Here is a 72,089-nt window from a genome sequence, read left to right on the forward strand (position 1 = left end):
GAAGTTTCTCAGAAAGCTTCATTCTCTTTGTTATCGGAGGATATTACCTTTGGCCCTATAGTCTCCAAAGGGATCCGAAATATCTGTTCTCAGATTCCACAGAAATAAGGCTAGCAAAGGGATCGACGAAATACAGATGTAACTCTGTGAGATGAATTAACAGAACACTAAGCAGTTTCTCAGAAAGCTTCTTTCCAGATTTCATCTGAGGATATTTCCTTTTTCACCATAGCCCTCTATGGGCTTCCAAATATCACTTTGCCAATTCCACAAGAACTGTCTTAGCGAAAGGCTTCTTGAGGGGAAAGCTGTAACTCTGTGAGATGATTTCACAGAACACAAAGAAGTTTCTCAGAAAGCTTCTTTCTCTTTGTTATCGGAGGATATTTCCTTTGGCCCTATAGTCTCCAAAGGGATCCGAAATATTTGTTCTCAGATTCCACAGAAATAAGGCTAGCAAAGGGATCCACGAAATACAGATGTAACTCTGTGAGATGAATTAACAGAACACTAAGCAGTTTCTCAGAAAGCTTCTTTCCAGATTTCATCTGAGGATATTTCCTTTTTCACCATAGCCCTCTATGGGCTTCCAAATATCACTTTGCCAATTCCACAAGAACTGTCTTAGCGAAAGGCTTCTTGAGGGGAAAGCTGTAACTCTCTGAGATGATTTCACAGAACACAAAGAAGTTTCTCAGAAAGCTTCTTTCTCTTTGTTATCGGAGGATATTTCCTTTGGCCCTATAGTCTCCAAAGGGATCCAAAATATTTGTTCTCAGATTCCACAGAAATAAGGCTAGCAAAGAGACCCACGAAATACAGATGTAACTCTGTGAGATGAATTAACAGAACACTAAGCAGTTTCTCAGAAAGCTTCTTTCCAGATTTCATCTGAGGATATTTCCTTTTTCACCATAGCCGTCTATGTGCTTCCAAATATTACGTTGCCAATTCCACAGGAACTGTCTTAGCGAAAGGCTTCTTGAGGGGAAAGCTGTAACTCTGTGAGATGATTTCACAGAACACCAAGAAGTTTCTCAGAAAGCTTCTTTCTCTTTGTTATCGGAGGATATTTCCTTTGGCACTATAGTCTTCAAAGGGATCCGAAATATCTGTTCTCAGATTCCACAGAAATAAGGCTAGCAAAGAGATCCACGAAATACAGATGTAACCCTGTGAGATGAATTAACAGAACACTAAGCAGTTTCTCAGAAAGCTTCTTTCCAGATTTCATCTGAGGATATTTCCTTTTTCACCACAGCCCTCTAAGGGCTTACAAATATCACTTTGTCAATTCCACAAGAACTGTCTTAGCGAAAGGCTTCTTGAGGGGAAAGCTGTAACTCTGTGAGATGATTTCACAGAACACAAAGAAGTTTCTCAGAAAGCTTCTTTCTCTTTGTTATCGGAGGATATTTCCTTTGGCCCTATAGTCTCCAAAGGGATCAGAAATATCTGTTCTCAGATTCCACAGAAATAAGGCTAGCAAAGAGATCCACGAAATACAGATGCAACTCTGTGAGATGAATTAACAGAACACTAAGCAGTTTCTCAGAAAGCTTCTTTCCAGATTTCATCTGAGGATATTTCCTTTTTCACCATAGCCCTCTATGGGCTTCCAAATATCACTTTGCCAATTCCACAAGAACTGTCTTAGCGAAAGGCTTCTTGAGGGGAAAGCTGTAACTCTGTGAGATGATTTCACAGAACACAAAGAAGTTTCTCAGAAAGCTTCTTTCTCTTTGTTATCGGAGGATATTTCCTTTGGCCCTACAGTCACCAAAGGGATCCGAATTATCTGTTCTCAGATTCCACAGAAATAAGGCTAGCAAAGAGATCCACGAAATACAGATGTAACTCTGTGAGAGGAATTAACAGAACACTAAGCAGTTTCTCAGAAAGCTTCTTTCCAGATTTCATCTGTGGATATTTCCTTTTTCACCATAGCCCTCTATGGGCTTCCAAATATTACGTTGCCAATTCCACAGGAACTGTCTTAGCGAAAGGCTTCTTGAGGGGAAAGCTGTAACTCTGTGAGATGATTTCACAGAACACAAAGAAGTTTCTCAGAAAACTTCTTTCTCTTTGTTATCGGAGGATATTTCCTTTGGCCCTATAGTCTCCAAAGGGATCAGAAATATCTGTTCTCAGATTCCACAGTAATAAGGCTAGCAAAGAGATCCACGAAATACAGATGTAACTCTGTGAGATGAATTAACAGAACACTAAGCAGTTTCTCAGAAAGCTTCTTTCCAGATTTCATCTGAGGATATTTCCTTTTTCACCATAGCCCTCTATGGGCTTCTAAATATTACGTTGCCAATTCCACAGGAACTGTCTTAGCGAAAGGCTTCTTGAGGGGAAAGCTGTAACTCTGTGAGATGATTTCACAGAACACAAAGAAGTTTCTCAGAAAGCTTCATTCTCTTTGTTATCGGAGGATATTACCTTTGGCCCTATAGTCTCCAAAGGGATCCGAAATATCTGTTCTCAGATTCCACAGAAATAAGGCTAGCAAAGGGATCGACGAAATACAGATGTAACTCTGTGAGATGAATTAACAGAACACTAAGCAGTTTCTCAGAAAGCTTCTTTCCAGATTTCATCTGAGGATATTTCCTTTTTCACCATAGCCCTCTATGGGCTTCCAAATATCACTTTGCCAATTCCACAGGAACTGTCTTAGCGAAAGGCTCCTTGAGGGGAAAGCTGTAACTCTGTGAGATGATTTCACAGAACACAAAGAAGTTTCTCAGAAAGCTTCTTTCTCTTTGTTATCGGAGGATATTTCCTTTGGCCCTATAGTCTCCAAAGGGATCCGAAATATTTGTTCTCAGATTCCACAGAAATAAGGCTAGCAAAGAGATCCACGAAATACAGATGTAACTCTGTGAGATGAATTAACAGAACACTAAGCAGTTTCTCAGAAAACTTTTTTCCAGATTTCATCTGAGGATATTTCCTTTTTCACCATAGCCCTCTATGTGCTTCCAAATATTACGTTGCCAATTCCACAGGAACTGTCTTAGCGAAAGGCTTCCTGAGGGGAAAGCTGTAACTCTGTGAGATGATTTCACTGAACACAAAGAAGTTTCTCAGAAAGCTTCTTTGTTCTTTGTTATCGGAGGATATTTCCTTTGGCACTATAGTCTTCAAAGGGATCCGAAATATCTGTTCTCAGATTCCACAGAAATAAGGCTAGCAAAGATATCCACGAAATACAGATGTAACCCTGTGAGATGAATTAACAGAACACTAAGCAGTTTCTCAGAAAGCTTCTTTCCAGATTTCATCTGAGGATATTTCCTTTTTCACCACAGCCCTTTAAGGGCTTACAAATATCACTTTGTCAATTCCACAAGAACTGTCTTAGCGAAAGGCTTCTTGAGGGGAAAGCTGTAACTCTGTGAGATGATTTCAAAGAACACAAAGAAGTTTCTCAGAAAGCTTCTTTCTCTTTGTTATCGGAGGATATTTCCTTTGGCCCTATAGTCTCCAAAGGGATCCGAAATATCTGTTCTCAGATTCCACAGAAATAAGGCTAGCAAAGAGATCCACGAAATACAGATGTAACTCTGTGTGATGAATTAACAGAACACTAAGAAGTTTCTCAGAAAGCTTCTTTCCAGATTTCATCTGAGGATATTTCCCTTTTCACCATAGCCCTCTATGGGCTTCCAAATATCACTTTGCCAATTCCACAAGAACTGTCTTAGCGAAAGGCTTCTTGAGGGGAAAGCTGTAACTCTGTGAGATGATTTCACAGAACACAAAGAAGTTTCTCAGAAAGCTTCTTTCTCTTTGTTATCGGAGGATATTTCCTTTGGCCCTATAGTCTCCAAAGGAACCGAAATATCAGTTCTCAGATTCCACAGAAATAAGGCTAGCAAAGAGATCCACGAAATACAGATGTAACTCTGTGAGATGAATTAACAGAACACTAAGCAGTTTCTCAGAAAGCTTCTTTCCAGATTTCATCTGTGGATATTTCCTTTTTCACCATAGCCCTCTATGGGCTTCCAAATATTACGTTGCCAATTCCACAGGAACTGTCTTAGCGAAAGGCTTCTTGAGGGGAAAGCTGTAACTCTGTGAGATGATTTCACAGAACACAAAGAAGTTTCTCAGAAAACTTCTTTCTCTTTGTTATCGGAGGATATTTCCTTTGGCCCTATAGTCTCCAAAGGGATCAGAAATATCTGTTCTCAGATTCCACAGAAATAAGGCTAGCAAAGAGATCCACGAAATACAGATGTAACTCTGTGAGATGAATTAACAGAACACTAAGCAGTTTCTCAGAAAGCTTCTTTCCAGATTTCATCTGAGGATATTTCCTTTTTCACCATAGCCCTATATGGGCTTCTAAATATTACGTTGCCAATTCCACAGGAACTGTCTTAGCGAAAGGCTTCTTGAGGGGAAAGCTGTAACTCTGTGAGATGATTTCACAGAACACAAAGAAGTTTCTCAGAAAGCTTCATTCTCTTTGTTATCGGAGGATATTACCTTTGGCCCTATAGTCTCCAAAGGGATCCGAAATATCTGTTCTCAGATTCCACAGAAATAAGGCTAGCAAAGGGATCGACGAAATACAGATGTAACTCTGTGAGATGAATTAACAGAACACTAAGCAGTTTCTCAGAAAGCTTCTTTCCAGATTTCATCTGAGGATATTTCCTTTTTCACCATAGCCCTCTATGGGCTTCCAAATATCACTTTGCCAATTCCACAAGAACTGTCTTAGCGAAAGGCTTCTTGAGGGGAAAGCTGTAACTCTGTGAGATGATTTCACAGAACACAAAGAAGTTTCTCAGAAAGCTTCTTTCTCTTTGTTATCGGAGGATATTTCCTTTGGCCCTATAGTCTCCAAAGGGATCCGAAATATTTGTTCTCAGATTCCACAGAAATAAGGCTAGCAAAGGGATCCACGAAATACAGATGTAACTCTGTGAGATGAATTAACAGAACACTAAGCAGTTTCTCAGAAAGCTTCTTTCCAGATTTCATCTGAGGATATTTCCTTTTTCACCACAGCCCTCTAAGGGCTTACAAATATCACTTTGTCAATTCCACAAGAACTGTCTTAGCGAAAGGCTTCTTGAGGGGAAAGCTGTAACTCTGTGAGATGATTTCACAGAACACAAAGAAGTTTCTCAGAAAGCTTCTTTCTCTTTGTTATCGGAGGATATTTCCTTTGGCCCTATAGTCTCCAAAGGGATCCGAAATATCTGTTCTCAGATTCCACAGAAATAAGGCTAGCAAAGAGATCCACGAAATACAGATGCAACTCTGTGAGATGAATTAACAGAACACTAAGCAGTTTCTCAGAAAGCTTCTTTCCAGATTTCATCTGAGGATATTTCCTTTTTCACCATAGCCCTCTATGGGCTTCTAAATATTACGTTGCCAATTCCACAGGAACTGTCTTAGCGAAAGGCTTCTTGAGGGGAAAGCTGTAACTCTGTGAGATGATTTCACAGAACACAAAGAAGTTTCTCAGAAAGCTTCATTCTCTTTGTTATCGGAGGATATTACCTTTGGCCCTATAGTCTCCAAAGGGATCCGAAATATCTGTTCTCAGATTCCACAGAAATAAGGCTAGCAAAGGGATCCACGAAATACAGATGTAACTCTGTGAGATGAATTAACAGAACACTAAGCAGTTTCTCAGAAAGCTTCTTTCCAGATTTCATCTGAGGATATTTCCTTTTTCACCATAGCCCTCTATGGGCTTCCAAATATCGCTTTGCCAATTCCACAAGAACTGTCTTAGCGAAAGGCTTCTTGAGGGGAAAGCTGTAACTCTGTGAGATGATTTCACAGAACACAAAGAAGTTTCTCAGAAAGCTTCATTCTCTTTGTTATCGGAGGATATTACCTTTGGCCCTATAGTCTCCAAAGGGATCCGAAATATCTGTTCTCAGATTCCACAGAAATAAGGCTAGCAAAGGGATCCACGAAATACAGATGTAACTCTGTGAGATGAATTAACAGAACACTAAGCAGTTTCTCAGAAAGCTTCTTTCCAGATTTCATCTCAGGATATTTCCTTTTTCACCATAGCCCTCTATGGGCTTCCAAATATCACTTTGCCAATTCCACAAGAACTGTCTTAGCGAAAGGCTTCTTGAGGGGAAAGCTGTAACTCTGTGAGATGATTTCACAGAACACAAAGAAGTTTCTCAGAAAGCTTCTTTCTCTTTGTTATCGGAGGATATTTCCTTTGGCCCTATAGTCTCCAAAGGGATCCGAAATATTTGTTCTCAGATTCCACAGAAATAAGGCTAGCAAAGAGATCCACGAAATACAGATGTAACTCTGTGAGATGAATTAACAGAACACTAAGCAGTTTCTCAGAAAACTTCTTTCCAGATTTCATCTGAGGATATTTCCTTTTTCACCATAGCCCTCTATGTGCTTCCAAATATTACGTTGCCAATTCCACAGGAACTGTCTTAGCGAAAGGCTTCTTGAGGGGAAAGCTGTAACTCTGTGAGATGATTTCACAGAACACCAAGAAGTTTCTCAGAAAGCTTCTTTCTCTTTGTTATCGGAGGATATTTCCTTTGGCACTATAGTCTTCAAAGGGATCCGAAATATCTGTTCTCAGATTCCACAGAAATAAGGCTAGCAAAGATATCCACGAAATACAGATGTAACCCTGTGAGATGAATTAACAGAACTCTAAGCAGTTTCTCAGAAAGCTTCTTTCCAGATTTCATCTGAGGATATTTCCTTTTTCACCACAGCCCTCTAAGGGCTTACAAATATCACTTTGTCAATTCCACAAGAACTGTCTTAGCGAAAGGCTTCTTGAGGGGAAAGTTGTAACTCTGTGAGATGATTTCACAGAACACAAAGAAGTTTCTCAGAAAGCTTCTTTCTCTTTGTTATCGGAGGATATTTCCTTTGGCCCTATAGTCTCCAAAGGGATCCGAAATATCTGTTCTCAGATTCCACAGAAATAAGGCTAGCAAAGAGATCCACGAAATACAGATGTAACTCTGTGTGATGAATTAACAGAACACTAAGCAGTTTCTGAGAAAGCTTCTTTCCAGATTTCATCTGAGGATATTTCCTTTTTCACCATAGCCCTCTATGGGCTTCCAAATATCACTTTGCCAATTCCACAAGAACTGTCTTAGCGAAAGGCTTCTTGAGGGGAAAGCTGTAACTCTGTGAGATGATTTCACAGAACACAAAGAAGTTTCTCAGAAAGCTTCTTTCTCTTTGTTATCGGAGGATATTTCCTTTGGCCCTATAGTCTCCAAAGGAACCGAAATATCAGTTCTCAGATTCCACAGAAATAAGGCTAGCAAAGAGATCCACGAAATACAGATGTAACTCTGTGAGATGAATTAACAGAACACTAAGCAGTTTCTCAGAAAGCTTCTTTCCAGATTTCATCTGTGGATATTTCCTTTTTCACCATAGCCCTCTATGGGCTTCCAAATATTACGTTGCCAATTCCACAGGAACTGTCTTAGCGAAAGGCTTCTTGAGGGGAAAGCTGTAACTCTGTGAGATGATTTCACAGAACACAAAGAAGTTTCTCAGAAAACTTCTTTCTCTTTGTTATCGGAGGATATTTCCTTTGGCCCTATAGTCTCCAAAGGGATCAGAAATATCTGTTCTCAGATTCCACAGAAATAAGGCTAGCAAAGAGATCCACGAAATACAGATGTAACTCTGTGAGATGAATTAACAGAACACTAAGCAGTTTCTCAGAAAGCTTCTTTCCAGATTTCATCTGAGGATATTTCCTTTTTCACCATAGCCCTATATGGGCTTCTAAATATTACGTTGCCAATTCCACAGGAACTGTCTTAGCGAAAGGCTTCTTGAGGGGAAAGCTGTAACTCTGTGAGATGATTTCACAGAACACAAAGAAGTTTCTCAGAAAGCTTCATTCTCTTTGTTATCGGAGGATATTACCTTTGGCCCTATAGTCTCCAAAGGGATCCGAAATATCTGTTCTCAGATTCCACAGAAATAAGGCTAGCAAAGGGATCGACGAAATACAGATGTAACTCTGTGAGATGAATTAACAGAACACTAAGCAGTTTCTCAGAAAGCTTCTTTCCAGATTTCATCTGAGGATATTTCCTTTTTCACCATAGCCCTCTATGGGCTTCCAAATATCACTTTGCCAATTCCACAAGAACTGTCTTAGCGAAAGGCTTCTTGAGGGGAAAGCTGTAACTCTGTGAGATGATTTCACAGAACACAAAGAAGTTTCTCAGAAAGCTTCTTTCTCTTTGTTATCGGAGGATATTTCCTTTGGCCCTGTAGTCTCCAAAGGGATCCGAAATATTTGTTCTCAGATTCCACAGAAATAAGGCTAGCAAAGGGATCCACGAAATACAGATGTAACTCTGTGAGATGAATTAACAGAACACTAAGCAGTTTCTCAGAAAGCTTCTTTCCAGATTTCATCTGAGGATATTTCCTTTTTCACCACAGCCCTCTAAGGGCTTACAAATATCACTTTGTCAATTCCACAAGAACTGTCTTAGCGAAAGGCTTCTTGAGGGGAAAGCTGTAACTCTGTGAGATGATTTCACAGAACACAAAGAAGTTTCTCAGAAAGCTTCTTTCTCTTTGTTATCGGAGGATATTTCCTTTGGCCCTATAGTCTCCAAAGGGATCCGAAATATCTGTTCTCAGATTCCACAGAAATAAGGCTAGCAAAGAGATCCACGAAATACAGATGCAACTCTGTGAGATGAATTAACAGAACACTAAGCAGTTTCTCAGAAAGCTTCTTTCCAGATTTCATCTGAGGATATTTCCTTTTTCACCATAGCCCTCTATGGGCTTCTAAATATTACGTTGCCAATTCCACAGGAACTGTCTTAGCGAAAGGCTTCTTGAGGGGAAAGCTGTAACTCTGTGAGATGATTTCACAGAACACAAAGAAGTTTCTCAGAAAGCTTCATTCTCTTTGTTATCGGAGGATATTACCTTTGGCCCTATAGTCTCCAAAGGGATCCGAAATATCTGTTCTCAGATTCCACAGAAATAAGGCTAGCAAAGGGATCCACGAAATACAGATGTAACTCTGTGAGATGAATTAACAGAACACTAAGCAGTTTCTCAGAAAGCTTCTTTCCAGATTTCATCTGAGGATATTTCCTTTTTCACCATAGCCCTCTATGGGCTTCCAAATATCGCTTTGCCAATTCCACAAGAACTGTCTTAGCGAAAGGCTTCTTGAGGGGAAAGCTGTAACTCTGTGAGATGATTTCACAGAACACAAAGAAGTTTCTCAGAAAGCTTCATTCTCTTTGTTATCGGAGGATATTACCTTTGGCCCTATAGTCTCCAAAGGGATCCGAAATATCTGTTCTCAGATTCCACAGAAATAAGGCTAGCAAAGGGATCCACGAAATACAGATGTAACTCTGTGAGATGAATTAACAGAACACTAAGCAGTTTCTCAGAAAGCTTCTTTCCAGATTTCATCTCAGGATATTTCCTTTTTCACCATAGCCCTCTATGGGCTTCCAAATATCACTTTGCCAATTCCACAAGAACTGTCTTAGCGAAAGGCTTCTTGAGGGGAAAGCTGTAACTCTGTGAGATGATTTCACAGAACACAAAGAAGTTTCTCAGAAAGCTTCTTTCTCTTTGTTATCGGAGGATATTTCCTTTGGCCCTATAGTCTCCAAAGGGATCCGAAATATTTGTTCTCAGATTCCACAGAAATAAGGCTAGCAAAGAGATCCACGAAATACAGATGTAACTCTGTGAGATGAATTAACAGAACACTAAGCAGTTTCTCAGAAAACTTCTTTCCAGATTTCATCTGAGGATATTTCCTTTTTCACCATAGCCCTCTATGTGCTTCCAAATATTACGTTGCCAATTCCACAGGAACTGTCTTAGCGAAAGGCTTCTTGAGGGGAAAGCTGTAACTCTGTGAGATGATTTCACAGAACACCAAGAAGTTTCTCAGAAAGCTTCTTTCTCTTTGTTATCGGAGGATATTTCCTTTGGCACTATAGTCTTCAAAGGGATCCGAAATATCTGTTCTCAGATTCCACAGAAATAAGGCTAGCAAAGATATCCACGAAATACAGATGTAACCCTGTGAGATGAATTAACAGAACTCTAAGCAGTTTCTCAGAAAGCTTCTTTCCAGATTTCATCTGAGGATATTTCCTTTTTCACCACAGCCCTCTAAGGGCTTACAAATATCACTTTGTCAATTCCACAAGAACTGTCTTAGCGAAAGGCTTCTTGAGGGGAAAGTTGTAACTCTGTGAGATGATTTCACAGAACACAAAGAAGTTTCTCAGAAAGCTTCTTTCTCTTTGTTATCGGAGGATATTTCCTTTGGCCCTATAGTCTCCAAAGGGATCCGAAATATCTGTTCTCAGATTCCACAGAAATAAGGCTAGCAAAGAGATCCACGAAATACAGATGTAACTCTGTGTGATGAATTAACAGAACACTAAGCAGTTTCTGAGAAAGCTTCTTTCCAGATTTCATCTGAGGATATTTCCTTTTTCACCATAGCCCTCTATGGGCTTCCAAATATCACTTTGCCAATTCCACAAGAACTGTCTTAGCGAAAGGCTTCTTGAGGGGAAAGCTGTAACTCTGTGAGATGATTTCACAGAACACAAAGAAGTTTCTCAGAAAGCTTCTTTCTCTTTGTTATCGGAGGATATTTCCTTTGGCCCTATAGTCTCCAAAGGGATCCGAATTATCTGTTCTCAGACTCCACAGAAATAAGGCTAGCAAAGAGATCCACGAAATACAGATGTAACTCTGTGAGATGAATTAACAGAACACTAAGCAGTTTCTCAGAAAGCTTCTTTCCAGATTTCATCTGAGGATATTTCCTTTTTCACCATAGCCCTCTATGGGCTTCCAAATATCACTTGGCCAAATCCACAAGAACTGTCTTAGCGAAAGGCTTCTTGAGGGGAAAGCTGTAACTCTGTGAGATGATTTCACAGAACACAAAGAAGTTTCTCAGAAAGCTTCTTTCTCTTTGTTATCGGAGGATATTTCCTTTGGCCCTATAGTCTCCAAAGGAACCGAAATATCAGTTCTCAGATTCCACAGAAATAAGGCTAGCAAAGAGATCCACGAAATACAGATGTAACTCTGTGAGAGGAATTAACAGAACACTAAGCAGTTTCTCAGAAAGCTTCTTTCCAGATTTCATCTGAGGATATTTCCTTTTTCACCATAGCCCTCTATGGGCTTCCAAATATTACGTTGCCAATTCCACAGGAACTGTCTTAGCGAAAGGCTTCTTGAGGGGAAAGCTGTAACTCTGTGAGATGATTTCACAGAACACAAAGAAGTTTCTCAGAAAACTTCTTTCTCTTTGTTATCGGAGGATATTTCCTTTGGCCCTATAGTCTCCAAAGGGATCAGAAATATCTGTTCTCAGATTCCACAGAAATAAGGCTAGCAAAGAGATCCACGAAATACAGATGTAACTCTGTGAGATGAATTAACAGAACACTAAGCAGTTTCTCAGAAAGCTTCTTTCCAGATTTCATCTGAGGATATTTCCTTTTTCACCATAGCCCTCTATGGGCTTCCAAATATCACTTTGCCAATTCCACAAGAACTGTCTTAGCGAAAGGCTTCTTGAGGGGAAAGCTGTAACTCTGTGAGATGATTTCACAGAACACAAAGAAGTTTCTCAGAAAGCTTCTTTCTCTTTGTTATCGGAGGATATTTCCTTTGGCCCTATAGTCTCCAAAGGGATCCGAAATATTTGTTCTCAGATTCCACAGAAATAAGGCTAGCAAAGAGATCCACGAAATACAGATGTAACTCTGTGAGATGAATTAACAGAACACTAAGCAGTTTCTCAGAAAACTTCTTTCCAGATTTCATCTGAGGATATTTCCTTTTTCACCAAAGCCCTCTATGTGCTTCCAAATATTACGTTGCCAATTCCACAGGAACGGTCTTAGCGAAAGGCTTCTTGAGGGGAAAGCTGTAACTCTGTGAGATGATTTCACAGAACACCAAGAAGTTTCTCAGAAAGCTTCTTTCTCTTTGTTATCGGAGGATATTTCCTTTGGCACTATAGTCTTCAAAGGGATCCGAAATATCTGTTCTCAGATTCCACAGAAATAAGGCTAGCAAAGATATCCACGAAATACAGATGTAACCCTGTGAGATGAATTAACAGAACACTAAGCAGTTTCTCAGAAAGCTTCTTTCCAGATTTCATCTGAGGATATTTCCTTTTTCACCACAGCCCTCTAAGGGCTTACAAATATCACTTTGTCAATTCCACAAGAACTGTCTTAGCGAAAGGCTTCTTGAGGGGAAAGCTGTAACTCTGTGAGATGATTTCACAGAACACAAAGAAGTTTCTCAGAAAGCTTCTTTCTCTTTGTTATCGGAGGATATTTCCTTTGGCCCTATAGTCTCCAAAGGGATCCGAAATATCTGTTCTCAGATTCCACAGAAATAAGGCTAGCAAAGAGATCCACGAAATACAGATGTAACTCTGTGTGATGAATTAACAGAACACTAAGCAGTTTCTGAGAAAGCTTCTTTCCAGATTTCATCTGAGGATATTTCCTTTTTCACCATAGCCCTCTATGGGCTTCCAAATATCACTTTGCCAATTCCACAAGAACTGTCTTAGCGAAAGGCTTCTTGAGGGGAAAGCTGTAACTCTGTGAGATGATTTCACAGAACACAAAAAAGTTTCTCAGAAAGCTTCTTTCTCTTTGTTATCGGAGGATATTTCCTTTGGCCCTATAGTCTCCAAAGGGATCCGAATTATCTGTTCTCAGATTCCACAGAAATAAGGCTAGCAAAGAGATCCACGAAATACAGATGTAACTCTGTGAGATGAATTAACAGAACACTAAGCAGTTTCTCAGAAAGCTTCTTTCCAGATTTCATCTGAGGATATTTCCTTTTTCACCACAGCCCTCTATGGGCTTCCAAATATCACTTTGCCAAATCCACAAGTACTGTCTTAGCGAAAGGCTTCTTGAGGGGAAAGCTGTAACTCTGTGAGATGATTTCACAGAACACAAAGAAGTTTCTCAGAAAGCTTCTTTCTCTTTGTTATCGGAGGATATTTCCTTTGGCCCTATAGTCTTCAAAGGAACCGAAATATCAGTTCTCAGATTCCACAGAAATAAGGCTAGCAAAGAGATCCACGAAATACAGATGTAACTCTGTGAGATGAATTAACAGAACACTAAGCAGTTTCTCAGAAAGCTTCTTTCCAGATTTCATCTGAGGATATTTCCTTTTTCACCACAGCCCTCTAAGGGCTTACAAATATCACTTTGTCAATTCCACAAGAACTGTCTTAGCGAAAGGCTTCTTGAGGGGAAAGCTGTAACTCTGTGAGATGATTTCACAGAACACAAAGAAGTTTCTCAGAAAGCTGCTTTCTCTTTGTTATCGGAGGATATTTCCTTTGGCCCTATAGTCTCCAAAGGGATCCGAAATATCTGTTCTCAGATTCCACAGAAATAAGGCTAGCAAAGAGATCCACGAAATACAGATGTAACTCTGTGTGATGAATTAACAGAACACTAAGCAGTTTCTGAGAAAGCTTCTTTCCAGATTTCATCTGAGGATATTTCCTTTTTCACCATAGCCCTCTATGGGCTTCCAAATATCACTTTGCCAATTCCACAAGAACTGTCTTAGCGAAAGGCTTCTTGAGGGGAAAGCTGTAACTCTGTGAGATGATTTCACAGAACACAAAGAAGTTTCTCAGAAAGCTTCTTTCTCTTTGTTATCGGAGGATATTTCCTTTGGCCCTATAGTCTCCAAAGGGATCCGAATTATCTGTTCTCAGATTCCACAGAAATAAGGCTAGCAAAGAGATCCACGAAATACAGATGTAACTCTGTGAGATGAATTAACAGGACACTAAGCAGTTTCTCAGAAAGCTTCTTTCCAGATTTCATCTGAGGATATTTCCTTTTTCACCATAGCCCTCTATGGGCTTCCAAATATCACTTTGCCAAATCCACAAGTACTGTCTTAGCGAAAGGCTTCTTGAGGGGAAAGCTGTAACTCTGTGAGATGATTTCACAGAACACAAAGAAGTTTCTCAGAAAGCTTCTTTCTCTTTGTTATCGGAGGATATTTCCTTTGGCCCTATAGTCTCCAAAGGAACCGAAATATCAGTTCTCAGATTCCACAGAAATAAGGCTAGCAAAGAGATCCACGAAATACAGATGTAACTCTGTGAGATGAATTAACAGAACACTAAGCAGTTTCTCAGAAAGCTTCTTTCCAGATTTCATCTGTGGATATTTCCTTTTTCACCATAGCCCTCTATGGGCTTCCAAATATTACGTTGCCAATTCCACAGGAACTGTCTTAGCGAAAGGCTTCTTGAGGGGAAAGCTGTAACTCTGTGAGATGATTTCACAGAACACAAAGAAGTTTCTCAGAAAACTTCTTTCTCTTTGTTATCGGAGGATATTTCCTTTGGCCCTATAGTCTCCAAAGGGATCAGAAATATCTGTTCTCAGATTCCACAGAAATAAGGCTAGCAAAGAGATCCACGAAATACGGATGTAACTCTGTGAGATGAATTAACAGAACACTAAGCAGTTTCTCAGAAAGCTTCTTCCAGATTTCATCTGAGGATATTTCCTTTTTCACCATAGCCCTCTATGGGCTTCTAAATATTACGTTGCCAATTCCACAGGAACTGTCTTAGCGAAAGGCTTCTTGAGGGGAAAGCTGTAACTCTGTGAGATGATTTCACAGAACACAAAGAAGTTTCTCAGAAAGCTTCATTCTTTTTGTTATCGAAGGATATTACCTTTGGCCCTATAGTCTCCAAAGGGATCCGAAATATCTGTTCTCAGATTCCACAGAAATAAGGCTAGCAAAGGGATCGACGAAATACAGATGTAACTCTGTGAGATGAATTAACAGAACACTAAGCAGTTTCTCAGAAAGCTTCTTTCCAGATTTCATCTGACGATATTTCCTTTTTCACCATAGCCCTCTATGGGCTTCCAAATATCACTTTGCCAATTCTACAAGTACTGTCTTAGTGAAAGGCTTCTTGAGGGGAAATCTGTAACTCTGTGAGATGATTTCACAGAACACAAAGAAGTTTCTCAGAAAGCTTCTTTCTCTTTGTTATCGGAGGATATTTCCTTTGGCCCTATAGTCTCCAAAGGGATCCGAAATATCTGTTCTCAGATTCCACAGAAATAAGGCTAGCAAAGAGATCCACGAAATACAGATGTAACTCTCTGAGATGAATTAACAGAACACTAAGCAGTTTCTCAGAAAGCTTCTTTCCAGATTTCATCTGAGGATATTTCCTTTTTCAACATAGCCCTCTATGGGCTTCCAAATATCACTTTGCCAAATCTACAAGAACTATCTTAGCGAAAGGTTTCTTGAGGGGAAAGCTGTAACTCTGTGAGATGATTTCACAGAACACAAAGAAGTTTCTCAGAAAGCTTCTTTCTCTTTGTTATCGGAGTATATTTCCTTTGGCCATATAGTCTCCACAGTGATCCGAAATATCTGTTCTAAGATTCCACAGAAATAAGGCTAGCAAAGAGATCCACGAAATACAGATGTAACTCTGTGAGATGAATTAACAGAACACTAAGCAGTTTCTCAGAAAGCTTCTTTCCAGATTTCATCTGAGGATATTTCCTTTTTCACCATAGCCCTCTATGGGCTTCCAAATATCACTTGGCCAAATCCACAAGAACTGTCTTAGCGAAAGGCTTCTTGAGGGGAAAGCTGTAACTCTGTGAGATGATTTCACAGAACACAAAGAAGTTTCGCAGAAAGCTTCTTTCTCTTTGTTATCGGAGGATATTTCCTTTGGCCCTATAGTCTCCAAAGGGATCCGAAATATCTGTTCTCAGATTCCACAGAAATAAGGCTAGCAAAGAGATGTACGAAATACAGATGTAACTCTGTGAGATGAATTAACAGAACACTAAGCAGTTTCTCAGAAAGCTTCTTTCCAGATTTCATCTGAGGATATTTCCTTTTTCACCATAGCCCTCTATGGGCTTCCAAATATCACTTTGCCAATTCCACAAGAACTGTCTTAGCGAAAGGCTTCTTGAGGGGAAAGCTGTAACTCTCTGAGATGATTTCACAGAACACAAAGAAGTTTCTCAGAAAGCTTCTTTCTCTTTGTTATCGGAGGATATTTCCTTTGGCCCTATAGTCTCCAAAGGGATCCAAAATATTTGTTCTCAGATTCCACAGAAATAAGGCTAGCAAAGAGATCCACGAAATACAGATGTAACTCTGTGAGATGAATTAACAGAACACTAAGCAGTTTCTCAGAAAGCTTCTTTCCAGATTTCATCTGAGGATATTTCCTTTTTCACCATAGCCCTCTATGGGCTTCCAAATATCACTTTGCCAATTCCACAAGAACTGTCTTAGCGAAAGGCTTCTTGAGGGGAAAGCTGTAACTCTGTGAGATGATTTCACAGAACACAAAGAAGTTTCTCAGAAAGCTTCTTTCTCTTTGTTATCGGAGGATATTTCCTTTGGCCCTATAGTCTCCAAAGGGATCCGAAATATTTGTTCTCAGATTCCACAGAAATAAGGCTAGCAAAGAGATCCACGAAATACAGATGTAACCCTGTGAGATGAATTAACAGAACACTAAGCAGTTTCTCAGAAAACTTCTTTACAGATTTCATCTGAGGATATTTCCTTTTTCACCATAGCTCTCTATGTGCTTCCAAATATTACGTTACCAATTCCACAGGAACTGTCTTAGCGAAAGACTTCTTGAGGGGAAAGCTGTAACTCTGTGAGATGATTTCACAGAACACCAAGAAGTTTCTCAGAAAGCTTCTTTCTCTTTGTTATCGGAGGATATTTCCTTTGGCACGATAGTCTTCAAAGGGATCCGAAATATCTGTTCTCAGATTCCACAGAAATAAGGCTAGCAAAGATATCCACGAAATACAGATGTAACCCTGTGAGATGAATTAACAGAACACTAAGCAGTTTCTCAGAAAGCTTCTTTCCAGATTTCATCTGAGGATATTTCCTTTTTCACCACAGCCCTCTAAGGGCTTACAAATATCACTTTGTCAATTCCACAAGAACTGTCTTAGCGAAAGGCTTCTTGAGGGGAAAGCTGTAACTCTGTGAGATGATTTCACAGAACACAAAGAAGTTTCTCAGAAAGCTTCTTTCTCTTTGTTATCGGAGGATATTTCCTTTGGCCCTATAGTCTCCAAAGGGATCCGAAATATCTGTTCTCAGATTCCACAGAAATAAGGCTAGCAAAGAGATCCACGAAATACAGATGTAACTCTGTGTGATGAATTAACAGAACACTAAGAAGTTTCTCAGAAAGCTTCTTTCCAGATTTCATCTGAGGATATTTCCCTTTTCACCATAGCCCTCTATGGGCTTCCAAATATCACTTTGCCAATTCCACAAGAACTGTCTTAGCGAAAGGCTTCTTGAGGGGAAAGCTGTAACTCTGTGAGATGATTTCACAGAACACAAAGAAGTTTCTCAGAAAGCTTCTTTCTCTTTGTTATCGGAGGATATTTCCTTTGGCCCTATAGTCTCCAAAGGAACCGAAATATCAGTTCTCAGATTCCACAGAAATAAGGCTAGCAAAGAGATCCACGAAATACAGATGTAACTCTGTGAGATGAATTAACAGAACACTAAGCAGTTTCTCAGAAAGCTTCTTTCCAGATTTCATCTGTGGATATTTCCTTTTTCACCATAGCCCTCTATGGGCTTCCAAATATTACGTTGCCAATTCCACAGGAACTGTCTTAGCGAAAGGCTTCTTGAGGGGAAAGCTGTAACTCTGTGAGATGATTTCACAGAACACAAAGAAGTTTCTCAGAAAACTTCTTTCTCTTTGTTATCGGAGGATATTTCCTTTGGCCCTATAGTCTCCAAAGGGATCAGAAATATCTGTTCTCAGATTCCACAGAAATAAGGCTAGCAAAGAGATCCACGAAATACAGATGTAACTCTGTGAGATGAATTAACAGAACACTAAGCAGTTTCTCAGAAAGCTTCTTTCCAGATTTCATCTGAGGATATTTCCTTTTTCACCATAGCCCTATATGGGCTTCTAAATATTACGTTGCCAATTCCACAGGAACTGTCTTAGCGAAAGGCTTCTTGAGGGGAAAGCTGTAACTCTGTGAGATGATTTCACAGAACACAAAGAAGTTTCTCAGAAAGCTTCATTCTCTTTGTTATCGGAGGATATTACCTTTGGCCCTATAGTCTCCAAAGGGATCCGAAATATCTGTTCTCAGATTCCACAGAAATAAGGCTAGCAAAGGGATCGACGAAATACAGATGTAACTCTGTGAGATGAATTAACAGAACACTAAGCAGTTTCTCAGAAAGCTTCTTTCCAGATTTCATCTGAGGATATTTCCTTTTTCACCATAGCCCTCTATGGGCTTCCAAATATCACTTTGCCAATTCCACAAGAACTGTCTTAGCGAAAGGCTTCTTGAGGGGAAAGCTGTAACTCTGTGAGATGATTTCACAGAACACAAAGAAGTTTCTCAGAAAGCTTCTTTCTCTTTGTTATCGGAGGATATTTCCTTTGGCCCTATAGTCTCCAAAGGGATCCGAAATATTTGTTCTCAGATTCCACAGAAATAAGGCTAGCAAAGGGATCCACGAAATACAGATGTAACTCTGTGAGATGAATTAACAGAACACTAAGCAGTTTCTCAGAAAGCTTCTTTCCAGATTTCATCTGAGGATATTTCCTTTTTCACCACAGCCCTCTAAGGGCTTACAAATATCACTTTGTCAATTCCACAAGAACTGTCTTAGCGAAAGGCTTCTTGAGGGGAACGCTGTAACTCTGTGAGATGATTTCACAGAACACAAAGAAGTTTCTCAGAAAGCTTCTTTCTCTTTGTTATCGGAGGATATTTCCTTTGGCCCTATAGTCTCCAAAGGGATCCGAAATATCTGTTCTCAGATTCCACAGAAATAAGGCTAGCAAAGAGATCCACGAAATACAGATGCAACTCTGTGAGATGAATTAACAGAACACTAAGCAGTTTCTCAGAAAGCTTCTTTCCAGATTTCATCTGAGGATATTTCCTTTTTCACCATAGCCCTCTATGGGCTTCTAAATATTACGTTGCCAATTCCACAGGAACTGTCTTAGCGAAAGGCTTCTTGAGGGGAAAGCTGTAACTCTGTGAGATGATTTCACAGAACACAAAGAAGTTTCTCAGAAAGCTTCATTCTCTTTGTTATCGGAGGATATTACCTTTGGCCCTATAGTCTCCAAAGGGATCCGAAATATCTGTTCTCAGATTCCACAGAAATAAGGCTAGCAAAGGGATCCACGAAATACAGATGTAACTCTGTGAGATGAATTAACAGAACACTAAGCAGTTTCTCAGAAAGCTTCTTTCCAGATTTCATCTGAGGATATTTCCTTTTTCACCATAGCCCTCTATGGGCTTCCAAATATCGCTTTGCCAATTCCACAAGAACTGTCTTAGCGAAAGGCTTCTTGAGGGGAAAGCTGTAACTCTGTGAGATGATTTCACAGAACACAAAGAAGTTTCTCAGAAAGCTTCATTCTCTTTGTTATCGGAGGATATTACCTTTGGCCCTATAGTCTCCAAAGGGATCCGAAATATCTGTTCTCAGATTCCACAGAAATAAGGCTAGCAAAGGGATCCACGAAATACAGATGTAACTCTGTGAGATGAATTAACAGAACACTAAGCAGTTTCTCAGAAAGCTTCTTTCCAGATTTCATCTCAGGATATTTCCTTTTTCACCATAGCCCTCTATGGGCTTCCAAATATCACTTTGCCAATTCCACAAGAACTGTCTTAGCGAAAGGCTTCTTGAGGGGAAAGCTGTAACTCTGTGAGATGATTTCACAGAACACAAAGAAGTTTCTCAGAAAGCTTCTTTCTCTTTGTTATCGGAGGATATTTCCTTTGGCCCTATAGTCTCCAAAGGGATCCGAAATATTTGTTCTCAGATTCCACAGAAATAAGGCTAGCAAAGAGATCCACGAAATACAGATGTAACTCTGTGAGATGAATTAACAGAACACTAAGCAGTTTCTCAGAAAACTTCTTTCCAGATTTCATCTGAGGATATTTCCTTTTTCACCATAGCCCTCTATGTGCTTCCAAATATTACGTTGCCAATTCCACAGGAACTGTCTTAGCGAAAGGCTTCTTGAGGGGAAAGCTGTAACTCTGTGAGATGATTTCACAGAACACCAAGAAGTTTCTCAGAAAGCTTCTTTCTCTTTGTTATCGGAGGATATTTCCTTTGGCACTATAGTCTTCAAAGGGATCCGAAATATCTGTTCTCAGATTCCACAGAAATAAGGCTAGCAAAGATATCCACGAAATACAGATGTAACCCTGTGAGATGAATTAACAGAACTCTAAGCAGTTTCTCAGAAAGCTTCTTTCCAGATTTCATCTGAGGATATTTCCTTTTTCACCACAGCCCTCTAAGGGCTTACAAATATCACTTTGTCAATTCCACAAGAACTGTCTTAGCGAAAGGCTTCTTGAGGGGAAAGTTGTAACTCTGTGAGATGATTTCACAGAACACAAAGAAGTTTCTCAGAAAGCTTCTTTCTCTTTGTTATCGGAGGATATTTCCTTTGGCCCTATAGTCTCCAAAGGGATCCGAAATATCTGTTCTCAGATTCCACAGAAATAAGGCTAGCAAAGAGATCCACGAAATACAGATGTAACTCTGTGTGATGAATTAACAGAACACTAAGCAGTTTCTGAGAAAGCTTCTTTCCAGATTTCATCTGAGGATATTTCCTTTTTCACCATAGCCCTCTATGGGCTTCCAAATATCACTTTGCCAATTCCACAAGAACTGTCTTAGCGAAAGGCTTCTTGAGGGGAAAGCTGTAACTCTGTGAGATGATTTCACAGAACACAAAGAAGTTTCTCAGAAAGCTTCTTTCTCTTTGTTATCGGAGGATATTTCCTTTGGCCCTATAGTCTCCAAAGGGATCCGAATTATCTGTTCTCAGATTCCACAGAAATAAGGCTAGCAAAGAGATCCACGAAATACAGATGTAACTCTGTGAGATGAATTAACAGAACACTAAGCAGTTTCTCAGAAAGCTTCTTTCCAGATTTCATCTGAGGATATTTCCTTTTTCACCATAGCCCTCTATGGGCTTCCAAATATCACTTTGCCAAATCCACAAGAACTGTCTTAGCGAAAGGCTTCTTGAGGGGAAAGCTGTAACTCTGTGAGATGATTTCACAGAACACAAAGAAGTTTCTCAGAAAACTTCTTTCTCTTTGTTATCGGAGGATATTTCCTTTGGCCCTATAGTCTCCAAAGGGATCAGAAATATCTGTTCTCAGATTCCACAGAAATAAGGCTAAAAAGAGATCCACGAAATACAGATGTAACTCTGTGAGATGAATTAACAGAACACTAAGCAGTTTCTCAGAAAACTTCTTTCCAGATTTCATCTGAGGATATTTCCTTTTTCACCAAAGCCCTCTATGTGCTTCCAAATATTACGTTGCCAATTCCACAGGAACGGTCTTAGCGAAAGGCTTCTTGAGGGGAAAGCTGTAACTCTGTGAGATGATTTCACAGAACACCAAGAAGTTTCTCAGAAAGCTTCTTTCTCTTTGTTATCGGAGGATATTTCCTTTGGCACTATAGTCTTCAAAGGGATCCGAAATATCTGTTCTCAGATTCCACAGAAATAAGGCTAGCAAAGATATCCACGAAATACAGATGTAACCCTGTGAGATGAATTAACAGAACTCTAAGCAGTTTCTCAGAAAGCTTCTTTCCAGATTTCATCTGAGGATATTTCCTTTTTCACCACAGCCCTCTAAGGGCTTACAAATATCACTTTGTCAATTCCACAAGAACTGTCTTAGCGAAAGGCTTCTTGAGGGGAAAGTTGTAACTCTGTGAGATGATTTCACAGAACACAAAGAAGTTTCTCAGAAAGCTTCTTTCTCTTTGTTATCGGAGGATATTTCCTTTGGCCCTATAGTCTCCAAAGGGATCCGAAATATCTGTTCTCAGATTCCACAGAAATAAGGCTAGCAAAGAGATCCACGAAATACAGATGTAACTCTGTGTGATGAATTAACAGAACACTAAGCAGTTTCTGAGAAAGCTTCTTTCCAGATTTCATCTGAGGATATTTCCTTTTTCACCATAGCCCTCTATGGGCTTCCAAATATCACTTTGCCAATTCCACAAGAACTGTCTTAGCGAAAGGCTTCTTGAGGGGAAAGCTGTAACTCTGTGAGATGATTTCACAGAACACAAAGAAGTTTCTCAGAAAGCTTCTTTCTCTTTGTTATCGGAGGATATTTCCTTTGGCCCTATAGTCTCCAAAGGGATCCGAATTATCTGTTCTCAGATTCCACAGAAATAAGGCTAGCAAAGAGATCCACGAAATACAGATGTAACTCTGTGAGATGAATTAACAGAACACTAAGCAGTTTCTCAGAAAGCTTCTTTCCAGATTTCATCTGAGGATATTTCCTTTTTCACCATAGCCCTCTATGGGCTTCCAAATATCACTTTGCCAAATCCACAAGAACTGTCTTAGCGAAAGGCTTCTTGAGGGGAAAGCTGTAACTCTGTGAGATGATTTCACAGAACACAAAGAAGTTTCTCAGAAAACTTCTTTCTCTTTGTTATCGGAGGATATTTCCTTTGGCCCTATAGTCTCCAAAGGGATCAGAAATATCTGTTCTCAGATTCCACAGAAATAAGGCTAAAAAGAGATCCACGAAATACAGATGTAACTCTGTGAGATGAATTAACAGAACACTAAGCAGTTTCTCAGAAAGCTTCTTTCCAGATTTCATCTGAGGATATTTCCTTTTTCACCATAGCCCTCTATGGGCTTCCAAATATCACTTTGCCAATTCCACAAGAACTGTCTTAGCGAAAGGCTTCTTGAGGGGAAAGCTGTAACTCTGTGAGATGATTTCACAGAACACAAAGAAGTTTCTCAGAAAGCTTCTTTCTCTTTGTTATCGGAGGATATTTCCTTTGGCCCTATAGTCTCCAAAGGGATCCGAAATATTTGTTCTCAGATTCCACAGAAATAAGGCTAGCAAAGAGATCCACGAAATACAGATGTAACTCTGTGAGATGAATTAACAGAACACTAAGCAGTTTCTCAGAAAACTTCTTTCCAGATTTCATCTGAGGATATTTCCTTTTTCACCAAAGCCCTCTATGTGCTTCCAAATATTACGTTGCCAATTCCACAGGAACGGTCTTAGCGAAAGGCTTCTTGAGGGGAAAGCTGTAACTCTGTGAGATGATTTCACAGAACACCAAGAAGTTTCTCAGAAAGCTTCTTTCTCTTTGTTATCGGAGGATATTTCCTTTGGCACTATAGTCTTCAAAGGGATCCGAAATATCTGTTCTCAGATTCCACAGAAATAAGGCTAGCAAAGATATCCACGAAATACAGATGTAACCCTGTGAGATGAATTAACAGAACACTAAGCAGTTTCTCAGAAAGCTTCTTTCCAGATTTCATCTGAGGATATTTCCTTTTTCACCACAGCCCTCTAAGGGCTTACAAATATCACTTTGTCAATTCCACAAGAACTGTCTTAGCGAAAGGCTTCTTGAGGGGAAAGCTGTAACTCTGTGAGATGATTTCACAGAACACAAAGAAGTTTCTCAGAAAGCTTCTTTCTCTTTGTTATCGGAGGATATTTCCTTTGGCCCTATAGTCTCCAAAGGGATCCGAAATATCTGTTCTCAGATTCCACAGAAATAAGGCTAGCAAAGAGATCCACGAAATACAGATGTAACTCTGTGTGATGAATTAACAGAACACTAAGCAGTTTCTGAGAAAGCTTCTTTCCAGATTTCATCTGTGGATATTTCCTTTTTCACCATAGCCCTCTATGGGCTTCCAAATATCACTTTGCCAATTCCACAAGAACTGTCTTAGCGAAAGGCTTCTTGAGGGGAAAGCTGTAACTCTGTGAGATGATTTCACAGAACACAAAAAAGTTTCTCAGAAAGCTTCTTTCTCTTTGTTATCGGAGGATATTTCCTTTGGCCCTATAGTCTCCAAAGGGATCCGAATTATCTGTTCTCAGATTCCACAGAAATAAGGCTAGCAAAGAGATCCACGAAATACAGATGTAACTCTGTGAGATGAATTAACAGAACACTAAGCAGTTTCTCAGAAAGCTTCTTTCCAGATTTCATCTGAGGATATTTCCTTTTTCACCACAGCCCTCTATGGGCTTCCAAATATCACTTTGCCAAATCCACAAGTACTGTCTTAGCGAAAGGCTTCTTGAGGGGAAAGCTGTAACTCTGTGAGATGATTTCACAGAACACAAAGAAGTTTCTCAGAAAGCTTCTTTCTCTTTGTTATCGGAGGATATTTCCTTTGGCCCTATAGTCTTCAAAGGAACCGAAATATCAGTTCTCAGATTCCACAGAAATAAGGCTAGCAAAGAGATCCACGAAATACAGATGTAACTCTGTGAGATGAATTAACAGAACACTAAGCAGTTTCTCAGAAAGCTTCTTTCCAGATTTCATCTGTGGATATTTCCTTTTTCACCATAGCCCTCTATGGGCTTCCAAATATTACGTTGCCAATTCCACAGGAACTGTCTTAGCGAAAGGCTTCTTGAGGGGAAAGCTGTAACTCTGTGAGATGATTTCACAGAACACAAAGAAGTTTCTCAGAAAACTTCTTTCTCTTTGTTATCGGAGGATATTTCCTTTGGCACTATAGTCTTCAAAGGGATCCGAAATATCTGTTCTCAGATTCCACAGAAATAAGGCTAGCAAAGAGATCCACGAAATACAGATGTAACCCTGTGAGATGAATTAACAGAACACTAAGCAGTTTCTCAGAAAGCTTCTTTCCAGATTTCATCTGAGGATATTTCCTTTTTCACCACAGCCCTCTAAGGGCTTACAAATATCACTTTGTCAATTCCACAAGAACTGTCTTAGCGAAAGGCTTCTTGAGGGGAAAGCTGTAACTCTGTGAGATGATTTCACAGAACACAAAGAAGTTTCTCAGAAAGCTGCTTTCTCTTTGTTATCGGAGGATATTTCCTTTGGCCCTATAGTCTCCAAAGGGATCCGAAATATTTGTTCTCAGATTCCACAGAAATAAGGCTAGCAAAGAGATCCACGAAATACAGATGTAACCCTGTGAGATGAATTAACAGAACACTAAGCAGTTTCTCAGAAAACTTCTTTACAGATTTCATCTGAGGATATTTCCTTTTTCACCATAGCTCTCTATGTGCTTCCAAATATTACGTTACCAATTCCACAGGAACTGTCTTAGCGAAAGACTTCTTGAGGGGAAAGCTGTAACTCTGTGAGATGATTTCACAGAACACCAAGAAGTTTCTCAGAAAGCTTCTTTCTCTTTGTTATCGGAGGATATTTCCTTTGGCACGATAGTCTTCAAAGGGATCCGAAATATCTGTTCTCAGATTCCACAGAAATAAGGCTAGCAAAGATATCCACGAAATACAGATGTAACCCTGTGAGATGAATTAACAGAACACTAAGCAGTTTCTCAGAAAGCTTCTTTCCAGATTTCATCTGAGGATATTTCCTTTTTCACCACAGCCCTCTAAGGGCTTACAAATATCACTTTGTCAATTCCACAAGAACTGTCTTAGCGAAAGGCTTCTTGAGGGGAAAGCTGTAACTCTGTGAGATGATTTCACAGAACACAAAGAAGTTTCTCAGAAAGCTTCTTTCTCTTTGTTATCGGAGGATATTTCCTTTGGCCCTATAGTCTCCAAAGGGATCCGAAATATCTGTTCTCAGATTCCACAGAAATAAGGCTAGCAAAGAGATCCACGAAATACAGATGTAACTCTGTGTGATGAATTAACAGAACACTAAGAAGTTTCTCAGAAAGCTTCTTTCCAGATTTCATCTGAGGATATTTCCCTTTTCACCATAGCCCTCTATGGGCTTCCAAATATCACTTTGCCAATTCCACAAGAACTGTCTTAGCGAAAGGCTTCTTGAGGGGAAAGCTGTAACTCTGTGAGATGATTTCACAGAACACAAAGAAGTTTCTCAGAAAGCTTCTTTCTCTTTGTTATCGGAGGATATTTCCTTTGGCCCTATAGTCTCCAAAGGAACCGAAATATCAGTTCTCAGATTCCACAGAAATAAGGCTAGCAAAGAGATCCACGAAATACAGATGTAACTCTGTGAGATGAATTAACAGAACACTAAGCAGTTTCTCAGAAAGCTTCTTTCCAGATTTCATCTGTGGATATTTCCTTTTTCACCATAGCCCTCTATGGGCTTCCAAATATTACGTTGCCAATTCCACAGGAACTGTCTTAGCGAAAGGCTTCTTGAGGGGAAAGCTGTAACTCTGTGAGATGATTTCACAGAACACAAAGAAGTTTCTCAGAAAACTTCTTTCTCTTTGTTATCGGAGGATATTTCCTTTGGCCCTATAGTCTCCAAAGGGATCAGAAATATCTGTTCTCAGATTCCACAGAAATAAGGCTAGCAAAGAGATCCACGAAATACAGATGTAACTCTGTGAGATGAATTAACAGAACACTAAGCAGTTTCTCAGAAAGCTTCTTTCCAGATTTCATCTGAGGATATTTCCTTTTTCACCATAGCCCTATATGGGCTTCTAAATATTACGTTGCCAATTCCACAGGAACTGTCTTAGCGAAAGGCTTCTTGAGGGGAAAGCTGTAACTCTGTGAGATGATTTCACAGAACACAAAGAAGTTTCTCAGAAAGCTTCATTCTCTTTGTTATCGGAGGATATTACCTTTGGCCCTATAGTCTCCAAAGGGATCCGAAATATCTGTTCTCAGATTCCACAGAAATAAGGCTAGCAAAGGGATCGACGAAATACAGATGTAACTCTGTGAGATGAATTAACAGAACACTAAGCAGTTTCTCAGAAAGCTTCTTTCCAGATTTCATCTGAGGATATTTCCTTTTTCACCATAGCCCTCTATGGGCTTCCAAATATCACTTTGCCAATTCCACAAGAACTGTCTTAGCGAAAGGCTTCTTGAGGGGAAAGCTGTAACTCTGTGAGATGATTTCACAGAACACAAAGAAGTTTCTCAGAAAGCTTCTTTCTCTTTGTTATCGGAGGATATTTCCTTTGGCCCTATAGTCTCCAAAGGGATCCGAAATATTTGTTCTCAGATTCCACAGAAATAAGGCTAGCAAAGGGATCCACGAAATACAGATGTAACTCTGTGAGATGAATTAACAGAACACTAAGCAGTTTCTCAGAAAGCTTCTTTCCAGATTTCATCTGAGGATATTTCCTTTTTCACCACAGCCCTCTAAGGGCTTACAAATATCACTTTGTCAATTCCACAAGAACTGTCTTAGCGAAAGGCTTCTTGAGGGGAACGCTGTAACTCTGTGAGATGATTTCACAGAACACAAAGAAGTTTCTCAGAAAGCTTCTTTCTCTTTGTTATCGGAGGATATTTCCTTTGGCCCTATAGTCTCCAAAGGGATCCGAAATATCTGTTCTCAGATTCCACAGAAATAAGGCTAGCAAAGAGATCCACGAAATACAGATGCAACTCTGTGAGATGAATTAACAGAACACTAAGCAGTTTCTCAGAAAGCTTCTTTCCAGATTTCATCTGAGGATATTTCCTTTTTCACCATAGCCCTCTATGGGCTTCTAAATATTACGTTGCCAATTCCACAGGAACTGTCTTAGCGAAAGGCTTCTTGAGGGGAAAGCTGTAACTCTGTGAGATGATTTCACAGAACACAAAGAAGTTTCTCAGAAAGCTTCATTCTCTTTGTTATCGGAGGATATTACCTTTGGCCCTATAGTCTCCAAAGGGATCCGAAATATCTGTTCTCAGATTCCACAGAAATAAGGCTAGCAAAGGGATCCACGAAATACAGATGTAACTCTGTGAGATGAATTAACAGAACACTAAGCAGTTTCTCAGAAAGCTTCTTTCCAGATTTCATCTGAGGATATTTCCTTTTTCACCATAGCCCTCTATGGGCTTCCAAATATCGCTTTGCCAATTCCACAAGAACTGTCTTAGCGAAAGGCTTCTTGAGGAGAAAGCTGTAACTCTGTGAGATGATTTCACAGAACACAAAGAAGTTTCTCAGAAAGCTTCATTCTCTTTGTTATCGGAGGATATTACCTTTGGCCCTATAGTCTCCAAAGGGATCCGAAATATCTGTTCTCAGATTCCACAGAAATAAGGCTAGCAAAGGGATCCACGAAATACAGATGTAACTCTGTGAGATGAATTAACAGAACACTAAGCAGTTTCTCAGAAAGCTTCTTTCCAGATTTCATCTCAGGATATTTCCTTTTTCACCATAGCCCTCTATGGGCTTCCAAATATCACTTTGCCAATTCCACAAGAACTGTCTTAGCGAAAGGCTTCTTGAGGGGAAAGCTGTAACTCTGTGAGATGATTTCACAGAACACAAAGAAGTTTCTCAGAAAGCTTCTTTCTCTTTGTTATCGGAGGATATTTCCTTTGGCCCTATAGTCTCCAAAGGGATCCGAAATATTTGTTCTCAGATTCCACAGAAATAAGGCTAGCAAAGAGATCCACGAAATACAGATGTAACTCTGTGAGATGAATTAACAGAACACTAAGCAGTTTCTCAGAAAACTTCTTTCCAGATTTCATCTGAGGATATTTCCTTTTTCACCATAGCCCTCTATGTGCTTCCAAATATTACGTTGCCAATTCCACAGGAACTGTCTTAGCGAAAGGCTTCTTGAGGGGAAAGCTGTAACTCTGTGAGATGATTTCACAGAACACCAAGAAGTTTCTCAGAAAGCTTCTTTCTCTTTGTTATCGGAGGATATTTCCTTTGGCACTATAGTCTTCAAAGGGATCCGAAATATCTGTTCTCAGATTCCACAGAAATAAGGCTAGCAAAGATATCCACGAAATACAGATGTAACCCTGTGAGATGAATTAGCAGAACTCTAAGCAGTTTCTCAGAAAGCTTCTTTCCAGATTTCATCTGAGGATATTTCCTTTTTCACCACAGCCCTCTAAGGGCTTACAAATATCACTTTGTCAATTCCACAAGAACTGTCTTAGCGAAAGGCTTCTTGAGGGGAAAGTTGTAACTCTGTGAGATGATTTCACAGAACACAAAGAAGTTTCTCAGAAAGCTTCTTTCTCTTTGTTATCGGAGGATATTTCCTTTGGCCCTATAGTCTCCAAAGGGATCCGAAATATCTGTTCTCAGATTCCACAGAAATAAGGCTAGCAAAGAGATCCACGAAATACAGATGTAACTCTGTGTGATGAATTAACAGAACACTAAGCAGTTTCTGAGAAAGCTTCTTTCCAGATTTCATCTGAGGATATTTCCTTTTTCACCATAGCCCTCTATGGGCTTCCAAATATCACTTTGCCAATTCCACAAGAACTGTCTTAGCGAAAGGCTTCTTGAGGGGAAAGCTGTAACTCTGTGAGATGATTTCACAGAACACAAAGAAGTTTCTCAGAAAGCTTCTTTCTCTTTGTTATCGGAGGATATTTCCTTTGGCCCTATAGTCTCCAAAGGGATCCGAAATATCTGTTCTCAGATTCCACAGAAATAAGGCTAGCAAAGAGATCCACGAAATACAGATGTAACTCTGTGTGATGAATTAACAGAACACTAAGCAGTTTCTGAGAAAGCTTCTTTCCAGATTTCATCTGAGGATATTTCCTTTTTCACCATAGCCCTCTATGGGCTTCCAAATATCACTTTGCCAAATCCACAAGAACTGTCTTAGCGAAAGGCTTCTTGAGGGGAAAGCTGTAACTCTGTGAGATGATTTCACAGAACACAAAGAAGTTTCTCAGAAAGCTTCTTTCTCTTTGTTATCGGAGGATATTTCCTTTGGCCCTATAGTCTCCAAAGGAACCGAAATATCAGTTCTCAGATTCCACAGAAATAAGGCTAGCAAAGAGATCCACGAAATACAGATGTAACTCTGTGAGAGGAATTAACAGAACACTAAGCAGTTTCTCAGAAAGCTTCTTTCCAGATTTCATCTGAGGATATTTCCTTTTTCACCATAGCCCTCTATGGGCTTCCAAATATTACGTTGCCAATTCCACAGGAACTGTCTTAGCGAAAGGCTTCTTGAGGGGAAAGCTGTAACTCTGTGAGATGATTTCACAGAACACAAAGAAGTTTCTCAGAAAACTTCTTTCTCTTTGTTATCGGAGGATATTTCCTTTGGCCCTATAGTCTCCAAAGGGATCAGAAATATCTGTTCTCAGATTCCACAGAAATAAGGCTAGCAAAGAGATCCACGAAATACAGATGTAACTCTGTGAGATGAATTAACAGAACACTAAGCAGTTTCTCAGAAAGCTTCTTTCCAGATTTCATCTGAGGATATTTCCTTTTTCACCATAGCCCTCTATGGGCTTCCAAATATCACTTTGCCAATTCCACAAGAACTGTCTTAGCGAAAGGCTTCTTGAGGGGAAAGCTGTAACTCTGTGAGATGATTTCACAGAACACAAAGAAGTTTCTCAGAAAGCTTCTTTCTCTTTGTTATCGGAGGATATTTCCTTTGGCCCTATAGTCTCCAAAGGGATCCGAAATATTTGTTCTCAGATTCCACAGAAATAAGGCTAGCAAAGAGATCCACGAAATACAGATGTAACTCTGTGAGATGAATTAACAGAACACTAAGCAGTTTCTCAGAAAACTTCTTTCCAGATTTCATCTGAGGATATTTCCTTTTTCACCAAAGCCCTCTATGTGCTTCCAAATATTACGTTGCCAATTCCACAGGAACGGTCTTAGCGAAAGGCTTCTTGAGGGGAAAGCTGTAACTCTGTGAGATGATTTCACAGAACACCAAGAAGTTTCTCAGAAAGCTTCTTTCTCTTTGTTATCGGAGGATATTTCCTTTGGCACTATAGTCTTCAAAGGGATCCGAAATATCTGTTCTCAGATTCCACAGAAATAAGGCTAGCAAAGATATCCACGAAATACAGATGTAACCCTGTGAGATGAATTAACAGAACACTAAGCAGTTTCTCAGAAAGCTTCTTTCCAGATTTCATCTGAGGATATTTCCTTTTTCACCACAGCCCTCTAAGGGCTTACAAATATCACTTTGTCAATTCCACAAGAACTGTCTTAGCGAAAGGCTTCTTGAGGGGAAAGCTGTAACTCTGTGAGATGATTTCACAGAACACAAAGAAGTTTCTCAGAAAGCTTCTTTCTCTTTGTTATCGGAGGATATTTCCTTTGGCCCTATAGTCTCCAAAGGGATCCGAAATATCTGTTCTCAGATTCCACAGAAATAAGGCTAGCAAAGAGATCCACGAAATACAGATGTAACTCTGTGTGATGAATTAACAGAACACTAAGCAGTTTCTGAGAAAGCTTCTTTCCAGATTTCATCTGAGGATATTTCCTTTTTCACCATAGCCCTCTATGGGCTTCCAAATATCACTTTGCCAATTCCACAAGAACTGTCTTAGCGAAAGGCTTCTTGAGGGGAAAGCTGTAACTCTGTGAGATGATTTCACAGAACACAAAAAAGTTTCTCAGAAAGCTTCTTTCTCTTTGTTATCGGAGGATATTTCCTTTGGCCCTATAGTCTCCAAAGGGATCCGAATTATCTGTTCTCAGATTCCACAGAAATAAGGCTAGCAAAGAGATCCACGAAATACAGATGTAACTCTGTGAGATGAATTAACAGAACACTAAGCAGTTTCTCAGAAAGCTTCTTTCCAGATTTCATCTGAGGATATTTCCTTTTTCACCACAGCCCTCTATGGGCTTCCAAATATCACTTTGCCAAATCCACAAGTACTGTCTTAGCGAAAGGCTTCTTGAGGGGAAAGCTGTAACTCTGTGAGATGATTTCACAGAACACAAAGAAGTTTCTCAGAAAGCTTCTTTCTCTTTGTTATCGGAGGATATTTCCTTTGGCCCTATAGTCTTCAAAGGAACCGAAATATCAGTTCTCAGATTCCACAGAAATAAGGCTAGCAAAGAGATCCACGAAATACAGATGTAACTCTGTGAGATGAATTAACAGAACACTAAGCAGTTTCTCAGAAAGCTTCTTTCCAGATTTCATCTGAGGATATTTCCTTTTTCACCATAGCCCTCTATGGGCTTCTAAATATTACGTTGCCAATTCCACAGGAACTGTCTTAGCGAAAGGCTTCTTGAGGGGAAAGCTGTAACTCTGTGAGATGATTTCACAGAACACAAAGAAGTTTCTCAGAAAGCTTCATTCTTTTTGTTATCGAAGGATATTACCTTTGGCCCTATAGTCTCCAAAGGGATCCGAAATATCTGTTCTCAGATTCCACAGAAATAAGGCTAGCAAAGGGATCGACGAAATACAGATGTAACTCTGTGAGATGAATTAACAGAACACTAAGCAGTTTCTCAGAAAGCTTCTTTCCAGATTTCATCTGACGATATTTCCTTTTTCACCATAGCCCTCTATGGGCTTCCAAATATCACTTTGCCAATTCTACAAGTACTGTCTTAGTGAAAGGCTTCTTGAGGGGAAATCTGTAACTCTGTGAGATGATTTCACAGAACACAAAGAAGTTTTTCAGAAAGCTTCTTTCTCTTTGTTATCGGAGGATATTTCCTTTGGCCCTATAGTCTCCAAAGGGATCCGAAATATCAGTTCTCAGATTCCACAGAAATAAGGCTAGCAAAGAGATCCACGAAATACAGATGTAACTCTCTGAGATGAATTAACAGAACACTAAGCAGTTTCTCAGAAAGCTTCTTTCCAGATTTCATCTGAGGATATTTCCTTTTTCAACATAGCCCTCTATGGGCTTCCAAATATCACTTTGCCAAATCTACAAGAACTATCTTAGCGAAAGGTTTCTTGAGGGGAAAGCTGTAACTCTGTGAGATGATTTCACAGAACACAAAGAAGTTTCTCAGAAAGCTTCTTTCTCTTTGTTATCGGAGTATATTTCCTTTGGCCATATAGTCTCCACAGTGATCCGAAATATCTGTTCTAAGATTCCACAGAAATAAGGCTAGCAAAGAGATCCACGAAATACAGATGTAACTCTGTGAGATGAATTAACAGAACACTAAGCAGTTTCTCAGAAAGCTTCTTTCCAGATTTCATCTGAGGATATTTCCTTTTTCACCATAGCCCTCTATGGGCTTCCAAATATCACTTGGCCAAATCCACAAGAACTGTCTTAGCGAAAGGCTTCTTGAGGGGAAAGCTGTAACTCTGTGAGATGATTTCACAGAACACAAAGAAGTTTCGCAGAAAGCTTCTTTCTCTTTGTTATCGGAGGATATTTCCTTTGGCCCTATAGTCTCCAAAGGGATCCGAAATATCTGTTCTCAGATTCCACAGAAATAAGGCTAGCAAAGAGATGTACGAAATACAGATGTAACTCTGTGAGATGAATTAACAGAACACTAAGCAGTTTCTCAGAAAGCTTCTTTCCAGATTTCATCTGAGGATATTTCCTTTTTCACCATAGCCCTCTATGGGCTTCCAAATATCACTTTGCCAATTCCACAAGAACTGTCTTAGCGAAAGGCTTCTTGAGGGGAAAGCTGTAACTCTCTGAGATGATTTCACAGAACACAAAGAAGTTTCTCAGAAAGCTTCTTTCTCTTTGTTATCGGAGGATATTTCCTTTGGCCCTATAGTCTCCAAAGGGATCCAAAATATTTGTTCTCAGATTCCACAGAAATAAGGCTAGCAAAGAGATCCACGAAATACAGATGTAACTCTGTGAGATGAATTAACAGAACACTAAGCAGTTTCTCAGAAAGCTTCTTTCCAGATTTCATCTGAGGATATTTCCTTTTTCACCATAGCCGTCTATGTGCTTCCAAATATTACGTTGCCAATTCCACAGGAACTGTCTTAGCGAAAGGCTTCTTGAGGGGAAAGCTGTAACTCTGTGAGATGATTTCACAGAACACAAAGAAGTTTCTCAGAAAGCTTGTTTCTCTTTGTTATCGGAGGATATTTCCTTTGGCACTATAGTCTTCAAAGGGATCCGAAATATCTGTTCTCAGATTCCACAGAAATAAGGCTAGCAAAGAGATCCACCAAATACAGATGTAACTCTGTGAGATGAATTAACAGAACACTAAGCAGTTTCTCAGAAAGCTTCTTTCCAGATTTCATCTGAGGATATTTCCTTTTTCACCATAGCCCTCTATGGGCTTCCAAATATCACTTTGCCAATTCCACAAGAACTGTCTTAGCGAAAGGCTTCTTGAGGGAAAAGCTGTAACTCTGTGAGATGATTTCACAGAACACAAAGAAGTTTCTCAGAAAGCTTCTTTCTCTTTGTTATCGGAGGATATTTCCTTTGGCCCTATAGTCTCCAAAGGTATCCGAAATATCTGTTCTCAGATTCCACAGAAATAAGGCTAGCAAAGAGATCCACGAAATACAGATGTAACTCTGTGAGATGAATTAACAGAACACTAAGCAGTTTCTCAGAAAGCTTCTTTCCAGATTTCATCTGAGGATATTTCCTTTTTCACCATAGCCCTCTATGGGCTTCCAAATATCACTTGGCCAAATCCACAAGAACTGTCTTAGCGAAAGGCTTCTTGAGGGGAAAGCTGTAACTCTGTGAGATGATTTCACAGAACACAAAGAAGTTTCGCAGAAAGCTTCTTTCTCTTTGTTATCGGAGGATATTTCCTTTGGCCCTATAGTCTCCAAAGGAACCGAAATATCTGTTCTCAGATTCCACAGAAATAAGGCTAGCAAAGAGATCCACGAAATACAGATGTAACTCTGTGAGATGAATTAACAGAACACTAAGCAGTTTCTCAGAAAGCTTCTTTCCAGATTTCATCTGAGGATATTTCCTTTTTCACCATAGCCGTCTAGTGCTTCCAAATATTACGTTGCCAATTCCACAGGAACTGTCTTAGCGAAAGGCTTCTTGAGGGGAAAGCTGTAACTCTGTGAGATGATTTCACAGAACACCAAGAAGTTTCTCAGAAAGCTTCTTTCTCTTTGTTATCGGAGGATATTTCCTTTGGCACTATAGTCTTCAAAGGGATCCGAAATATCTGTTCTCAGATTCCACAGAAATAAGGCTAGCAAAGAGATCCACGAAATACAGATGTAACTCTGTGAGATGAATTAACAGAACACTAAGCAGTTTCTCAGAAAGCTTCTTTCCAGATTTCATCTGAGGATATTTCCTTTTTCACCAGAGCCGTCTATGTGCTTCCAAATATTACGTTGCCAATTCCACAGGAACTGTCTTAGCGAAAGGCTTCTTGAGGGGAAAGCTGTAACTCTGTGAGATGATTTCACAGAACACAAAGAAGTTTCTCAGAAAGCTTCTTTCTCTTTGTTATCGGAAGATATTTCCTTTGGCCCTATAGTCTCCAAAGGTATCCGAAATATCTGTTCTCAGATTCCACAGAAATAAGGCTAGCAAAGAGATCCACGAAATACAGATGTAACTCTGTGAGATGAATTAACAGAACACTAAGCAGTTTCTCAGAAAGCTTCTTTCCAGATTTCATCTGAGGATATTTCCTTTTTCACCATAGCCCTCTATGGGCTTCCAAATATCACTTGGCCAAATCCACAAGAACTGTCTTAGCGAAAGGCTTCTTGAGGGGAAAGCTGTAACTCTGTGAGATGATTTCACAGAACACAAAGAAGTTTCGCAGAAAGCTTCTTTCTCTTTTTTATCGGAGGATATTTCCTTTGGCCCTATAGTCTCCAAAGGAACCGAAATATCTGTTCTCAGATTCCACAGAAATAAGGCTAGCAAAGAGATCCACGAAATACAGATGTAACTCTGTGAGATGAATTAACAGAACACTAAGCAGTTTCTCAGAAAGCTTCTTTCCAGATTTCATCTGAGGATATTTCCTTTTTCACCATAGCCGTCTAGTGCTTCCAAATATTACGTTGCCAATTCCACAGGAACTGTCTTAGCGAAAGGCTTCTTGAGGGGAAAGCTGTAACTCTGTGAGATGATTTCACAGAACACCAAGAAGTTTCTCAGAAAGCTTCTTTCTCTTTGTTATCGGAGGATATTTGCTTTGGCACTATAGTCTTCAAAGGGATCCGAAATATCTGTTCTCAGATTCCACAGAAATAAGGCTAGCAAAGAGATCCACGAAATACAGATGTAACTCTGTGAGATGAATTAACAGAACACTAAGCAGTTTCTCAGAAAGCTTCTTTCCAGATTTCATCTGAGGATATTTCCTTTTTCACCATAGCCCTCTATGGGCTTCCAAATATCACTTTGCCAATTCCACAAGAACTGTCTTAGCGAAAGGCTTCTTGAGGGAAAAGCTGTAACTCTGTGAGATGATTTCACAGAACACAAAGAAGTTTCTCAGAAAGCTTCTTTCTCTTTGTTATCGGAGGATATTTCCTTTGGCCCTATAGTCTCCAAAGGTATCCGAAATATCTGTTCTCAGATTCCACAGAAATAAGGCTAGCAAAGAGATCCACGTAATACAGATGTAACTCTGTGTGATGAATTAACAGAACACTAAGCAGTTTCTCAGAAAGCTTCTTTCCAGATTTCATCTGAGGATATTTCCTTTTTCACCACAGCCCTCTATGGGCTTCCAAATATTACGTTGCCAATTCCACAGGAACTGTCTTAGCGAAAGGCTTCTTGAGGGGAAAGCTGTATCTCTGTGAGATGATTTCACAGAACACAAAGAAGTTTCTCAGAAAGCTTCTTTCTCTTTGTTATCGGAGGATATTTCCTTTGGCCCTATAGCCTCCAAAGGGAACCGAAATATCTGCTCTCAGATTCCACAGAAATAAGGCTAGCAAAGAGATCCACGAAATACAGATGTAACTCTGTGAGATGAATTAACAGAACACTAAGCAGTTTCTCAGAAAGCTTCTTTCCAGAATTCATCTGAGGATATTTCCTTTTTCACCATAGCCCTCTATGGGCTTCCAAATATCACTTTGCCAATTCCACAAGAACTGTCTTAGTGAAAGGCTTCTTGAGGGGAAAGCTGTATCTCTGTGAGATGATTTCCCAGAACACAAAGAAGTTTCTCAGAAAGCTTCTTTCTCTTTGTTATCGGAGGATATTTCCTTTGGCCCTATAGTCTTCAAAGGGATCCGAAATATCTGTTCTCAGATTCCACAGAAATAAGGCTAGCAAAGAGATCCACGAAATACAGATGTAACTCTGTGAGATGAATTAACAGAACACTAAGCAGTTTCTCAGAAAGCTTCTTTCCAGATTTCATCTGAGGATATTTCCTTTTTCACCATAGCCCTCTATGGGCTTACAAATATCACTTTGCCAAATCCACAAGAACTGTCTTAGCGAAAGGCTTCTTGAGGGGAAAGCTGTAACTCTGTGAGATGATTTCACAGAACACAAAGAAGTTTCTCAGAAAGCTTCTTTCTCTTTGTTATCGGAGAATATTTCCTTTGGCCCTATAGTCTCCAAAGGAACCGAAATATCAGTTCTCAGATTCCACAAAAATAAGGCTAGCAAAGAGATCCACGAAATACAGATGTAACTCTGTGAGATGAATTAACAGAACACTAAGCAGTTTCTCAGAAAGCTTCTTTCCAGATTTCATCTCAGGATATTTCCTTTTTCACCATAGCCCTCTATGGGCTTCCAAATATCACTTTGCCAATTCCACAAGAACTGTCTTAGCGAAAGGCTTCTTGAGGGGAAAGTTGTAACTCTGTGAGATGATTTCACAGAACACAAAGAAGTTTCTCAGAAAGCTTCTTTCTCTTTGTTATCGGAGGATATTTCCTTTGGCCCTATAGTCTCCAAAGGGATCCGAAACATCTGTTCTCAGATTCCACAGAAATAAGGCTAGCAAAGAGATCCACGAAATACAGATGCAACTCTGTGAGATGAATTAACAGAACACTAAGCAGTTTCTCAGAAAGCTTCTTTCCAGATTTCATCTGAGGATATTTCCTTTTTCACCATAGCCCTCTATGGGCTTCTAAATATTACGTTGCCAATTCCACAGGAACTGTCTTAGCGAAAGGCTTCTTGAGGGGAAAGCTGTAACTCTGTGAGATGATTTCACAGAACACAAAGAAGTTTATCAGAAAGCTTCATTCTCTTTGTTATCGGAGGATATTCCCTTTGGCCCTATAGTCTCCAAAGGGATCCGAAATATCTGTTCTCAGATTCCACAGAAATAAGGCTAGCAAAGGGATCCACGAAATACAGATGTAACTCTGTGAGATGAATTAACAGAACACTAAGCAGTTTCTCAGAAAGCTTCTTTCCAGATTTCATCTGAGGATATTTCCTTTTTCACCATAGCCCTCTATGGGCTTCCAAATATCGCTTTGCCAATTCCACAAGAACTGTCTTAGCGAAAGGCTTCTTGAGGGGAAAGCTGTAACTCTGTGAGATGATTTCACAGAACACAAAGAAGTTTCTCAGAAAGCTTCATTCTCTTTGTTATCGGAGGATATTACCTTTGGCCCTATAGTCTCCAAAGGGATCCGAAATATCTGTTCTCAGATTCCACAGAAGTAAGGCTAGCAAAGGGATCCACGAAATACAGATGTAACTCTGTGAGATGAATTAACAGAACACTAAGCAGTTTCTCAGAAAGCTTCTTTCCAGATTTCATCTCAGGATATTTCCTTTTTCACCATAGCCCTCTATGGGCTTCCAAATATCACTTTGCCAATTCCACAAGAACTGTCTTAGCGAAAGGTTTCTTGAGGGGAAAGCTGTAACTCTGTGAGATGATTTCACAGAACACAAAGAAGTTTCTCAGAAAGCTTCTTTCTCTTTGTTATCGGAGGATATTTCCTTTGGCCCTATAGTCTCCAAAGGGATCCGAAATATTTGTTCTCAGATTCCACAGAAATAAGGCTAGCAAAGAGATCCACGAAATACAGATGTAACTCTGTGAGATGAATTAACAGAACACTAAGCAGTTTCTCAGAAAACTTCTTTCCAGATTTCATCTGAGGATATTTCCTTTTTCACCATAGCCCTCTATGTGCTTCCAAATATTACGTTGCCAATTCCACAGGAACTGTCTTAGCGAAAGGCTTCTTGAGGGGAAAGCTGTAACTCTGTGAGATGATTTCACAGAACACCAAGAAGTTTCTCAGAAAGCTTCTTTCTCTTTGTTATCGGAGGATATTTCCTTTGGCACTATAGTCTTCAAAGGGATCCGAAATATCTGTTCTCAGATTCCACAGAAATAAGGCTAGCAAAGATATCCACGAAATACGGATGTAACCCTGTGAGATGAATTAACAGAACACTAAGCAGTTTCTCAGAAAGCTTCTTTCCAGATTTCATCTGAGGATATTTCCTTTTTCACCACAGCCCTCTAAGGGCTTACAAATATCACTTTGTCAATTCCACAAGAACTGTCTTAGCGAAAGGCTTCTTGAGGGGAAAGCTGTAACTCTGTGAGTTGATTTCACAGAACACAAAGAAGTTTCTCAGAAAGCTTCTTTCTCTTTGTTATCGGAGGATATTTCCTTTGGCCCTATAGTCTCCAAAGGGATCCGAAATATCTGTTCTCAGATTCCACAGAAATAAGGCTAGCAAAGAGATCCACGAAATACAGATGTAACTCTGTGTGATGAATTAACAGAACACTAAGCAGTTTCTGAGAAAGCTTCTTTCCAGATTTCATCTGAGGATATTTCCTTTTTCACCATAGCCCTCTATGGGCTTCCAAATATCACTTTGCCAATTCCACAAGAACTGTCTTAGCGAAAGGCTTCTTGAGGGGAAAGCTGTAACTCTGTGAGATGATTTCACAGAACACAAAGAAGTTTCTCAGAAAGCTTCTTTCTCTTTGTTATCGGAGGATATTTCCTTTGGCCCTATAGTCTCCAAAGGGATCCGAATTATCTGTTCTCAGATTCCACAGAAATAAGGCTAGCAAAGAGATCCACGAAATACAGATGTAACTCTGTGAGATGAATTAACAGAACACTAAGCAGTTTCTCAGAAAGCTTCTTTCCAGATTTCATCTGAGGATATTTCCTTTTTCACCATAGCCCTCTATGGGCTTCCAAATATCACTTTGCCAAATCCACAAGAACTGTCTTAGCGAAAGGCTTCTTGAGGGGAAAGCTGTAACTCTGTGAGATGATTTCACAGAACACAAAGAAGTTTCTCAGAAAGCTTCTTTCTCTTTGTTATCGGAGGATATTTTCTTTGGCCCTATAGTCTCCAAAGGGATCCGAAATATCTGTTCTCAGATTCCACAGAAATAAGGCTAGCAAAGGGATCCACGAAATACAGATGTAACTCTGTGAGATGAATTAACAGAACACTAAGCAGTTTCTCAGAAAGCTTCTTTCCAGATTTCATCTGAGGATATTTCCTTTTTCACCATAGCCCTCTATGGGCTTCCAAATATCACTTTGCCAATTCCACAAGAACTGTCTTAGCGAAAGGCTTCTTGAGGGGAAAGCTGTAACTCTGTGAGATGATTTCACAGAACACAAAGAAGTTTCTCAGAAAGCTTCTTTCTCTTTGTTATCGGAGGATATTTCCTTTGGCCCTATAGTCTCCAAAGGGATCCGAAATATTTGTTCTCAGATTCCACAGAAATAAGGCTAGCAAAGAGATCCACGAAATACAGATGTAACTCTGTGAGATGAATTAACAGAACACTAAGCAGTTTCTCAGAAAACTTCTTTTCAGATTTCATCTGAGGATATTTCCTTTTTCACCATAGCCCTCTATGTGCTTCCAAATATTACGTTGCCAATTCCACAGGAACTGTCTTAGCGAAAGACTTCTTGAGGGGAAAGCTGTAACTCTGTGAGATGATTTCACAGAACACCAAGAAGTTTTTCAGAAAGCTTCTTTCTCTTTGTTATCGGAGGATATTTCCTTTGGCACTATAGTCTTCAAAGGGATCCGAAATATCTGTTCTCAGATTCCACAGAAATAAGGCTAGCAAAGATATCCACGAAATACAGATGTAACCCTGTGAGATGAATTAACAGAACACTAAGCAGTTTCTCAGAAAGCTTCTTTCCAGATTTCATCTGAGGATATTTCCTTTTTCACCACAGCCCTCTAAGGGCTTACAAATATCACTTTGTCAATTCCACAAGAACTGTCTTAGCGAAAGGCTTCTTGAGGGGAAAGCTGTAACTCTGTGAGATGATTTTACAGAACACAAAGAAGTTTCTCAGAAAACTTCTTTCTCTTTGTTATCGGAGGATATTTCCTTTGGCCCTATAGTCTCCAAAGGGATCAGAAATATCTGTTCTCAGATTCCACAGAAATAAGGCTAGCAAAGAGATCCACGAAATACAGATGTAACTCTGTGAGATGAATTAACAGAACACTAAGCAGTTTCTCAGAAAGCTTCTTTCCAGATTTCATCTGAGGATATTTCCTTTTTCACCATAGCCCTCTATGGGCTTCTAAATATTACGTTGCCAATTCCACAGGAACTGTCTTAGCGAAAGGCTTCTTGAGGGGAAAGCTGTAACTCTGTGAGATGATTTCACAGAACACAAAGAAGTTTCTCAGAAAGCTTCATTCTCTTTGTTATCGGAGGATATTACCTTTGGCCCTATAGTCTCCAAAGGGATCCGAAATATCTGTTCTCAGATTCCACAGAAATAAGGCTAGCAAAGGGATCGACGAAATACAGATGTAACTCTGTGAGATGAATTAACAGAACACTAAGCAGTTTCTCAGAAAGCTTCTTTCCAGATTTCATCTGAGGATATTTCCTTTTTCACCATAGCCCTCTATGGGCTTCCAAATATCACTTTGCCAATTCCACAAGAACTGTCTTAGCGAAAGGCTTCTTGAGGGGAAAGCTGTAACTCTGTGAGATGATTTCACAGAACACAAAGAAGTTTCTCAGAAAGCTTCTTTCTCTTTGTTATCGGAGGATATTTCCTTTGGCCCTATAGTCTCCAAAGGGATCCGAAATATTTGTTCTCAGATTCCACAGAAATAAGGCTAGCAAAGAGATCCACGAAATACAGATGTAACTCTGTGAGATGAATTAACAGAACAGTAAGCAGTTTCTCAGAAAACTTCTTTCCAGATTTCATCGGAGGATATTTCCTTTTTCACCATAGCCCTCTATGTGCTTCCAAATATTACGTTGCCAATTCCACAGGAACTGTCTTAGCGAAAGGCTTCTTGAGGGGAAAGCTGTAACTCTGTGAGATGATTTCACAGAACACCAAGAAGTTTCTCAGAAAGCTTCTTTCTCTTTGTTATCGGAGGATATTTCCTTTGGCACAATAGTCTTCAAAGGGATCCGAAATATCTGTTCTCAGATTCCACAGAAATAAGGCTAGCAAAGATATCCACGAAATACAGATGTAACCCTGTGAGATGAATTAACAGAACACTAAGCAGTTTCTCAGAAAGCTTCTTTCCAGATTTCATCTGAGGATATTTCCTTTTTCACCACAGCCCTCTAAGGGCTTACAAATATCACTTTGTCAATTCCACAAGAACTGTCTTAGCGAAAGGCTTCTTGAGGGGAAAGTTGTAACTCTGTGAGATGATTTCACAGAACACAAAGAAGTTTCTCAGAAAGCTTCTTTCTCTTTGTTATCGGAGGATATTTCCTTTGGCCCTATAGTCTCCAAAGGGATCCGAAATATCTGTTCTCAGATTCCACAGAAATAAGGCTAGCAAAGAGATCCACGAAATACAGATGCAACTCTGTGAGATGAATTAACAGAACACTAAGCAGTTTCTCAGAAAGCTTCTTTCCAGATTTCATCTGAGGATATTTCCTTTTTCACCATAGCCCTCTATGGGCTTCTAAATATTACGTTGCCAATTCCACAGGAACTGTCTTAGCGAAAGGCTTCTTGAGGGGAAAGCTGTAACTCTGTGAGATGATTTCACAGAACACAAAGAAGTTTCTCAGAAAGCTTCATTCTCTTTGTTATCGGAGGATATTACCTTTGGCCCTATAGTCTCCAAAGGGATCCGAAATATCTGTTCTCAGATTCCACAGAAATAAGGCTAGCAAAGGGATCCACGAAATACAGATGTAACTCTGTGAGATGAATTAACAGAACACTAAGCAGTTTCTCAGAAAGCTTCTTTCCAGATTTCATCTGAGGATATTTCCTTTTTCACCATAGCCCTCTATGGGCTTCCAAATATCGCTTTGCCAATTCCACAAGAACTGTCTTAGCGAAAGGCTTCTTGAGGGGAAAGCTGTAACTCTGTGAGATGATTTCACAGAACACAAAGAAGTTTCTCAGAAAGCTTCATTCTCTTTGTTATCGGAGGATATTACCTTTGGCCCTATAGTCTCCAAAGGGATCCGAAATATCTGTTCTCAGATTCCACAGAAGTAAGGCTAGCAAAGGGATCCACGAAATACAGATGTAACTCTGTGAGATGAATTAACAGAACACTAAGCAGTTTCTCAGAAAGCTTCTTTCCAGATTTCATCTCAGGATATTTCCTTTTTCACCATAGCCCTCTATGGGCTTCCAAATATCACTTTGCCAATTCCACAAGAACTGTCTTAGCGAAAGGCTTCTTGAGGGGAAAGCTGTAACTCTGTGAGATGATTTCACAGAACACAAAGAAGTTTCTCAGAAAGCTTCTTTCTCTTTGTTATCGGAGGATATTTCCTTTGGCCCTATAGTCTCCAAAGGGATCCGAAATATTTGTTCTCAGATTCCACAGAAATAAGGCTAGCAAAGAGATCCACGAAATACAGATGTAACTCTGTGAGATGAATTAACAGAACACTAAGCAGTTTCTCAGAAAACTTCTTTCCAGATTTCATCTGAGGATATTTCCTTTTTCACCATAGCCCTCTATGTGCTTCCAAATATTACGTTGCCAATTCCACAGGAACTGTCTTAGCGAAAGGCTTCTTGAGGGGAAAGCTGTAACTCTGTGAGATGATTTCACAGAACACCAAGAAGTTTCTCAGAAAGCTTCTTTCTCTTTGTTATCGGAGGATATTTCCTTTGGCACTATAGTCTTCAAAGGGATCCGAAATATCTGTTCTCAGATTCCACAGAAATAAGGCTAGCAAAGATATCCACGAAATACGGATGTAACCCTGTGAGATGAATTAACAGAACACTAAGCAGTTTCTCAGAAAGCTTCTTTCCAGATTTCATCTGAGGATATTTCCTTTTTCACCACAGCCCTCTAAGGGCTTACAAATATCACTTTGTCAATTCCACAAGAACTGTCTTAGCGAAAGGCTTCTTGAGGGGAAAGCTGTAACTCTGTGAGTTGATTTCACAGAACACAAAGAAGTTTCTCAGAAAGCTTCTTTCTCTTTGTTATCGGAGGATATTTCCTTTGGCCCTATAGTCTCCAAAGGGATCCGAAATATCTGTTCTCAGATTCCACAGAAATAAGGCTAGCAAAGAGATCCACGAAATACAGATGTAACTCTGTGTGATGAATTAACAGAACACTAAGCAGTTTCTGAGAAAGCTTCTTTCCAGATTTCATCTGAGGATATTTCCTTTTTCACCATAGCCCTCTATGGGCTTCCAAATATCACTTTGCCAATTCCACAAGAACTGTCTTAGCGAAAGGCTTCTTGAGGGGAAAGCTGTAACTCTGTGAGATGATTTCACAGAACACAAAGAAGTTTCTCAGAAAGCTTCTTTCTCTTTGTTATCGGAGGATATTTCCTTTGGCCCTATAGTCTCCAAAGGGATCCGAATTATCTGTTCTCAGATTCCACAGAAATAAGGCTAGCAAAGAGATCCACGAAATACAGATGTAACTCTGTGAGATGAATTAACAGAACACTAAGCAGTTTCTCAGAAAGCTTCTTTCCAGATTTCATCTGAGGATATTTCCTTTTTCACCATAGCCCTCTATGGGCTTCCAAATATCACTTTGCCAAATCCACAAGAACTGTCTTAGCGAAAGGCTTCTTGAGGGGAAAGCTGTAACTCTGTGAGATGATTTCACAGAACACAAAGAAGTTTCTCAGAAAGCTTCTTTCTCTTTGTTATCGGAGGATATTTCCTTTGGCCCTATAGTCTCCAAAGGAACCGAAATATCAGTTCTCAGATTCCACAGAAATAAGGCTAGCAAAGAGATCCACGAAATACAGATGTAACTCTGTGAGAGGAATTAACAGAACACTAAGCAGTTTCTCAGAAAGCTTCTTTCCAGATTTCATCTGTGGATATTTCCTTTTTCACCATAGCCCTCTATGGGCTTCCAAATATTACGTTGCCAATTCCACAGGAACTGTCTTAGCGAAAGGCTTCTTGAGGGGAAAGCTGTAACTCTGTGAGATGATTTCACAGAACACAAAGAAGTTTCTCAGAAAACTTCTTTCTCTTTGTTATCGGAGGATATTTCCTTTGGCCCTATAGTCTCCAAAGGGATCAGAAATATCTGTTCTCAGATTCCACAGAAATAAGGCTAGCAAAGAGATCCACGAAATACAGATGTAACTCTGTGAGATGAATTAACAGAACACTAAGCAGTTTCTCAGAAAGCTTCTTTCCAGATTTCATCTGAGGATATTTCCTTTTTCACCATAGCCCTCTATGGGCTTCCAAATATCACTTTGCCAATTCCACAAGAACTGTCTTAGCGAAAGGCTTCTTGAGGGGAAAGCTGTAACTCTGTGAGATGATTTCACAGAACACAAAGAAGTTTCTCAGAAAGCTTCTTTCTCTTTGTTATCGGAGGATATTTCCTTTGGCCCTATAGTCTCCAAAGGGATCCGAAATATTTGTTCTCAGATTCCACAGAAATAAGGCTAGCAAAGAGATCCACGAAATACAGATGTAACTCTGTGAGATGAATTAACAGAACACTAAGCAGTTTCTCAGAAAACTTCTTTCCAGATTTCATCTGAGGATATTTCCTTTTTCACCATAGCCCTCTATGTGCTTCCAAATATTACGTTGCCAATTCCACAGGAACGGTCTTAGCGAAAGGCTTCTTGAGGGGAAAGCTGTAACTCTGTGAGATGATTTCACAGAACACCAAGAAGTTTCTCAGAAAGCTTCTTTCTCTTTGTTATCGGAGGATATTTCCTTTGGCACTATAGTCTTCAAAGGGATCCGAAATATCTGTTCTCAGATTCCACAGAAATAAGGCTAGCAAAGACATCCACGAAATACAGATGTAACCCTGTGAGATGAATTAACAGAACACTAAGCAGTTTCTCAGAAAGCTTCTTTCCAGATTTCGTCTGAGGATATTTCCTTTTTCACCACAGCCCTCTAAGGGCTTACAAATATCACTTTGTCAATTCCACAAGAACTGTCTTAGCGAAAGGCTTCTTGAGGGGAAAGCTGTAACTCTGTGAGATGATTTCACAGAACACAAAGAAGTTTCTCAGAAAGCTTCTTTCTCTTTGTTATCGGAGGATATTTCCTTTGGCCCTATAGTCTCCAAAGGGATCCGAAATATCTGTTCTCAGATTCCACAGAAATAAGGCTAGCAAAGAGATCCACGAAATACAGATGTAACTCTGAGTGATGAATTAACAGAACACTAAGCAGTTTCTGAGAAAGCTTCTTTCCAGATTTCATCTGAGGATATTTCCTTTTTCGCCATAGCCCTCTATGGGCTTCCAAATATCACTTTGCCAATTCCACAAGAACTGTCTTAGCGAAAGGCTTCTTGAGGGGAAAGCTGTAACTCTGTGAGATGATTTCACAGAACACAAAGAAGTTTCTCAGAAAGCTTCTTTCTCTTTGTTATCGGAGGATATTTCCTTTGGCCCTATAGTCTCCAAAGGGATCCGAATTATCTGTTCTCAGATTCCACAGAAATAAGGCTAGCAAAGAGATCCACGAAATACAGATGTAACTCTGTGAGATGAATTAACAGAACACTAAGCAGTTTCTCAGAAAGCTTCTTTCCAGATTTCATCTGAGGATATTTCCTTTTTCACCATAGCCCTCTATGGGCTTCCAAATATCACTTTGCCAAATCCACAAGTACTGTCTTAGCGAAAGGCTTCTTGAGGGGAAAGCTGTAACTCTGTGAGATGATTTCACAGAACACAAAGAAGTTTCTCAGAAAGCTTCTTTCTCTTTGTTATCGGAGGATATTTCCTTTGGCCCTATAGTCTCCAAAGGGATCCGAAATATTTGTTCTCAGATTCCACAGAAATAAGGCTAGCAAAGAGATCCACGAAATACAGATGTAACTCTGTGAGATGAATTAACAGAACACTAAGCAGTTTCTCAGAAAACTTCTTTCCAGATTTCATCTGAGGATATTTCCTTTTTCACCATAGCCCTCTATGTGCTTCCAAATATTACGTTGCCAATTCCACAGGAACTGTCTTAGCGAAAGGCTTCTTGAGGGGAAAGCTGTAACTCTGTGAGATGATTTCACAGAACACGAAGAAGTTTCTCAGAAAGCTTCTTTCTCTTTGTTATCGGAGGATATTTCCTTTGGCACTATAGTCTTCAAAGGGATCCGAAATATCTGTTCTCAGATTCCACAGAAATAAGGCTAGCAAAGATATCCACGAAATACAGATGTAACCCTGTGAGATGAATTAACAGAACACTAAGCAGTTTCTCAGAAAGCTTCTTTCCAGATTTCATCTGAGGATATTTCCTTTTTCACCACAGCCCTCTAAGGGCTTACAAATATCACTTTGTCAATTCCACAAGAACTGTCTTAGCGAAAGGCTTCTTGAGGGGAAAGCTGTAACTCTGTGAGTTGATTTCACAGAACACAAAGAAGTTTCTCAGAAAGCTTCTTTCTCTTTGTTATCGGAGGATATTTCCTTTGGCCCTATAGTCTCCAAAGGGATCCGAAATATCTGTTCTCAGATTCCACAGAAATAAGGCTAGCAAAGAGATCCACGAAATACAGATGTAACTCTGTGTGATGAATTAACAGAACACTAAGCAGTTTCTGAGAAAGCTTCTTTCCAGATTTCATCTGAGGATATTTCCTTTTTCACCATAGCCCTCTATGGGCTTCCAAATATCACTTTGCCAATTCCACAAGAACTGTCTTAGCGAAAGGCTTCTTGAGGGGAAAGCTGTAACTCTGTGAGATGATTTCACAGAACACAAAGAAGTTTCTCAGAAAGCTTCTTTCTCTTTGTTATCGGAGGATATTTCCTTTGGCCCTATAGTCTCCAAAGGGATCCGAATTATCTGTTCTCAGATTCCACAGAAATAAGGCTAGCAAAGAGATCCACGAAATACAGATGTAACTCTGTGAGATGAATTAACAGAACACTAAGCAGTTTCTCAGAAAGCTTCTTTCCAGATTTCATCTGAGGATATTTCCTTTTTCACCATAGCCCTCTATGGGCTTCCAAATATCACTTTGCCAAATCCACAAGAACTGTCTTAGCGAAAGGCTTCTTGAGGGGAAAGCTGTAACTCTGTGAGATGATTTCACAGAACACAAAGAAGTTTCTCAGAAAGCTTCTTTCTCTTTGTTATCGGAGGATATTTCCTTTGGCCCTATAGTCTCCAAAGGAACCGAAATATCAGTTCTCAGATTCCACAGAAATAAGGCTAGCAAAGAGATCCACGAAATACAGATGTAACTCTGTGAGAGGAATTAACAGAACACTAAGCAGTTTCTCAGAAAGCTTCTTTCCAGATTTCATCTGTGGATATTTCCTTTTTCACCATAGCCCTCTATGGGCTTCCAAATATTACGTTGCCAATTCCACAGGAACTGTCTTAGCGAAAGGCTTCTTGAGGGGAAAGCTGTAACTCTGTGAGATGATTTCACAGAACACAAAGAAGTTTCTCAGAAAACTTCTTTCTCTTTGTTATCGGAGGATATTTCCTTTGGCCCTATAGTCTCCAAAGGGATCAGAAATATCTGTTCTCAGATTCCACAGAAATAAGGCTAGCAAAGAGATCCACGAAATACAGATGTAACTCTGTGAGATGAATTAACAGAACACTAAGCAGTTTCTCAGAAAGCTTCTTTCCAGATTTCATCTGAGGATATTTCCTTTTTCACCATAGCCCTCTATGGGCTTCCAAATATCACTTTGCCAATTCCACAAGAACTGTCTTAGCGAAAGGCTTCTTGAGGGGAAAGCTGTAACTCTGTGAGATGATTTCACAGAACACAAAGAAGTTTCTCAGAAAGCTTCTTTCTCTTTGTTATCGGAGGATATTTCCTTTGGCCCTATAGTCTCCAAAGGGATCCGAAATATTTGTTCTCAGATTCCACAGAAATAAGGCTAGCAAAGAGATCCACGAAATACAGATGTAACTCTGTGAGATGAATTAACAGAACACTAAGCAGTTTCTCAGAAAACTTCTTTCCAGATTTCATCTGAGGATATTTCCTTTTTCACCATAGCCCTCTATGTGCTTCCAAATATTACGTTGCCAATTCCACAGGAACGGTCTTAGCGAAAGGCTTCTTGAGGGGAAAGCTGTAACTCTGTGAGATGATTTCACAGAAGACAAAGAAGTTTCTCAGAAAGCTTCTTTCTCTTTGTTATCGGAGGATATTTCCTTTGGCACTATAGTCTTCAAAGGGATCCGAAATATCTGTTCTCAGATTCCACAGAAATAAGGCTAGCAAAGATATCCACGAAATACAGATGTAACCCTGTGAGATGAATTAACAGAACACTAAGCAGTTTCTCAGAAAGCTTCTTTCCAGATTTCTTCTGAGGATATTTCCTTTTTCACCACAGCCCTCTAAGGGCTTACAAATATCACTTTGTCAATTCCACAAGAACTGTCTTAGCGAAAGGCTTCTTGAGGGGAAAGCTGTAACTCTGTGAGATGATTTCACAGAACACAAAGAAGTTTCTCAGAAAGCTTCTTTCTCTTTGTTATCGGAGGATATTTCCTTTGGCCCTATAGTCTCCAAAGGGATCCGAAATATCTGTTCTCAGATTCCACAGAAATAAGGCTAGCAAAGAGATCCACGAAATACAGATGTAACTCTGTGTGATGAATTAACAGAACACTAAGCAGTTTCTGAGAAAGCTTCTTTCCAGATTTCATCTGAGGATATTTCCTTTTTCACCATAGCCCTCTATGGGCTTCCAAATATCACTTTGCCAATTCCACAAGAACTGTCTTAACGAAAGGCTTCTTGAGGGGAAAGCTGTAACTCTGTGAGATGATTTCACAGAACACAAAGAAGTTTCTCAGAAAGCTTCTTTCTCTTTGTTATCGGAGGATATTTCCTTTGGCCCTATAGTCTCCAAAGGGATCCGAAATATTTGTTCTCAGATTCCACAGAAATAAGGCTAGCAAAGAGATCCACGAAATACAGATGTAACTCTGTGAGAGGAATTAACAGAACACTAAGCAGTTTCTCAGAAAGCTTCTTTCCAGATTTCATCTGTGGATATTTCCTTTTTCACCATAGCCCTCTATGGGCTTCCAAATATTACGTTGCCAATTCCACAGGAACTGTCTTAGCGAAAGGCTTCTTGAGGGGAAAGCTGTAACTCTGTGAGATGATTTCACAGAACACAAAGAAGTTTCTCAGAAAGCTTCATTCTTTTTGTTATCGAAGGATATTACCTTTGGCCCTATAGTCTCCAAAGGGATCCGAAATATCTGTTCTCAGATTCCACAGAAATAAGGCTAGCAAAGGGATCGACGAAATACAGATGTAACTCTGTGAGATGAATTAACAGAACACTAAGCAGTTTCTCAGAAAGCTTCTTTCCAGATTTCATCTGACGATATTTCCTTTTTCACCATAGCCCTCTATGGGCTTCCAAATATCACTTTGCCAATTCTACAAGTACTGTCTTAGTGAAAGGCTTCTTGAGGGGAAATCTGTAACTCTGTGAGATGATTTCACAGAACACAAAGAAGTTTTTCAGAAAGCTTCTTTCTCTTTGTTATCGGAGGATATTTCCTTTGGCCCTATAGTCTCCAAAGGGATCCGAAATATCAGTTCTCAGATTCCACAGAAATAAGGCTAGCAAAGAGATCCACGAAATACAGATGTAACTCTCTGAGATGAATTAACAGAACACTAAGCAGTTTCTCAGAAAGCTTCTTTCCAGATTTCATCTGAGGATATTTCCTTTTTCAACATAGCCCTCTATGGGCTTCCAAATATCACTTTGCCAAATCTACAAGAACTATCTTAGCGAAAGGTTTCTTGAGGGGAAAGCTGTAACTCTGTGAGATGATTTCACAGAACACAAAGAAGTTTCTCAGAAAGCTTCTTTCTCTTTGTTATCGGAGTATATTTCCTTTGGCCATATAGTCTCCACAGTGATCCGAAATATCTGTTCTAAGATTCCACAGAAATAAGGCTAGCAAAGAGATCCACGAAATACAGATGTAACTCTGTGAGATGAATTAACAGAACACTAAGCAGTTTCTCAGAAAGCTTCTTTCCAGATTTCATCTGAGGATATTTCCTTTTTCACCATAGCCCTCTATGGGCTTCCAAATATCACTTGGCCAAATCCACAAGAACTGTCTTAGCGAAAGGCTTCTTGAGGGGAAAGCTGTAACTCTGTGAGATGATTTCACAGAACACAAAGAAGTTTCGCAGAAAGCTTCTTTCTCTTTGTTATCGGAGGATATTTCCTTTGGCCCTATAGTCTCCAAAGGGATCCGAAATATCTGTTCTCAGATTCCACAGAAATAAGGCTAGCAAAGAGATGTACGAAATACAGATGTAACTCTGTGAGATGAATTAACAGAACACTAAGCAGTTTCTCAGAAAGCTTCTTTCCAGATTTCATCTGAGGATATTTCCTTTTTCACCATAGCCCTCTATGGGCTTCCAAATATCACTTTGCCAATTCCACAAGAACTGTCTTAGCGAAAGGCTTCTTGAGGGGAAAGCTGTAACTCTCTGAGATGATTTCACAGAACACAAAGAAGTTTCTCAGAAAGCTTCTTTCTCTTTGTTATCGGAGGATATTTCCTTTGGCCCTATAGTCTCCAAAGGGATCCAAAATATTTGTTCTCAGATTCCACAGAAATAAGGCTAGCAAAGAGATCCACGAAATACAGATGTAACTCTGTGAGATGAATTAACAGAACACTAAGCAGTTTCTCAGAAAGCTTCTTTCCAGATTTCATCTGAGGATATTTCCTTTTTCACCATAGCCGTCTATGTGCTTCCAAATATTACGTTGCCAATTCCACAGGAACTGTCTTAGCGAAAGGCTTCTTGAGGGGAAAGCTGTAACTCTGTGAGATGATTTCACAGAACACAAAGAAGTTTCTCAGAAAGCTTGTTTCTCTTTGTTATCGGAGGATATTTCCTTTGGCACTATAGTCTTCAAAGGGATCCGAAATATCTGTTCTCAGATTCCACAGAAATAAGGCTAGCAAAGAGATCCACCAAATACAGATGTAACTCTGTGAGATGAATTAACAGAACACTAAGCAGTTTCTCAGAAAGCTTCTTTCCAGATTTCATCTGAGGATATTTCCTTTTTCACCATAGCCCTCTATGGGCTTCCAAATATCACTTTGCCAATTCCACAAGAACTGTCTTAGCGAAAGGCTTCTTGAGGGAAAAGCTGTAACTCTGTGAGATGATTTCACAGAACACAAAGAAGTTTCTCAGAAAGCTTCTTTCTCTTTGTTATCGGAGGATATTTCCTTTGGCCCTATAGTCTCCAAAGGTATCCGAAATATCTGTTCTCAGATTCCACAGAAATAAGGCTAGCAAAGAGATCCACGAAATACAGATGTAACTCTGTGAGATGAATTAACAGAACACTAAGCAGTTTCTCAGAAAGCTTCTTTCCAGATTTCATCTGAGGATATTTCCTTTTTCACCATAGCCCTCTATGGGCTTCCAAATATCACTTGGCCAAATCCACAAGAACTGTCTTAGCGAAAGGCTTCTTGAGGGGAAAGCTGTAACTCTGTGAGATGATTTCACAGAACACAAAGAAGTTTCGCAGAAAGCTTCTTTCTCTTTGTTATCGGAGGATATTTCCTTTGGCCCTATAGTCTCCAAAGGAACCGAAATATCTGTTCTCAGATTCCACAGAAATAAGGCTAGCAAAGAGATCCACGAAATACAGATGTAACTCTGTGAGATGAATTAACAGAACACTAAGCAGTTTCTCAGAAAGCTTCTTTCCAGATTTCATCTGAGGATATTTCCTTTTTCACCATAGCCGTCTAGTGCTTCCAAATATTACGTTGCCAATTCCACAGGAACTGTCTTAGCGAAAGGCTTCTTGAGGGGAAAGCTGTAACTCTGTGAGATGATTTCACAGAACACCAAGAAGTTTCTCAGAAAGCTTCTTTCTCTTTGTTATCGGAGGATATTTCCTTTGGCACTATAGTCTTCAAAGGGATCCGAAATATCTGTTCTCAGATTCCACAGAAATAAGGCTAGCAAAGAGATCCACGAAATACAGATGTAACTCTGTGAGATGAATTAACAGAACACTAAGCAGTTTCTCAGAAAGCTTCTTTCCAGATTTCATCTGAGGATATTTCCTTTTTCACCAGAGCCGTCTATGTGCTTCCAAATATTACGTTGCCAATTCCACAGGAACTGTCTTAGCGAAAGGCTTCTTGAGGGGAAAGCTGTAACTCTGTGAGATGATTTCACAGAACACAAAGAAGTTTCTCAGAAAGCTTCTTTCTCTTTGTTATCGGAAGATATTTCCTTTGGCCCTATAGTCTCCAAAGGTATCCGAAATATCTGTTCTCAGATTCCACAGAAATAAGGCTAGCAAAGAGATCCACGAAATACAGATGTAACTCTGTGAGATGAATTAACAGAACACTAAGCAGTTTCTCAGAAAGCTTCTTTCCAGATTTCATCTGAGGATATTTCCTTTTTCACCATAGCCCTCTATGGGCTTCCAAATATCACTTGGCCAAATCCACAAGAACTGTCTTAGCGAAAGGCTTCTTGAGGGGAAAGCTGTAACTCTGTGAGATGATTTCACAGAACACAAAGAAGTTTCGCAGAAAGCTTCTTTCTCTTTTTTATCGGAGGATATTTCCTTTGGCCCTATAGTCTCCAAAGGAACCGAAATATCTGTTCTCAGATTCCACAGAAATAAGGCTAGCAAAGAGATCCACGAAATACAGATGTAACTCTGTGAGATGAATTAACAGAACACTAAGCAGTTTCTCAGAAAGCTTCTTTCCAGATTTCATCTGAGGATATTTCCTTTTTCACCATAGCCGTCTAGTGCTTCCAAATATTACGTTGCCAATTCCACAGGAACTGTCTTAGCGAAAGGCTTCTTGAGGGGAAAGCTGTAACTCTGTGAGATGATTTCACAGAACACCAAGAAGTTTCTCAGAAAGCTTCTTTCTCTTTGTTATCGGAGGATATTTGCTTTGGCACTATAGTCTTCAAAGGGATCCGAAATATCTGTTCTCAGATTCCACAGAAATAAGGCTAGCAAAGAGATCCACGAAATACAGATGTAACTCTGTGAGATGAATTAACAGAACACTAAGCAGTTTCTCAGAAAGCTTCTTTCCAGATTTCATCTGAGGATATTTCCTTTTTCACCATAGCCCTCTATGGGCTTCCAAATATCACTTTGCCAATTCCACAAGAACTGTCTTAGCGAAAGGCTTCTTGAGGGAAAAGCTGTAACTCTGTGAGATGATTTCACAGAACACAAAGAAGTTTCTCAGAAAGCTTCTTTCTCTTTGTTATCGGAGGATATTTCCTTTGGCCCTATAGTCTCCAAAGGTATCCGAAATATCTGTTCTCAGATTCCACAGAAATAAGGCTAGCAAAGAGATCCACGTAATACAGATGTAACTCTGTGTGATGAATTAACAGAACACTAAGCAGTTTCTCAGAAAGCTTCTTTCCAGATTTCATCTGAGGATATTTCCTTTTTCACCACAGCCCTCTATGGGCTTCCAAATATTACGTTGCCAATTCCACAGGAACTGTCTTAGCGAAAGGCTTCTTGAGGGGAAAGCTGTATCTCTGTGAGATGATTTCACAGAACACAAAGAAGTTTCTCAGAAAGCTTCTTTCTCTTTGTTATCGGAGGATATTTCCTTTGGCCCTATAGCCTCCAAAGGGAACCGAAATATCTGCTCTCAGATTCCACAGAAATAAGGCTAGCAAAGAGATCCACGAAATACAGATGTAACTCTGTGAGATGAATTAACAGAACACTAAGCAGTTTCTCAGAAAGCTTCTTTCCAGAATTCATCTGAGGATATTTCCTTTTTCACCATAGCCCTCTATGGGCTTCCAAATATCACTTTGCCAATTCCACAAGAACTGTCTTAGTGAAAGGCTTCTTGAGGGGAAAGCTGTATCTCTGTGAGATGATTTCCCAGAACACAAAGAAGTTTCTCAGAAAGCTTCTTTCTCTTTGTTATCGGAGGATATTTCCTTTGGCCCTATAGTCTTCAAAGGGATCCGAAATATCTGTTCTCAGATTCCACAGAAATAAGGCTAGCAAAGAGATCCACGAAATACAGATGTAACTCTGTGAGATGAATTAACAGAACACTAAGCAGTTTCTCAGAAAGCTTCTTTCCAGATTTCATCTGAGGATATTTCCTTTTTCACCATAGCCCTCTATGGGCTTACAAATATCACTTTGCCAAATCCACAAGAACTGTCTTAGCGAAAGGCTTCTTGAGGGGAAAGCTGTAACTCTGTGAGATGATTTCACAGAACACAAAGAAGTTTCTCAGAAAGCTTCTTTCTCTTTGTTATCGGAGAATATTTCCTTTGGCCCTATAGTCTCCAAAGGAACCGAAATATCAGTTCTCAGATTCCACAAAAATAAGGCTAGCAAAGAGATCCACGAAATACAGATGTAACTCTGTGAGATGAATTAACAGAACACTAAGCAGTTTCTCAGAAAGCTTCTTTCCAGATTTCATCTCAGGATATTTCCTTTTTCACCATAGCCCTCTATGGGCTTCCAAATATCACTTTGCCAATTCCACAAGAACTGTCTTAGCGAAAGGCTTCTTGAGGGGAAAGTTGTAACTCTGTGAGATGATTTCACAGAACACAAAGAAGTTTCTCAGAAAGCTTCTTTCTCTTTGTTATCGGAGGATATTTCCTTTGGCCCTATAGTCTCCAAAGGGATCCGAAACATCTGTTCTCAGATTCCACAGAAATAAGGCTAGCAAAGAGATCCACGAAATACAGATGCAACTCTGTGAGATGAATTAACAGAACACTAAGCAGTTTCTCAGAAAGCTTCTTTCCAGATTTCATCTGAGGATATTTCCTTTTTCACCATAGCCCTCTATGGGCTTCTAAATATTACGTTGCCAATTCCACAGGAACTGTCTTAGCGAAAGGCTTCTTGAGGGGAAAGCTGTAACTCTGTGAGATGATTTCACAGAACACAAAGAAGTTTATCAGAAAGCTTCATTCTCTTTGTTATCGGAGGATATTCCCTTTGGCCCTATAGTCTCCAAAGGGATCCGAAATATCTGTTCTCAGATTCCACAGAAATAAGGCTAGCAAAGGGATCCACGAAATACAGATGTAACTCTGTGAGATGAATTAACAGAACACTAAGCAGTTTCTCAGAAAGCTTCTTTCCAGATTTCATCTGAGGATATTTCCTTTTTCACCATAGCCCTCTATGGGCTTCCAAATATCGCTTTGCCAATTCCACAAGAACTGTCTTAGCGAAAGGCTTCTTGAGGGGAAAGCTGTAACTCTGTGAGATGATTTCACAGAACACAAAGAAGTTTCTCAGAAAGCTTCATTCTCTTTGTTATCGGAGGATATTACCTTTGGCCCTATAGTCTCCAAAGGGATCCGAAATATCTGTTCTCAGATTCCACAGAAGTAAGGCTAGCAAAGGGATCCACGAAATACAGATGTAACTCTGTGAGATGAATTAACAGAACACTAAGCAGTTTCTCAGAAAGCTTCTTTCCAGATTTCATCTCAGGATATTTCCTTTTTCACCATAGCCCTCTATGGGCTTCCAAATATCACTTTGCCAATTCCACAAGAACTGTCTTAGCGAAAGGTTTCTTGAGGGGAAAGCTGTAACTCTGTGAGATGATTTCACAGAACACAAAGAAGTTTCTCAGAAAGCTTCTTTCTCTTTGTTATCGGAGGATATTTCCTTTGGCCCTATAGTCTCCAAAGGGATCCGAAATATTTGTTCTCAGATTCCACAGAAATAAGGCTAGCAAAGAGATCCACGAAATACAGATGTAACTCTGTGAGATGAATTAACAGAACACTAAGCAGTTTCTCAGAAAACTTCTTTCCAGATTTCATCTGAGGATATTTCCTTTTTCACCATAGCCCTCTATGTGCTTCCAAATATTACGTTGCCAATTCCACAGGAACTGTCTTAGCGAAAGGCTTCTTGAGGGGAAAGCTGTAACTCTGTGAGATGATTTCACAGAACACCAAGAAGTTTCTCAGAAAGCTTCTTTCTCTTTGTTATCGGAGGATATTTCCTTTGGCACTATAGTCTTCAAAGGGATCCGAAATATCTGTTCTCAGATTCCACAGAAATAAGGCTAGCAAAGATATCCACGAAATACGGATGTAACCCTGTGAGATGAATTAACAGAACACTAAGCAGTTTCTCAGAAAGCTTCTTTCCAGATTTCATCTGAGGATATTTCCTTTTTCACCACAGCCCTCTAAGGGCTTACAAATATCACTTTGTCAATTCCACAAGAACTGTCTTAGCGAAAGGCTTCTTGAGGGGAAAGCTGTAACTCTGTGAGTTGATTTCACAGAACACAAAGAAGTTTCTCAGAAAGCTTCTTTCTCTTTGTTATCGGAGGATATTTCCTTTGGCCCTATAGTCTCCAAAGGGATCCGAAATATCTGTTCTCAGATTCCACAGAAATAAGGCTAGCAAAGAGATCCACGAAATACAGATGTAACTCTGTGTGATGAATTAACAGAACACTAAGCAGTTTCTGAGAAAGCTTCTTTCCAGATTTCATCTGAGGATATTTCCTTTTTCACCATAGCCCTCTATGGGCTTCCAAATATCACTTTGCCAATTCCACAAGAACTGTCTTAGCGAAAGGCTTCTTGAGGGGAAAGCTGTAACTCTGTGAGATGATTTCACAGAACACAAAGAAGTTTCTCAGAAAGCTTCTTTCTCTTTGTTATCGGAGGATATTTCCTTTGGCCCTATAGTCTCCAAAGGGATCCGAATTATCTGTTCTCAGATTCCACAGAAATAAGGCTAGCAAAGAGATCCACGAAATACAGATGTAACTCTGTGAGATGAATTAACAGAACACTAAGCAGTTTCTCAGAAAGCTTCTTTCCAGATTTCATCTGAGGATATTTCCTTTTTCACCATAGCCCTCTATGGGCTTCCAAATATCACTTTGCCAAATCCACAAGAACTGTCTTAGCGAAAGGCTTCTTGAGGGGAAAGCTGTAACTCTGTGAGATGATTTCACAGAACACAAAGAAGTTTCTCAGAAAGCTTCTTTCTCTTTGTTATCGGAGGATATTTTCTTTGGCCCTATAGTCTCCAAAGGGATCCGAAATATCTGTTCTCAGATTCCACAGAAATAAGGCTAGCAAAGGGATCCACGAAATACAGATGTAACTCTGTGAGATGAATTAACAGAACACTAAGCAGTTTCTCAGAAAGCTTCTTTCCAGATTTCATCTGAGGATATTTCCTTTTTCACCATAGCCCTCTATGGGCTTCCAAATATCACTTTGCCAATTCCACAAGAACTGTCTTAGCGAAAGGCTTCTTGAGGGGAAAGCTGTAACTCTGTGAGATGATTTCACAGAACACAAAGAAGTTTCTCAGAAAGCTTCTTTCTCTTTGTTATCGGAGGATATTTCCTTTGGCCCTATAGTCTCCAAAGGGATCCGAAATATTTGTTCTCAGATTCCACAGAAATAAGGCTAGCAAAGAGATCCACGAAATACAGATGTAACTCTGTGAGATGAATTAACAGAACACTAAGCAGTTTCTCAGAAAACTTCTTTTCAGATTTCATCTGAGGATATTTCCTTTTTCACCATAGCCCTCTATGTGCTTCCAAATATTACGTTGCCAATTCCACAGGAACTGTCTTAGCGAAAGACTTCTTGAGGGGAAAGCTGTAACTCTGTGAGATGATTTCACAGAACACCAAGAAGTTTTTCAGAAAGCTTCTTTCTCTTTGTTATCGGAGGATATTTCCTTTGGCACTATAGTCTTCAAAGGGATCCGAAATATCTGTTCTCAGATTCCACAGAAATAAGGCTAGCAAAGATATCCACGAAATACAGATGTAACCCTGTGAGATGAATTAACAGAACACTAAGCAGTTTCTCAGAAAGCTTCTTTCCAGATTTCATCTGAGGATATTTCCTTTTTCACCACAGCCCTCTAAGGGCTTACAAATATCACTTTGTCAATTCCACAAGAACTGTCTTAGCGAAAGGCTTCTTGAGGGGAAAGCTGTAACTCTGTGAGATGATTTTACAGAACACAAAGAAGTTTCTCAGAAAACTTCTTTCTCTTTGTTATCGGAGGATATTTCCTTTGGCCCTATAGTCTCCAAAGGGATCAGAAATATCTGTTCTCAGATTCCACAGAAATAAGGCTAGCAAAGAGATCCACGAAATACAGATGTAACTCTGTGAGATGAATTAACAGAACACTAAGCAGTTTCTCAGAAAGCTTCTTTCCAGATTTCATCTGAGGATATTTCCTTTTTCACCATAGCCCTCTATGGGCTTCTAAATATTACGTTGCCAATTCCACAGGAACTGTCTTAGCGAAAGGCTTCTTGAGGGGAAAGCTGTAACTCTGTGAGATGATTTCACAGAACACAAAGAAGTTTCTCAGAAAGCTTCATTCTCTTTGTTATCGGAGGATATTACCTTTGGCCCTATAGTCTCCAAAGGGATCCGAAATATCTGTTCTCAGATTCCACAGAAATAAGGCTAGCAAAGGGATCGACGAAATACAGATGTAACTCTGTGAGATGAATTAACAGAACACTAAGCAGTTTCTCAGAAAGCTTCTTTCCAGATTTCATCTGAGGATATTTCCTTTTTCACCATAGCCCTCTATGGGCTTCCAAATATCACTTTGCCAATTCCACAAGAACTGTCTTAGCGAAAGGCTTCTTGAGGGGAAAGCTGTAACTCTGTGAGATGATTTCACAGAACACAAAGAAGTTTCTCAGAAAGCTTCTTTCTCTTTGTTATCGGAGGATATTTCCTTTGGCCCTATAGTCTCCAAAGGGATCCGAAATATTTGTTCTCAGATTCCACAGAAATAAGGCTAGCAAAGAGATCCACGAAATACAGATGTAACTCTGTGAGATGAATTAACAGAACAGTAAGCAGTTTCTCAGAAAACTTCTTTCCAGATTTCATCGGAGGATATTTCCTTTTTCACCATAGCCCTCTATGTGCTTCCAAATATTACGTTGCCAATTCCACAGGAACTGTCTTAGCGAAAGGCTTCTTGAGGGGAAAGCTGTAACTCTGTGAGATGATTTCACAGAACACCAAGAAGTTTCTCAGAAAGCTTCTTTCTCTTTGTTATCGGAGGATATTTCCTTTGGCACAATAGTCTTCAAAGGGATCCGAAATATCTGTTCTCAGATTCCACAGAAATAAGGCTAGCAAAGATATCCACGAAATACAGATGTAACCCTGTGAGATGAATTAACAGAACACTAAGCAGTTTCTCAGAAAGCTTCTTTCCAGATTTCATCTGAGGATATTTCCTTTTTCACCACAGCCCTCTAAGGGCTTACAAATATCACTTTGTCAATTCCACAAGAACTGTCTTAGCGAAAGGCTTCTTGAGGGGAAAGTTGTAACTCTGTGAGATGATTTCACAGAACACAAAGAAGTTTCTCAGAAAGCTTCTTTCTCTTTGTTATCGGAGGATATTTCCTTTGGCCCTATAGTCTCCAAAGGGATCCGAAATATCTGTTCTCAGATTCCACAGAAATAAGGCTAGCAAAGAGATCCACGAAATACAGATGCAACTCTGTGAGATGAATTAACAGAACACTAAGCAGTTTCTCAGAAAGCTTCTTTCCAGATTTCATCTGAGGATATTTCCTTTTTCACCATAGCCCTCTATGGGCTTCTAAATATTACGTTGCCAATTCCACAGGAACTGTCTTAGCGAAAGGCTTCTTGAGGGGAAAGCTGTAACTCTGTGAGATGATTTCACAGAACACAAAGAAGTTTCTCAGAAAGCTTCATTCTCTTTGTTATCGGAGGATATTACCTTTGGCCCTATAGTCTCCAAAGGGATCCGAAATATCTGTTCTCAGATTCCACAGAAATAAGGCTAGCAAAGGGATCCACGAAATACAGATGTAACTCTGTGAGATGAATTAACAGAACACTAAGCAGTTTCTCAGAAAGCTTCTTTCCAGATTTCATCTGAGGATATTTCCTTTTTCACCATAGCCCTCTATGGGCTTCCAAATATCGCTTTGCCAATTCCACAAGAACTGTCTTAGCGAAAGGCTTCTTGAGGGGAAAGCTGTAACTCTGTGAGATGATTTCACAGAACACAAAGAAGTTTCTCAGAAAGCTTCATTCTCTTTGTTATCGGAGGATATTACCTTTGGCCCTATAGTCTCCAAAGGGATCCGAAATATCTGTTCTCAGATTCCACAGAAGTAAGGCTAGCAAAGGGATCCACGAAATACAGATGTAACTCTGTGAGATGAATTAACAGAACACTAAGCAGTTTCTCAGAAAGCTTCTTTCCAGATTTCATCTCAGGATATTTCCTTTTTCACCATAGCCCTCTATGGGCTTCCAAATATCACTTTGCCAATTCCACAAGAACTGTCTTAGCGAAAGGCTTCTTGAGGGGAAAGCTGTAACTCTGTGAGATGATTTCACAGAACACAAAGAAGTTTCTCAGAAAGCTTCTTTCTCTTTGTTATCGGAGGATATTTCCTTTGGCCCTATAGTCTCCAAAGGGATCCGAAATATTTGTTCTCAGATTCCACAGAAATAAGGCTAGCAAAGAGATCCACGAAATACAGATGTAACTCTGTGAGATGAATTAACAGAACACTAAGCAGTTTCTCAGAAAACTTCTTTCCAGATTTCATCTGAGGATATTTCCTTTTTCACCATAGCCCTCTATGTGCTTCCAAATATTACGTTGCCAATTCCACAGGAACTGTCTTAGCGAAAGGCTTCTTGAGGGGAAAGCTGTAACTCTGTGAGATGATTTCACAGAACACCAAGAAGTTTCTCAGAAAGCTTCTTTCTCTTTGTTATCGGAGGATATTTCCTTTGGCACTATAGTCTTCAAAGGGATCCGAAATATCTGTTCTCAGATTCCACAGAAATAAGGCTAGCAAAGATATCCACGAAATACGGATGTAACCCTGTGAGATGAATTAACAGAACACTAAGCAGTTTCTCAGAAAGCTTCTTTCCAGATTTCATCTGAGGATATTTCCTTTTTCACCACAGCCCTCTAAGGGCTTACAAATATCACTTTGTCAATTCCACAAGAACTGTCTTAGCGAAAGGCTTCTTGAGGGGAAAGCTGTAACTCTGTGAGTTGATTTCACAGAACACAAAGAAGTTTCTCAGAAAGCTTCTTTCTCTTTGTTATCGGAGGATATTTCCTTTGGCCCTATAGTCTCCAAAGGGATCCGAAATATCTGTTCTCAGATTCCACAGAAATAAGGCTAGCAAAGAGATCCACGAAATACAGATGTAACTCTGTGTGATGAATTAACAGAACACTAAGCAGTTTCTGAGAAAGCTTCTTTCCAGATTTCATCTGAGGATATTTCCTTTTTCACCATAGCCCTCTATGGGCTTCCAAATATCACTTTGCCAATTCCACAAGAACTGTCTTAGCGAAAGGCTTCTTGAGGGGAAAGCTGTAACTCTGTGAGATGATTTCACAGAACACAAAGAAGTTTCTCAGAAAGCTTCTTTCTCTTTGTTATCGGAGGATATTTCCTTTGGCCCTATAGTCTCCAAAGGGATCCGAATTATCTGTTCTCAGATTCCACAGAAATAAGGCTAGCAAAGAGATCCACGAAATACAGATGTAACTCTGTGAGATGAATTAACAGAACACTAAGCAGTTTCTCAGAAAGCTTCTTTCCAGATTTCATCTGAGGATATTTCCTTTTTCACCATAGCCCTCTATGGGCTTCCAAATATCACTTTGCCAAATCCACAAGAACTGTCTTAGCGAAAGGCTTCTTGAGGGGAAAGCTGTAACTCTGTGAGATGATTTCACAGAACACAAAGAAGTTTCTCAGAAAGCTTCTTTCTCTTTGTTATCGGAGGATATTTCCTTTGGCCCTATAGTCTCCAAAGGAACCGAAATATCAGTTCTCAGATTCCACAGAAATAAGGCTAGCAAAGAGATCCACGAAATACAGATGTAACTCTGTGAGAGGAATTAACAGAACACTAAGCAGTTTCTCAGAAAGCTTCTTTCCAGATTTCATCTGTGGATATTTCCTTTTTCACCATAGCCCTCTATGGGCTTCCAAATATTACGTTGCCAATTCCACAGGAACTGTCTTAGCGAAAGGCTTCTTGAGGGGAAAGCTGTAACTCTGTGAGATGATTTCACAGAACACAAAGAAGTTTCTCAGAAAACTTCTTTCTCTTTGTTATCGGAGGATATTTCCTTTGGCCCTATAGTCTCCAAAGGGATCAGAAATATCTGTTCTCAGATTCCACAGAAATAAGGCTAGCAAAGAGATCCACGAAATACAGATGTAACTCTGTGAGATGAATTAACAGAACACTAAGCAGTTTCTCAGAAAGCTTCTTTCCAGATTTCATCTGAGGATATTTCCTTTTTCACCATAGCCCTCTATGGGCTTCCAAATATCACTTTGCCAATTCCACAAGAACTGTCTTAGCGAAAGGCTTCTTGAGGGGAAAGCTGTAACTCTGTGAGATGATTTCACAGAACACAAAGAAGTTTCTCAGAAAGCTTCTTTCTCTTTGTTATCGGAGGATATTTCCTTTGGCCCTATAGTCTCCAAAGGGATCCGAAATATTTGTTCTCAGATTCCACAGAAATAAGGCTAGCAAAGAGATCCACGAAATACAGATGTAACTCTGTGAGATGAATTAACAGAACACTAAGCAGTTTCTCAGAAAACTTCTTTCCAGATTTCATCTGAGGATATTTCCTTTTTCACCATAGCCCTCTATGTGCTTCCAAATATTACGTTGCCAATTCCACAGGAACGGTCTTAGCGAAAGGCTTCTTGAGGGGAAAGCTGTAACTCTGTGAGATGATTTCACAGAACACCAAGAAGTTTCTCAGAAAGCTTCTTTCTCTTTGTTATCGGAGGATATTTCCTTTGGCACTATAGTCTTCAAAGGGATCCGAAATATCTGTTCTCAGATTCCACAGAAATAAGGCTAGCAAAGACATCCACGAAATACAGATGTAACCCTGTGAGATGAATTAACAGAACACTAAGCAGTTTCTCAGAAAGCTTCTTTCCAGATTTCGTCTGAGGATATTTCCTTTTTCACCACAGCCCTCTAAGGGCTTACAAATATCACTTTGTCAATTCCACAAGAACTGTCTTAGCGAAAGGCTTCTTGAGGGGAAAGCTGTAACTCTGTGAGATGATTTCACAGAACACAAAGAAGTTTCTCAGAAAGCTTCTTTCTCTTTGTTATCGGAGGATATTTCCTTTGGCCCTATAGTCTCCAAAGGGATCCGAAATATCTGTTCTCAGATTCCACAGAAATAAGGCTAGCAAAGAGATCCACGAAATACAGATGTAACTCTGAGTGATGAATTAACAGAACACTAAGCAGTTTCTGAGAAAGCTTCTTTCCAGATTTCATCTGAGGATATTTCCTTTTTCGCCATAGCCCTCTATGGGCTTCCAAATATCACTTTGCCAATTCCACAAGAACTGTCTTAGCGAAAGGCTTCTTGAGGGGAAAGCTGTAACTCTGTGAGATGATTTCACAGAACACAAAGAAGTTTCTCAGAAAGCTTCTTTCTCTTTGTTATCGGAGGATATTTCCTTTGGCCCTATAGTCTCCAAAGGGATCCGAATTATCTGTTCTCAGATTCCACAGAAATAAGGCTAGCAAAGAGATCCACGAAATACAGATGTAACTCTGTGAGATGAATTAACAGAACACTAAGCAGTTTCTCAGAAAGCTTCTTTCCAGATTTCATCTGAGGATATTTCCTTTTTCACCATAGCCCTCTATGGGCTTCCAAATATCACTTTGCCAAATCCACAAGTACTGTCTTAGCGAAAGGCTTCTTGAGGGGAAAGCTGTAACTCTGTGAGATGATTTCACAGAACACAAAGAAGTTTCTCAGAAAGCTTCTTTCTCTTTGTTATCGGAGGATATTTCCTTTGGCCCTATAGTCTCCAAAGGGATCCGAAATATTTGTTCTCAGATTCCACAGAAATAAGGCTAGCAAAGAGATCCACGAAATACAGATGTAACTCTGTGAGATGAATTAACAGAACACTAAGCAGTTTCTCAGAAAACTTCTTTCCAGATTTCATCTGAGGATATTTCCTTTTTCACCATAGCCCTCTATGTGCTTCCAAATATTACGTTGCCAATTCCACAGGAACTGTCTTAGCGAAAGGCTTCTTGAGGGGAAAGCTGTAACTCTGTGAGATGATTTCACAGAACACGAAGAAGTTTCTCAGAAAGCTTCTTTCTCTTTGTTATCGGAGGATATTTCCTTTGGCACTATAGTCTTCAAAGGGATCCGAAATATCTGTTCTCAGATTCCACAGAAATAAGGCTAGCAAAGATATCCACGAAATACAGATGTAACCCTGTGAGATGAATTAACAGAACACTAAGCAGTTTCTCAGAAAGCTTCTTTCCAGATTTCATCTGAGGATATTTCCTTTTTCACCACAGCCCTCTAAGGGCTTACAAATATCACTTTGTCAATTCCACAAGAACTGTCTTAGCGAAAGGCTTCTTGAGGGGAAAGCTGTAACTCTGTGAGTTGATTTCACAGAACACAAAGAAGTTTCTCAGAAAGCTTCTTTCTCTTTGTTATCGGAGGATATTTCCTTTGGCCCTATAGTCTCCAAAGGGATCCGAAATATCTGTTCTCAGATTCCACAGAAATAAGGCTAGCAAAGAGATCCACGAAATACAGATGTAACTCTGTGTGATGAATTAACAGAACACTAAGCAGTTTCTGAGAAAGCTTCTTTCCAGATTTCATCTGAGGATATTTCCTTTTTCACCATAGCCCTCTATGGGCTTCCAAATATCACTTTGCCAATTCCACAAGAACTGTCTTAGCGAAAGGCTTCTTGAGGGGAAAGCTGTAACTCTGTGAGATGATTTCACAGAACACAAAGAAGTTTCTCAGAAAGCTTCTTTCTCTTTGTTATCGGAGGATATTTCCTTTGGCCCTATAGTCTCCAAAGGGATCCGAATTATCTGTTCTCAGATTCCACAGAAATAAGGCTAGCAAAGAGATCCACGAAATACAGATGTAACTCTGTGAGATGAATTAACAGAACACTAAGCAGTTTCTCAGAAAGCTTCTTTCCAGATTTCATCTGAGGATATTTCCTTTTTCACCATAGCCCTCTATGGGCTTCCAAATATCACTTTGCCAAATCCACAAGAACTGTCTTAGCGAAAGGCTTCTTGAGGGGAAAGCTGTAACTCTGTGAGATGATTTCACAGAACACAAAGAAGTTTCTCAGAAAGCTTCTTTCTCTTTGTTATCGGAGGATATTTCCTTTGGCCCTATAGTCTCCAAAGGAACCGAAATATCAGTTCTCAGATTCCACAGAAATAAGGCTAGCAAAGAGATCCACGAAATACAGATGTAACTCTGTGAGAGGAATTAACAGAACACTAAGCAGTTTCTCAGAAAGCTTCTTTCCAGATTTCATCTGTGGATATTTCCTTTTTCACCATAGCCCTCTATGGGCTTCCAAATATTACGTTGCCAATTCCACAGGAACTGTCTTAGCGAAAGGCTTCTTGAGGGGAAAGCTGTAACTCTGTGAGATGATTTCACAGAACACAAAGAAGTTTCTCAGAAAACTTCTTTCTCTTTGTTATCGGAGGATATTTCCTTTGGCCCTATAGTCTCCAAAGGGATCAGAAATATCTGTTCTCAGATTCCACAGAAATAAGGCTAGCAAAGAGATCCACGAAATACAGATGTAACTCTGTGAGATGAATTAACAGAACACTAAGCAGTTTCTCAGAAAGCTTCTTTCCAGATTTCATCTGAGGATATTTCCTTTTTCACCATAGCCCTCTATGGGCTTCCAAATATCACTTTGCCAATTCCACAAGAACTGTCTTAGCGAAAGGCTTCTTGAGGGGAAAGCTGTAACTCTGTGAGATGATTTCACAGAACACAAAGAAGTTTCTCAGAAAGCTTCTTTCTCTTTGTTATCGGAGGATATTTCCTTTGGCCCTATAGTCTCCAAAGGGATCCGAAATATTTGTTCTCAGATTCCACAGAAATAAGGCTAGCAAAGAGATCCACGAAATACAGATGTAACTCTGTGAGATGAATTAACAGAACACTAAGCAGTTTCTCAGAAAACTTCTTTCCAGATTTCATCTGAGGATATTTCCTTTTTCACCATAGCCCTCTATGTGCTTCCAAATATTACGTTGCCAATTCCACAGGAACGGTCTTAGCGAAAGGCTTCTTGAGGGGAAAGCTGTAACTCTGTGAGATGATTTCACAGAAGACAAAGAAGTTTCTCAGAAAGCTTCTTTCTCTTTGTTATCGGAGGATATTTCCTTTGGCACTATAGTCTTCAAAGGGATCCGAAATATCTGTTCTCAGATTCCACAGAAATAAGGCTAGCAAAGATATCCACGAAATACAGATGTAACCCTGTGAGATGAATTAACAGAACACTAAGCAGTTTCTCAGAAAGCTTCTTTCCAGATTTCTTCTGAGGATATTTCCTTTTTCACCACAGCCCTCTAAGGGCTTACAAATATCACTTTGTCAATTCCACAAGAACTGTCTTAGCGAAAGGCTTCTTGAGGGGAAAGCTGTAACTCTGTGAGATGATTTCACAGAACACAAAGAAGTTTCTCAGAAAGCTTCTTTCTCTTTGTTATCGGAGGATATTTCCTTTGGCCCTATAGTCTCCAAAGGGATCCGAAATATCTGTTCTCAGATTCCACAGAAATAAGGCTAGCAAAGAGATCCACGAAATACAGATGTAACTCTGTGTGATGAATTAACAGAACACTAAGCAGTTTCTGAGAAAGCTTCTTTCCAGATTTCATCTGAGGATATTTCCTTTTTCACCATAGCCCTCTATGGGCTTCCAAATATCACTTTGCCAATTCCACAAGAACTGTCTTAACGAAAGGCTTCTTGAGGGGAAAGCTGTAACTCTGTGAGATGATTTCACAGAACACAAAGAAGTTTCTCAGAAAGCTTCTTTCTCTTTGTTATCGGAGGATATTTCCTTTGGCCCTATAGTCTCCAAAGGGATCCGAAATATTTGTTCTCAGATTCCACAGAAATAAGGCTAGCAAAGAGATCCACGAAATACAGATGTAACTCTGTGAGAGGAATTAACAGAACACTAAGCAGTTTCTCAGAAAGCTTCTTTCCAGATTTCATCTGTGGATATTTCCTTTTTCACCATAGCCCTCTATGGGCTTCCAAATATTACGTTGCCAATTCCACAGGAACTGTCTTAGCGAAAGGCTTCTTGAGGGGAAAGCTGTAACTCTGTGAGATGATTTCACAGAACACAAAGAAGTTTCTCAGAAAACTTCTTTCTCTTTGTTATCGGAGGATATTTCCTTTGGCCCTATAGTCTCCAAAGGGATCAGAAATATCTGTTCTCAGATTCCACAGAAATAAGGCTAGCAAAGAGATCCACGAAATACAGATGTAACTCTGTGAGATGAATTAACAGAACACTAAGCAGTTTCTCAGAAAGCTTCTTTCCAGATTTCATCTGAGGATATTTCCTTTTTCACCATAGCCCTCTATGGGCTTCCAAATATCACTTTGCCAATTCCACAAGAACTGTCTTAGCGAAAGGCTTCTTGAGGGGAAAGCTGTAACTCTGTGAGATGATTTCACAGAACACAAAGAAGTTTCTCAGAAAGCTTCTTTCTCTTTGTTATCGGAGGATATTTCCTTTGGCCCTATAGTCTCCAAAGGGATCCGAAATATTTGTTCTCAGATTCCACAGAAATAAGGCTAGCAAAGAGATCCACGAAATACAGATGTAACTCTGTGAGATGAATTAACAGAACACTAAGCAGTTTCTCAGAAAACTTCTTTCCAGATTTCATCTGAGGATATTTCCTTTTTCACCATAGCCCTCTATGTGCTTCCAAATATTACGTTGCCAATTCCACAGGAACGGTCTTAGCGAAAGGCTTCTTGAGGGGAAAGCTGTAACTCTGTGAGATGATTTCACAGAAGACAAAGAAGTTTCTCAGAAAGCTTCTTTCTCTTTGTTATCGGAGGATATTTCCTTTGGCACTATAGTCTTCAAAGGGATCCGAAATATCTGTTCTCAGATTCCACAGAAATAAGGCTAGCAAAGATATCCACGAAATACAGATGTAACCCTGTGAGATGAATTAACAGAACACTAAGCAGTTTCTCAGAAAGCTTCTTTCCAGATTTCTTCTGAGGATATTTCCTTTTTCACCACAGCCCTCTAAGGGCTTACAAATATCACTTTGTCAATTCCACAAGAACTGTCTTAGCGAAAGGCTTCTTGAGGGGAAAGCTGTAACTCTGTGAGATGATTTCACAGAACACAAAGAAGTTTCTCAGAAAGCTTCTTTCTCTTTGTTATCGGAGGATATTTCCTTTGGCCCTATAGTCTCCAAAGGGATCCGAAATATCTGTTCTCAGATTCCACAGAAATAAGGCTAGCAAAGAGATCCACGAAATACAGATGTAACTCTGTGTGATGAATTAACAGAACACTAAGCAGTTTCTGAGAAAGCTTCTTTCCAGATTTCATCTGAGGATATTTCCTTTTTCACCATAGCCCTCTATGGGCTTCCAAATATCACTTTGCCAATTCCACAAGAACTGTCTTAACGAAAGGCTTCTTGAGGGGAAAGCTGTAACTCTGTGAGATGATTTCACAGAACACAAAGAAGTTTCTCAGAAAGCTTCTTTCTCTTTGTTATCGGAGGATATTTCCTTTGGCCCTATAGTCTCCAAAGGGATCCGAAATATTTGTTCTCAGATTCCACAGAAATAAGGCTAGCAAAGAGATCCACGAAATACAGATGTAACTCTGTGAGATGAATTAACAGAACACTAAGCAGTTTCTCAGAAAACTTCTTTCCAGATTTCATCTGAGGATATTTCCTTTTTCACCATAGCCCTCTATGTGCTTCCAAATATTACGTTGCCAATTCCACAGGAACTGTCTTAGCGAAAGGCTTCTTGAGGGGAAAGCTGTAACTCTGTGAGATGATTTCACAGAACACGAAGAAGTTTCTCAGAAAGCTTCTTTCTCTTTGTTATCGGAGGATATTTCCTTTGGCACTATAGTCTTCAAAGGGATCCGAAATATCTGTTCTCAGATTCCACAGAAATAAGGCTAGCAAAGATATCCACGAAATACAGATGTAACCCTGTGAGATGAATTAACAGAACACTAAGCAGTTTCTCAGAAAGCTTCTTTCCAGATTTCATCTGAGGATATTTCCTTTTTCACCACAGCCCTCTAAGGGCTTACAAATATCACTTTGTCAATTCCACAAGAACTGTCTTAGCGAAAGGCTTCTTGAGGGGAAAGCTGTAACTCTGTGAGTTGATTTCACAGAACACAAAGAAGTTTCTCAGAAAGCTTCTTTCTCTTTGTTATCGGAGGATATTTCCTTTGGCCCTATAGTCTCCAAAGGGATCCGAAATATCTGTTCTCAGATTCCACAGAAATAAGGCTAGCAAAGAGATCCTCGAAATACAGATGTAACTCTGTGTGATGAATTAACAGAACACTAAGCAGTTTCTGAGAAAGCTTCTTTCCAGATTTCATCTGAGGATATTTCCTTTTTCACCATAGCCCTCTATGGGCTTCCAAATATCACTTTGCCAATTCCACAAGAACTGTCTTAGCGAAAGGCTTCTTGAGGGGAAAGCTGTAACTCTGTGAGATGATTTCACAGAACACAAAGAAGTTTCTCAGAAAGCTTCTTTCTCTTTGTTATCGGAGGATATTTCCTTTGGCCCTATAGTCTCCAAAGGGATCCGAATTATCTGTTCTCAGATTCCACAGAAATAAGGCTAGCAAAGAGATCCACGAAATACAGATGTAACTCTGTGAGATGAATTAACAGAACACTAAGCAGTTTCTCAGAAAGCTTCTTTCCAGATTTCATCTGAGGATATTTCCTTTTTCACCATAGCCCTCTATGGGCTTCCAAATATCACTTTGCCAAATCCACAAGAACTGTCTTAGCGAAAGGCTTCTTGAGGGGAAAGCTGTAACTCTGTGAGATGATTTCACAGAACACAAAGAAGTTTCTCAGAAAGCTTCTTTCTCTTTGTTATCGGAGGATATTTCCTTTGGCCCTATAGTCTCCAAAGGAACCGAAATATCAGTTCTCAGATTCCACAGAAATAAGGCTAGCAAAGAGATCCACGAAATACAGATGTAACTCTGTGAGAGGAATTAACAGAACACTAAGCAGTTTCTCAGAAAGCTTCTTTCCAGATTTCATCTCAGGATATTTCCTTTTTCACCATAGCCCTCTATGGGCTTCCAAATATCACTTTGCCAATTCCACAAGAACTGTCTTAGCGAAAGGCTTCTTGAGGGGAAAGCTGTAACTCTGTGAGATGATTTCACAGAACACAAAGAAGTTTCTCAGAAAGCTTCTTTCTCTTTGTTATCGGAGGATATTTCCTTTGGCCCTATAGTCTCCAAAGGGATCCGAAATATTTGTTCTCAGATTCCACAGAAATAAGGCTAGCAAAGAGATCCACGAAATACAGATGTAACTCTGTGAGATGAATTAACAGAACACTAAGCAGTTTCTCAGAAAACTTCTTTCCAGATTTCATCTGAGGATATTTCCTTTTTCACCATAGCCCTCTATGTGCTTCCAAATATTACGTTGCCAATTCCACAGGAACGGTCTTAGCGAAAGGCTTCTTGAGGGGAAAGCTGTAACTCTGTGAGATGATTTCACAGAAGACAAAGAAGTTTCTCAGAAAGCTTCTTTCTCTTTGTTATCGGAGGATATTTCCTTTGGCACTATAGTCTTCAAAGGGATCCGAAATATCTG

This window comes from Macaca nemestrina, chromosome 18 (assembly GCF_043159975.1).
Source record: "Macaca nemestrina isolate mMacNem1 chromosome 18, mMacNem.hap1, whole genome shotgun sequence".
NCBI classification, from domain to species: domain Eukaryota; kingdom Metazoa; phylum Chordata; class Mammalia; order Primates; family Cercopithecidae; genus Macaca; species Macaca nemestrina.